The 53,605-nt window shown below is 63.0% G+C and overlaps 1 protein-coding gene across 4 annotated transcripts; it reads left to right on the top strand.

Annotated features, from left to right (window-relative positions):
* The first annotated feature begins 22,171 nt into the window (after positions 1 to 22,171).
* Positions 22,172 to 46,316, top strand: WNT6 (Wnt family member 6). Of its 4 annotated transcripts, none has more exons than XM_075932951.1 (4): positions 22,172 to 22,332; positions 38,727 to 38,947; positions 43,913 to 44,214; positions 45,166 to 46,316. In XM_075932951.1, the coding sequence occupies exons 1-4, from the start codon at positions 22,256 to 22,258 to the stop codon at positions 45,625 to 45,627; spliced, it is 1,062 nt and encodes a 353-aa protein (XP_075789066.1). In that variant the 5' UTR covers positions 22,172 to 22,255; the 3' UTR covers positions 45,628 to 46,316. The 4 variants fall into 4 exon arrangements, with proteins under 4 accessions (XP_075789066.1, XP_075789065.1, XP_075789063.1 ...); XM_075932950.1 differs by lacking the exon at positions 22,172 to 22,332 and adding an exon at positions 22,356 to 22,480; XM_075932948.1 differs by lacking the exon at positions 22,172 to 22,332 and adding an exon at positions 23,660 to 23,882 and having other exon boundaries at positions 38,727 to 38,917.
* Positions 46,317 to 53,605: the final 7,289 nt, after the last annotated feature.

Below are 53,605 nucleotides of genomic sequence, written 5' to 3'. Positions count from 1 at the left end.
ATGGCGATTGGGGCTTTCTTGCACAAAACCGCGTCTAGATTGGCAGGCACGCTTTTCCGCAAAAAGTGCTTTTGTGGCAAAGCATCCGTGCCAATCTAGACGCTCTTTTCCGTTAAAAACTTTTCCGTTAAAAGCATTTGCGGAAAATCATGCCAGTCTAGACGTAGCCTCTGTGTGTCTGTCTGCGAGTCCATTTGTTCAAGAACTCGTTCTAGACAGTATGAGCTAGGACTACCAAATTTGGTGGACAGTTTTTTTCTTCTCCTAACATAAAACAAGGCCAGGGCTTGGTTGTGCCAGGAGAACTGGAAGCCCCAGGAAAAGGACTGTTTTCCATAACATGCAAAGGGAGGGGCTGCTGTTTGGAGGGATGCGATATAAGAGTGGCCACTGGGGGCAGCCGCCCCACCAAGGGAGCGGCCAGCAAGGCTGGACTCTGCCATCTTGCCTTCCCGCACACCAGTAACTAGCCCCCCTACTCCAGACCCTTCCCCCCCCCCAGCCCTTGGCTGCAGCACTGGAGGCAGGGAGAGAACAGGCTGTGGGTGAGTGGGGGGGTGCTAGCGGAGGGAACACACCCACAGCCCCTAGTCTCCTGCATCACCACCCCATCCCCAAGGCCCTGCCCTGAAGGATGCAGGCAGTGCCGGGTAAGTCCGCTGGTTGGTCTGTAGGTCAAATTGGGATGATGATTTCCAATGGGCATTTCTTTGCATTTATCAACATCCAATTACATCTGCCACGTTGTTGCCGGGTCACCCACTTGGGAAGCTCTTCACAGTCTGCCTGGCACTGAGCTATCCTGAGCCATTTTACAACAGCTGCAAATGTTGCCACCTCGCTGTTTGCCCCTTGTCCTAGATCATTAACAAGTAAAATGAATAGGGTGGGTCCCAGGACGGACCCTTGAGGGACGCCACTAGTTACCTCTCTCCTCTCGGAAAACTGACCGTTTGTACCTGCCCTTCGTTTCCTGTCTTTTCACCACTTGTCCCACTGCCGTTTACTTTGCTTAAGAGCCTTTGGCGAGGGGCCTTGTCAAAGGTAAATATTGGTGCAACACTAGTGTGACGGCGCATTGGGGTTCCCCCACCTCCTGCACCCCCGTAATGGCAGGAACAGACTCCACCAGCCAGTAGAACAGAGGGAGTTTATTGCTTCTCCAGGATACAGCCCAGCACAGATGGAATCTGGTTCCAGGGCAGGCCTAGGATGCCTCAGCCCCCCTTGAGATGGGGGAGTCTCGGCTCCTAAATCCCAGCCTGTTGCCTAGGCTGCTTCCTCCATGATACCAGACAGAGACTAACCAACTGTCTTCCAGCCCTGCCCCTAGCCAGGGGCGGCATTCCACCTTCCTTTGTTTCTCTCCCTGGGGGGTAACTGGTCAGACAGGTTTGGAGCCCCCTTTGCATAATGACTCACCCCCTGCCCTGCTGGGTCGTGCTACAGACAGCAGAGGTCGCCCACAGCCCCAGCAAGGTCCCAACACTACGTCACAACTAGTTTTCTGCCAGTCCTCTGTAATTGCTCCAGGGCGCCAAGACTTATTAAAAATCAGCGGTAACAGTCCAGCAAGCTCCTTGGCCAGCTCTTTAGAAACTCTTTGGATGCCCGTCATCTGGACCTCCTGACTGAAAGGTGTTGCGATAAAGTCGGGCCAGAGGGCGGCAATGGAGGGGGAAAGGCCCACTCCCCTATTAACTAGAAATGGGTTACTGCAGGTCAATCAGGATCCGCTGAAAAGGGCTTGTCTCAGGCGGAGTGGGATCAGCTGAGAGAGGGAAACCTGGCACCAACTAGGATCAGCTGATTCCACTTCAGGGCTGCCTGAGACCTTTTTAAACCCTCCCCTGTTGGGAGAAGAAGGGGGGAGGTGGGAGACACCCCCCTGCATCCGGCTACTAAGTCAGAGACAGCAGGGGAGTGAGCAGCCCCAGGAGAAGAGGCTGGAGTCCCTACGCTGGGTACGCCAACAAGTTTAACCCTCTGCTCAGAGGAAGATTGCCTGCCTGCCTGCCTGCCTGGGGGGTGCTTTCCCTGAGGCCCAGTTGGCCAGAGGAGAGGTGGAGGCTGGCAAGGGAGAGACGGGCCCTTGCCTTAATGTCTAACGTTAGCAGCTGCTGTTTAGCATCCTTCTTAGTTACTGTTGGAACAGGACAAATTTAGCATCGTCATGTGAGGTGAACACCTGGCCCTTTCCCGTCTTCAGGACCACGCCAGCCTTTTCTGTACTCGTCCTGGCAGCGCTGTCGTTTCCAGAGGGCCAGAGACTTATAGCTCATGGGCGGCGGGTATTAGAGGCAGGGGAAGGCAAAGTGCCTGGCTGGCCCTGTCCACGCTCTGTCCCCAGTCCTGCCCCCGATTCAGCATGGTTCCCTCTGTCCCCAGGGGCTGCTGGGCTTCTGCCCCACCAAAGCTGGGGCCACGCCACAAGCCCTCCTGGAGCTGGGAAGTTTGGGGCTGGGAGCTTCCTGCACTCAAGGGCTGGGAAAGCCGCCTTCCCTCCCCATGAAATGTGCCTCACAGTGGAGGATGGGGGTAGCCTGCCTCTACAGTGTGGGGGAGGGCTTGGCTCCCACAGAGGTCTTGGGCAGCAGGGGTGGGGCTTTGGACAGAAGGGGCAGGGCTGAGGCTTGTGTCCCCCCAGCCCTAGGCTCACCCACTGTCTATGAATATAATTGTTAGAATTCTTTCTGTTCCTAACGTAATTTTAAAAATGCCTTCCTTATTGTCAATGCCAATAGCCAGAGATGAGTCCTTGTGCTCTTTTGCTTCCCTTATCAATTTTCTACAGTTTCTAGCTTCTAATATATTTCACTGTGTGATGCTTTCCCTGGGTCCCCAGAGCTGTGAGGAACCTCATTGCTACCTGCCTTTAGTGTGAGGAAGTCTTGTCTATCCTGCTGTGTCACCTCCCCCGACTACATCAGTCTCTGACAACACAAGCTCCCTCTGGGCTTCTGCAGGCCTTACTTTCTTTGGATGGGTTAGTGATAGGCACACCCCAACACCTGATTCTGCCAAGCATTCCCTGTGGTGTCCAGCCCCCCGGGGGACAGGTGTCCATCCAGCCTGGAGCTGCTCTGCTGAGCCCTGTGCCGTAGTGGGGGGCTGTCTGCTCTGTAACCCGGGGTTCCCCTGCGCTGGGCTGTGTGATTCCCACGGACTCACCCACATGTGGATTGGCCCAGACACCTCATCCCAGCCTGAGCAGATAACAAGGCTCTTCCCAGGGGAAGAGACAAAGGAAGGGAGGCGAAGACGGCACCTGGCTGGGGGCAGGGCCTGGGAGCTGGGCAGTTTTTTTGGCTGGGAAAGAGAAGAGAAGAGACTACGCTGAGTACTGAGGGTTCAGGGGCCCCAAGGGGTCTAGGGCTGCCAGCCCCTGACTCCTTATGTCCACATCACGCCACCACAAGTCCATTGCCTGGCCTGCCAACCCAGCCTGTCTCTGTTTCCTTCTGCACCCTGTGACAAAGTGAGACTTTCCTGTGATGGCTTTCTGAAGCCATTGTGTGCCTCAGTTTCCCTCTACCAGCTACCCAATGGGAGGGGGCAAGGGTTTGGGGTGCTCTCTAGGCAGACTAAGCGACACAAATGTATGTTACCTCCTGCCTGGACAGAAGAAAGAGAGTCAACAAGGGACTGGTTAAATATGACTGTGATGGCATGTCAGGGACCCCCCGATCCTGCACCCCCATAGAAGCAATATGTGACTCCAGCAGCCAGAAGAACAGAGGGGTTGTGTCTAGACGTAGCCTGCGGGTTTATTGCTTCTCCAGGACACAGCCCAGCACAGACGTGAGGTGGCTACAGGAGTCAGGGCCAGGATGCCTCAGACCCTTAGGGGAGGGGTCCACCGGCCTCTCAACCCCCAGTCCTCAGCTTAGTCTCTTCTCTCCGTGTTTTCCAGACAAGACTGTCCCCCCAGCCAGGTGCCGTCTCCACCTCCCTCCCTTTGTCTCTCCCCCTGGGAAGAGCCTTGTTATCTGCCCACTCTGGGACTGGGTGGCTGGGCCAATCCACATGTGGGGGAGTCCGTGGGAATGTGAGGGAACCCCAGGTTACAGAGCAGACAGCCCCCCCATGTCACAATGACCAAGGTCAACAAGGGATCCAGAGTGAGCAGTGGACCTGTGGCCCTAGGCCAGCTCCTCTGCCTTTATCCCTCTGGCCTCTTGTCCTACACTTAGCCTGGAAGCTCTTTGTTCTGGGTTTGTTCACCCCCTATGGGGGGGAGAGGGGACTCTGCTCCGTGAGTGGGGCTGCTAGGTGCTACAGTCACACAATGAATCCTAGAACTGGCAGGGACGTTGAGAGGACGAGTCCAGTCCCCTGCCCTCCAGGGACCAAGCACTGTCTAGATCGCCCCTGCCAGGTGTGTGTCCAACCTGCTCTTCAATATCTCCAGAGATGGGGATTCCACAACCCCCCTGGGCAACTTATTCCTGTGTTTCACCCCCTGACAGGCAGGAAGTTTTTCCTAATGTCCAACCTAAACCTCCCCTGCTGCAGTTTAAGCCCCTTGCTGCTTGTCCTGTCCTCAGAGGCCAAGGAGAACAATTTTTTTCTCTCCTCCTTGTGACACCCTTTTAGATACCTGAAAGCTGCTATCATGTCCCCCTTCAATCTTCTCTTTTCCAAACTAAACAAGCCCAATGCTTTCAGTCTTCCTTCAGAGGAGGTTTCTAGACCTGTAATCATTTTTGTTGCTCTTTTCTGAACGCTCTCCAATTTGTCAACATCTGTCTTGAACTGTGGTGCCCAGAACTGGACACAATGTTCTAGCTGAGGCCTAATCAGTGCAGAGCAGAAGAACGACTTCTCGGCTGTGTCTAGACTGGCCAGTTTTTCCGGAAAATCAGCTGCTTTTCCGGAAAAACTTGCCAGCTGTCTACACTGGTCGCTTGATTTTCCGCAAAAGCTCTGACTTCCTACTGGAAGAAATCAGTGCTTCTTGCGGAAATACTATGCTGCTCCTGTTCAGGCAAAAGTCCCTTTTGTGCAAAACTTTTGCGCAAAAGGGCCAGTGTAGACAGCTCAGATTTGTTTTCCGCAAAAAAGCCCCGATCGCGAAAATGGTGATTGGAGCTTTTTTGTGCAAAAGCGCGTCTAGATTGGCCACGGATGCTTTTCTGCATAAAGTGCTTTTGCGGAAAAGTGTCCGTGCCAATCTCGACGCTCTGTTTCGAAAATGCTTTTAACCGAAAACTTTTCTGTTAAAAGCATTTCTGGAAAATCATGCCAGGCTAGACGCAGCCCTCGAGTCTTGCTCTCCACATTCCTCTTCATGCGGCCCAGAGTCATGTTGCCTTTTTTTGCAAGAGCAGACAGAGCAGACTCATCTTCAGCTTGTGGGCCACTCTGACCCCTCGATCCCTTTCTGCAGGACTCCTGCCTAGACAGTCACTTCCCTTCTGTGCGTGTGACACGATTGTTCTTTCCTCAGCGGAGCACTTTGCATTTGTCTCATAAAACTTGGCGCTGGCGTTGGCACGGGTGCCAGGCAGGTGGGAGAACTGGCGGGTGGGTTTGCTCCCGCGGCTCGCCTGGCAGCGCTGGGCCACCAGGTGGCGCCATAACACCGCCGCTGGCGTGCGGCTGGACCGGACCCACCCGAGCAGCCTCCGCTCCGGCCCAGCGGGGCCGGCCAAGGCGGGGCGAGCCTGGTCCCGCCCCCGTGCACATGGTGCCCTTGCTCCGGCTCCAGGACAGAAGCGGCGCGGAGCCCTCAGCCCTGGGGCCAGAGCAGAATCGCTCCCAGGGCTGGGTTTGGGCAGGGGCGGGACCCAGCCGGGGACGCCAGGGGTCCAGATAACAACCCCCTCCGCAGGATGCCAGCGAGGGCTGGTCTGCGGCTGGGCACCTGTCCCGCTAGCGGGTGGGAGTCAAGGCAAGAGACCCAGGACCGCAGATTGTCCCCTCAGGCCAGAGGCAGAGTCCCGCAGCCCTGCTCTGCACACAGCTCAAACCTGGGTCAACTCCCGCTCCACAGATGGGGAAACTGAGGCATGGCACCTCGCCCACGGCCACGCAGCAGAACCAGGAGTAGACCCCGCAGCTTCTGACTCACTGCCCTCCCACAACCAGGCCAGGGACCTAGGAGTCCTGACCCCCCTCCCACAACCCCCCCCCCCTTCAGATCCCACGCGTCTATCAGAGCTGGCCGAGGACGCAGGAATCCTTCCTCCCACACCTCGCTGCTCCAACCACTAGACTGTGCTGCCTCACTGCCTCACTCACAACAATAGCATGCAGCCAGGGCAGAGGGAAGGGGATTCAGGAACCGGGCTCTGCTTCCTTCGCACTGCTCCCTGGAGCTCAGGACCAGGCCTGAGGCAGCGGGGTCCCGCGTGGAGCACTAGGAATGGCGACGGGCTGGAAGGAGGGAGCCGGGCCGGGCCCCTGTCAGCGGACGGACGGACACTCCTGCCCCGGATTGCCGTTTGGGCGGAGCAGCGCTCGTTTAGCTCAGAGGGCAGAGGGCAGCATGGGGACGGGCGTGCGGCCTCCTCCCCCCGCGCACGAGGCTGGCCAAAGGAGGGGCGGCAGGGGTCCATCCTGCTCTGGGGCAAGGCGGGAGCTGAGGGGCCTTTGCCACCGAATTCAGCAAGTCTGGGAAAGGCCCCGGGGGCGCCAGGTTCTGGGCGGCGCCTGCGCTTGGAACCAGGGAGACGGGCGCTACTGGCCGAGTACAGCCCCGGCTCACGGCTCCCTCTAGCGGCTGCTCCCCGCAACTGGCGCGCCTGCTCGGGGTCGCGCGTGGAGCCGAGGGGCGGGGGCGAGGAGTTTGCGAACCCTGCCCCCCCAGTTCCCGGGTTGCGGGCCGGAGGCCCTATGATGGGGAGCGGGGAGCTGCACGGCTGTCCCCCAGAGCCTGCCAGCGTGGACCGGAGGGGCAGATGCAGAATGAGTCAGTGGGGCGTGGCTGGGAACCAGGCGAGCTCGCCGGGCCGCGTGGGGGGTCTGTGCCGGGAGAGGGGGGCTGGTGACTCAGCTGGCCCGGGCCACGTCTCCCGGGAGCGCAGCAGAGACACGGGGCAGGGCGGCCCCCGCGCAGGCTGGAGCCGGAGCACACGCACCTGCGTGATCCAGCCACAAGAGGGCGCCGAGGAGCCTGACCCACATCGCCCCTTCCCTTGCTCGTCTCGCTCAGGTGCCCGTCACCGTGGCGTCGGGTTGCGAACTTGCTGCGCGGGGGCCCAGGCGTGTGTGTCAAGCTGCGACAGCCGCTGGCTTCCTGCCGGAGGCGCAGATCCCGGGCTGGGGCAGCTCCCAAGTGGCTGGAAGAAGCCTGCCAGCCCGTGTGGGAGACGCGCAGCCTCCACAGCCAAAGGCCTCAGAACCATCCCCGGAGGCGGGAGCCTCCAACACAGAGCCTGTGGGAATCGAACCGGCGAGTCCAAGCTCATAAGCCCCAGGCCTGAGTGGGCCAATGGCTATAACAGACTCAGCAGCCAAGCGGGGTCCAGCCGCTAGAGGCGGATGGAGGGTCGGCTGGAGTGAGTGCAGGGAGCATGGGCAGGAAGGGGTTAAGGCAGGAGGGCGCCCCAATAGGACGGTCAGACCAGGGCCCCCCGTCCCGGTTATTTTGCTGCCCCCAGGTTTCCATTTCACCGCACCCTTTGCGCTGCTGGACCCGGCAGGTGGGGGTGACGCTGTGGAGGGGGCACCTGGGGTGGGGGCTTTGGATTTCTCCACACACAGGAGCGGTCCCGGGGCAGCTACCGAGGGGGGCACTGACAGGCTGCGGAGCTCCCGGCCCTGGTGCAGCTGGCTCCAGGCTGAGCTATTGGGCCAGGCAGGTGCAGACTCAGGCAGAGATCCCTGCGTCATGGTGACGGAGGGCGGGGCTTCCGATCTGGAGCCCCGCCCCTTAGCCTGGATCGCTGGGCCTGCGCTGGGTAAGTTCCCCCCGGATCATGAACAAAGCAGGGGAGTGAATTGTACTGAACGGGCCCCAGCAGGTTCTAGGGAGCCACTGGCTGGAGCCCAGGAGAGACTGTGTGGAAATCCAGGGGCCCTGCCCCTCCCCCCCGCTGGAAACAGAAAAGGGGAGACTGAGGCAGCAGCAGGGCTAGGCCCAGCGGAAATGGACCAGCGACAGCAGCCTGGGGACAAGCAGCTCCCCTAGCGAGGTAGGAAGGGGATGGAATCGGCAAGGGCTCAAATACCGGCCAGCCCAGAGCTCCGGCGCCAGACGGCAAACCCTGCACCATGCGCCGTGCAGTCTCCCCGGCCCTGCCCTGCCCTGCCAGTGCCCAGGGCTTTGGAGAAGGGTGAACAGCAGCTGTGTGGAGCTGGCCATCCCAGCTTGCGACGCCATGGGCTGGAATTTCCCGGGGCAGGTCCGAGAGGCAGGCCCCCTCGGAAGGATCAGGGTGAGAGCTGCCAATTAACTGCAGGGTCTGCACACAAAGCTGGAAATTCCTGTAGGTGGCCTCAGCCTTCCCTGCACCTCTGCCACCTGCACTAAGGGCGGAACAGACAGCAGCAGTAGGCTGTTATCCTAGGTGAGCAGGGAGGGGGGGAGACCACATGCTTTGCCCGAATGGTGAGACTCAGGCATCCTGGCTCCAGGCCAGGCTCTGGAGGGGAAGTGCTGTAGGGAACACAGACCCTCCAAGCTTTACCCTGTCCCCTGCAGCCTGCCCTGCCCCCGTCCTGTCTCTCCTGGCTCTGGGTCCCACTTTCCTCGCCCAGCCAGGCCTTGTCCCAGACCCTGTCTCCACCCCTCAACCTCACATCCTGCCCTGTCTCTGCCCAGCCAGTTCCCATTCTGTCCATACACTCCAGCTTGTCAGATGCCCCCCTCCCCCGCCCAACCCCCACCTGGTTGCTAGGCCCAGTAAGATCCGCTCTAGCTCAAACAGGAACAAAGCCAGACCTGGGGATCACAGTGGTCCAGGAATCTGTGAATCCACTGCTCCAGGCTCCCACCACCTCGCCCCCCACCAGTTCCCCCATCCCCTGCCAACTGGCTCCCAGACCCACCATTTCCCTCCCTGGCTCCCTCTCCACCCCGGCTGTCTGGCTGCCCAGCCTGCCCCCCAGTTCACATCCCAGGGTCCTCGCCCAGCCAGCCTCAGTTTCCCTTCATCCCCATCCCACCAGACTCCTGGTCCTGGCCTACTCCTCACTCTGGCCTGGCTCTTGGGAGCCCCTGCATTGGAATGGGGCGGCTGCCTGCTCCGTGCTGCCTGAGCCCCAGCATAGGGGGGAGGACAGTGTCCCAGGCCGGCAAAGGCTGCCAGTCTGCTCAGTTTCCCTGTCACTTGGGCCAGCTGCAAAGAGGCCTGGGGGAGCCAGAGGCTGCCAGCCAGGGCCTGCTCTTGCCAGCTCTGCTCCCAGCCAGACCTTCCTCCTGGCCCCCCCTTGGTCAGGAAGAGCTGGGCCTGGGTGGGGTGGTGGCAGGCCCCTCTCTTCTTTCTGTCCCAGACACCCGGGGGAGGAGGGAGAGAGCCCCTCCCCCCTCGTCCCTGCCACTGCTCTACGTGGCTGTTTGCCGCCAGCCCAAAGCAAACCTGATTGTATCTCCCCGCCCCAGGCGGACTTGGCTGCCGTCCCTAGCCGATGCCTCCTACGCAGCCGGGGCGTGTGACGTGCAGCCAGGGCCCCAGGGAGACAGAGTGAGCCGCGAGTGCACCCGCCCGCCTGAGCTCTGTTCTTCACGGCGGGGCCCACGGCCACCCCCTGCCATGGGACATGGCCCCAGGCCTTTCCGTGCCATGCCAGCCCCATCCCTGACCCCTGCCCCGCCCGCTGGGGACCAAGAACGCTCCCAAAGCACTTCCCACTGGGGCTCTGTGTCCGTAGCTCCAGCGATGCAGTTGGGGAAACTGAGGCACGAGACAGGACAGGCTGTGCCCATGTGCACACAAGGAGCCAGGTGCAGACTCCAGATCACCACCTCCCAGGGCGGCAGGGTGGGCTCTGCAGCTTCCTGCCACCCTGGCGGGCTTCTCTCTAAGAAGCTACTAAGATCCAGTGTCTTGTGAGCAAGCGCTGCCAAAGGCCCCGGAGAACCCATCTGAGCAGGCCTGGGACTTGGGAGCTCTGGTCCAAGTCTGCCTCAGACCCCCTGTGTGACCATGGATGAGTCACCCTGTGCCTCAGTTTCCCCTCTGTACAATGGCGGTTGCGGCCTTGTCCTGCTCCCAGGGACACTGGGAGTAGAGACACTGAGGGTGCCCAGATACGATGGCGAGAGACGGGTAAGTAGCACATGGGAATAACTTAATTGGTTAATACCCTAAAAGCCTCCTGGTTGGCAGATGACCTAGTCTGGCTCATAATTCAGCCCCATTGTTTTAACGCCACGAGCTGCCCTGGCTGTGCCCACACAATGTGCAGCTGCCGGGGAGCGGGATGGGGCCAGGCTGGGCCAGGCCAGGCCGGGGATTCACGGACATGTAATGGGGGAGGCTACCCCCTCCCGTCACGACCAGTCGCTCAGCACAGCGGCTGCTCACGCGCTCCCCATCTACAGGGCAGCTTGCGGGTGGAAGGGACACGAACTGAGGTGGAGCCCCGGGTGCTGGCACCAGGGGGACCACTCCGCAGGGTCCTGAAAATCTGCCGGCGTCTGCTTCATCTCCATGCGGGTGGGGGGGGGGGGGAGAGGGACTGTGTCAGAGGTGCGGGTGTCTGTGAGGCTATGGGGCTGTGTGTGATGGGTGCGGGTGTCTGTGTGGCTATGGGGCTGTGTGTGATGGGTGCGGGTGTCTGTGTGGCTATGGGGCTGTGTGTGATGGGTGAGGGTGTGGGTGTGGCTATGGGGCTGTGTGTGATGGGTGCGGGTGTCTGTGTGGCTATGGGGCTGTGTGTGATGGGTGTGAGTGTCTGTGTGGCTATGGGGCTGTGTGTGATGGGTGCGGGTGTCTGTGTGGCTATGGGGCTATGTGTGATGGGTGCGGGTGTCTGTGTGGCTATGGGGCTGTGTGTGATGGGTGAGGGTGTGAGTGTGGCTATGGGGCTGTGTGTGATGGGTGCGGGTGTCTGTGTGGCTATGGGGCTGTGTGTGATGGGTGTGAGTGTCTGTGTGGCTATGGGGCTGTGTGTGATGGGTGCGGGTGTCTGTGTGGCTATGGGGCTGTGTGTGATGGGTGTGAGTGTCTGTGTGGCTATGGGGCTGTGTGTGATGGGTGTGGGTGTCTGTGTGGCTATGGGGCTGTGTGTGATGGGTGTGGGTGTCTGTGTGGCTCTGGGGCTGTGTGTGATGGGTGTGGGTATCTGTGTGGCTATGGGGCTGTGTGTGATGGATGTGGGTGTCTATGTGGCTATGGGGCTGTGTCTGGGGTGTGGGTGTCTGTGTGTGGCTATAGGGATGTGTGTGATGGGTGTGGGTGTCTGTGTGTCTATGGTGCTGTGTGTGATGGGTGTGGGTGTCTGTGTGTGGTTATAGGGCTGTGTCTAGGGTGTGGGTGTCTGTGTGGCTATGGGGCTGTGTGTGATGGGTGTGGGTATCTGTGTGGCTATGGGGCTGTGTGTGATGGGTGTGAGTGTCTGTGTGGCTATGGGGCTGTGTGTGATGGGTGTGAGTGTCTGTGTAGCTATGGGGCTGTGTGTGATGGGTGTGGGTGTCTGTGTGGCTATGGTGCTGTGTGTGATGGGTGTGGGTGTCTGTGTGTGGTTATAGGGCTGTGTCTAGGGTGTGGGAGTCTGTGTGGCTATGGGGCTGTGTGTGATGGGTGTGAGTGTCTGTGTGGCTATGGGGCTGTGTGTGATGGGTGTGGGTGTCTGTGTGGCTATGGGGCTGTGTGTGATGGGTGTGAGTGTCTGTGTGGCTATGGGGCTGTGTGTGATGGGTGTGAGTGTCTGTGTGTGATGGGTGTGGGTGTCTGTGTGGCTATGGGGCTGTGTGTGATGGGTGTGGGTGTCTGTGTGGCTATGGGGCTGTGTGTGATGGGTGTGGGTGTGAGTGTGGCTATGGGGCTGTGTGTGATGGGTGTGGGTGTGAGTGTGGCTATGGGGCTGTGTGTGATGGGTGCGGGTGTCTGTGTGGCTATGGGGCTGTGTGTGATGGGTGTGGGTGTCTGTGTGGCTATGGGGCTGTGTGTGATGGGTGTGGGTGTGAGTGTGGCTATGGGGCTGTGTGTGATGGGTGTGGGTGTCTGTGTGGCTATGGGGCTGTGTGTGATGGGTGTGGGTATCTGTGTGGCTATGGGGCTGTGTGTGATGGGTGTGGGTGTCTGTGTGGCTATGGGGCTGTGTGTGATGGGTTTGAGTGTCTTTGTGGCTGCGCCAGCACCCACAACCCCTGCCTCTACGGTGTTGTGTCATTGGCTTCTCCTGGACCCCGCTCTCCCCGGGCCCTCTGCAAGCAGGTTGCTTGAACTCTGCAGTGCCTAGGGGTCAGCATCCCCATGGCCCTGGGGGGGAGGGGAATGAGGCACAGAGCTTGCTCAAGGTTACCCCTGGGGGGAGTCAGGGAGAGCACCCCCCCCCCCCGCCTATAGGGCCCAATCTTGCAGGCACCCAGTGGTGGTTCATTTCAGCTCTAGCACTGAACTGAATCCTAGAATCCCCGGGTGGGCAGAGACCTCAGGAGTCAGGGAGTCCAGCTCCCTGCCTAAGGCAGGGCCAACCCCCACTCAATCAACCCAGCCAGGGCTTGGTCCAGCCGGGACTTAAACACCTCTAGGGATGGAGACTCCACCCCTCCCTAGGGAATCCAGCCCAGTGCTTCCCCACCCGCCTAGGGAAAGAGTTTTTCCTAATCTCCAACTTAGACCCTGCCCCCACGATAACTTGAGCCCATTGCTCCTTGTTCTGCCCCCCCTGAGAACAGCCTCTCTCCAGCCTCTTTGGAACCTCCGTTCAGGAAGCTGAAGGCTGCTCTCAAATCCCCCCTCACTCTTCGCTTCTGCAGACTAAATAAGCACAAATCCCTCAGCCTCTCTGTAGCGCACGTTGGGGTTTTCCCGTCTCCTGCACCCCCGTAGTGGCACGAACAGACTCCCCCAGCCAGTAGAACAGAGGGAGTTTATTGCTTCTCCAGGATACAGCACAGCACGGATGGAATCTGGTTACAGGGCAGGGCTAGGATGCCTCAGCCCCCCTTGAGATGTGGGAGACTGGAACCCTAAATTCCAGCCCCTTTCCCTAGGCTGTCTCCTCCATGCTCCCAGACAGAAACCTAACTCCCTCACTTCCAGCCCTGCCCCCAGCCAGGGCTCCACTCCCCTTCTTCCCATTGTTCCGCTCCCTGGGAGATCACTGGTCAGACAGGTTCGGAGCCCCCTTGCATAATGACTCATCCCCTGCCCTGCTGGGCCGTGCTGCAGGCAGCCGCCAGTGGAGGTCACTCACAACCCAAGCCTAGAAACCAGCCAGGTACCCACACTAGGTCACACTCTCCTCATAGGTCATATGCTCCTGCACCCTAATCATTTAGGTCGCCCTACGCTGGACCCTCTCCAATGCCCACATCCTTTTTATAGTGTGGGGGGGGGAGGGGCACCAGAACTGGACACAATACTCCAGATGTGGCCTCACCAGAGCCGGATAAAGGGGAATAATGACACCTCTGGATCTGCTGGCCATGCTCCTCCTAATGCAGCCCAATATGTCAGTCGCCTTCTTGGCTACAAGGGCCCCTGTTGATTCATAGCCTGCTCCGACCACTGGAACCCCCAGGTCCTGTTCTGCAGAGCTGCTGCTCAGCCAGTGGTCCCAGCCTGTACCTGCGCCTGGGATTCTCCCTCCCCGGGGCAGGACCCTGCCTTGTCCTTGCTGGACCGGATCCGATTTCTGATTTATCCCTGTTCACGGCCCCTTGTGGATTGCGGAGTCGCTCCGGCCCGAGGAGCAGCCGGGGGCAGAGGCGAGGTGGGGCCGCAGGTGTCGGGCCCTGCCCCGGCCCGGCCGCCCCGTCGCGGCTGCGGCGCGTTTGGCCTCGGGGCCCCCGGCCGCCGCGCTGCCCTGGCGGGGGGGTGTTGGTTTAATGAGCTCATTCTCCCCCCGCCGCGGGTCGCAGCCCCGAGCTGGTGACGTCACGGCGCGCTGCCATGGAGACGGCGGGGATGTCCCAAACACGGCGGGGTGACCTCACGGCAGGGGCCGGCGCGGGGCGGGGCGGGGGGCGAGACGAGCGCTGGGAAAGTATGCGGCGGCGGCGGGCGGGCGCTGTTTGCGTTGGAGCGGGCCGCGCTTTCCCCCAGCGGGGATGGCCCGTCGCCCCTCCGGCCTCCGCGAGGGCAGCCAGACCCCCTCGGGCACGGCCCCGGCCCCGGCTCACCGGCTAAGCCAGGGCTGCGCGGGGGAACGTGGGGGCGGGAGGACACCGCTGGCCGCATGGGCCGGTGCCTGGGGGTTCAGCAGGGCGGCGCTCTGCGGGGTGACTCTGGAGAGGCTGCTGCCTGGAGGTGCAGGGCCCGGGAGCGGGGGAGGGGCTGCCGGGAGTGGGGATGGGGGAGGGGATACTGGGACTGGGGATGGGGGGGTGCAGGGACTGGGGATGGGGGAGGGGATACTGGGACTGCGGATGGGGGGGTGCAGGGACTGGGGATGGGGGAGAGGATACTGGGACTGCGGATGGGGGGGTGCAGGGACTGGGGATGGGGGAGAGGATACTGGGACTGCGGATGGGGGGGTGCAGGGACTGGGGATGGGGGAGAGGATACTGGGACTGCGGATGGGGGGGGGGTGCAGGGACTGGGGATGGGGGAGAGGATACTGGGACTGCGGATGGGGGGGTGCAGGGACTGGGGATGGGGGAGGGGATACTGGGACTGCGGATGGGGGGGTGCAGGGACTGGGGATGGGGGAGGGGATACTGGGACTGCGGATGGGGGGGTGCAGGGACTGGGGATGGGGGAGGGGATACTGGGACTGCGGATGGGGGGGTGCAGGGACTGGGGATGGGGGAGGGGATACTGGGACTGCGGATGGGGGGGTGCAGGAACTGGGGATGGGGGAGAGGATACTGGGACTGCGGATGGGGGGGGTGCAGGGACTGGGGATGGGGGAGAGGATACTGGGACTGGGGATGGGGGGGTGCAGGGACTGGGGATGGGGGAGGGGATACTGGGACTGCGGATGGGGGGGTGCAGGGACTGGGGATGGGGGAGGGGATACTGGGACTGGGGATGGGGGGGTGCAGGGACTGGGGATGGGGGAGGGGATACTGGGACTGCGGATGGGGGGGTGCAGGGACTGGTGATGGGGGAGGGGATACTGGGACTGCGGATGGGGGGGTGCAGGAACTGGGGATGGGGGAGGGGATACTGGGACTAGGGATGGGGGGGTGCAGGGACTGGGGATGGGGGAGAGGATACTGGGACTGGGGGTGCAGGGGAGGGGTTGCTCCTGAAGTGGTTCCAGCATTTACCGGATCTCCCGTTTGGCTCGATGGTTCCCAGCTCCCCCTTCTCCCACTCTCCAAACGTTCCAGCTCCCGGCGCTGTCCCCTTAACGTGAAGGCTCAAACCAGTCCCCAGGCGGGGGGAGGGGGGCCTGTGCTTCCGAGGAGATTTGAAACGAACCCCCGAGCCCTTGGGGTCTGGTTTCGCCGGACGAGGATACTCACGTCCCGAAATGCTCCCTCCATTTTCAAGGGGGGTTCAGCTGCCTTTCCTGCCCCAAACCCGTGCTAACCCGCTGCCCCGTCCCACCCAAGAGGTGGCTGCATTTAGGGCTCGTGAGCCCTACAGGCTTCATTAGCTCAGCGGCAGGACAGCGACCGATCCGAGCCAAGCCCGTTCCAGCCCTTCCCGGGGCGCCGCGCAAAGCAGAGCTCAGCTCCTAGCGGGTAACTCGGGGAGGGCCCGAAGGAAGACTCCGCTGGAGACCCTCGGACCGAGGCGGAGACCCGGCTGGGCGTCCGCTTGGCAAGGCGACTTAGGAGCGCAGCGCGCTCCCCTGCGGGCCGAAGCGAGCGCGTCCAGGCCCTAGCTGGGGCAGGAACAAGGCGGAACGGGTCGGTCCTGCGCAGGCGGGGCGGTGGGCAAAGGCCGGGCCTCCCTCTGCTCCCTCCCCTCCCCCAGGCCCGCAGCTGGCAGCCGGGAGCGGCGCTCGGGGGATGGTGCTGTGATGACGGACTCCAGATATGGATCGCCGGTGTCTCGTCTGGTCTATTTACAGCCTGGCCCGAAACGCACCGGCCTGGGGCCCAGGCGAGCTGGGCTCCTTTCCCAGCGCTGCCACGGGCTCTTCCTGGGAGCATCCCTGAGTCCCCGTGCCTCAGTTTCCCCAGTTGTAGACTAGGGACAACGCCCCTGCCCTGGCTCCGTGGGGCGGGGATGGTCGTTCACGCCCAGGAGGGGCTCCGGTCTGATGCGGAGGAGACCCAGAGAGACTCGTGGATAGATCCCTAGAGCCCTTAGACACCCCGTTCACCCCGGCCGCGGGGCTGGGGCTCCTTGTGGCCCGCCGGCCCACGCCGCGTCCCCCGGTGCAGATCCAGCCTCCAGCGGCGACACCCTCCCCCTCTTTCATCCCGGAGCGCAGCTGGATCGCTCCTTGCGCTTTGCACCCAGCTGGAATCCCAACCCCCCCCCCCCCCCCGCGGGATGCGTGTGCGGGGGGGGAAGGTCTGCCGCGGCGCGGGGCTCCTGCACCTGCCGCTCCGGAGCGGGTTTGCCTCCTTCCCCCCCGCAGGAATCAAAGGGATTTCTCTGACATGAGTCCATCAGATAAACGCTTCTCACCTGCCCAGGGTCCCTTTATGGCAGATACCAAAATGGCTCCGAAGGCGGGGGGCGGCGAGCTTTTCAACACGGGAGACCGGCTCAGATTTCAGGCCTCCCCACCCCCCACCCCCCTCTGTCCGGAGAGCTGCAAGCGAGGCCCACACGGATGATGAGCGCTACAGCCCCGTGCCCCCCCCCCCCCACACACACACTTTGGTCCCGGCCTGGCCCCAGCGCCTGATGCCCCGTGTCTGGGGGCCCGCAAAGCCCCCCAGGGCAGGATGCCGGGGGAGGAGCAGCTGATGGTCCCTGGTGCCCCCCCCCCCTTTGCTCGGAGTTGGAGTGAGTGGCCCAGGGAGGTGGGACGGAGACAGGTGCCCAGCCAAGGCTCCGGGGCCTCTGCGGCTCGGCTGGGAGACGGGGGTGCGCGTGGAAAGCGCAGCCCCAGACGCCTTCCCTGGGGGGAGAAGCCGCAGACAAAGGGCAGGTGAAGGCACGTGGGGAAGCCGCGACGTGGCAGGAGGAATTAGCGAAGTGCTGACACAGGGGGACCAGGCCTGAGCGTTGGGGCTTTGCTTCCTGCAACTACCCCCCCAAGGCAAAGGCCCTGAGTCCCCCCTTGCTCCCTGGCAGGGTCTTAGCCACGGGGAGGGGGGGCTTAGAATCCAGGCTCTCTCCCACCCTCCGCCCAGTCCTGGCTCTGCTTTTGTCCCGCTCTGCCTGGTGCTCCAGGAGAATGTGGGGGGGGGGGGGGAGGAGACTGCTCTGCTCTGCTCATCTGGCCCCCCTGCCAGGGAGCGGGGTTGGGGGCTTGTAAGCCCCTGATTCTGCTCTGTGGAGCTGGGACACGCCCGCCGCACCCCAACCCGCTGGGAGCAGCACGAGGCCAGAATGGGGCAAGGCCCGGCACCCAGCCCCGCTCCAAACCAGGAGAAGCGGGCAGGCAGAATGGGGTGTCCGGCACCTGCAGCCTGCTGGGAGCACTGGGTGGGTGGAGCAGGACAAGGCCCCGTCCCTGTCCCCCAACAGGAGCAAGGCAGGAAGTGCTGGGTGGGAAGCGCAAGGCGTACACGCTCATGGGCTCCCCATTTCCCCTGGAGCCCCTGGCCTGTGTCTCTGTCCCTCCCCTCCCCATGGCCAGCTGGAGGGGGGAGGTGCCCCCCTCATTGCCCACCCATCTGAAGTCAGGGCCCACCCATGTGTCCCCTCCTGGCCATGCCAGACAGGCATCTGGGCTGGGGGCTGTGGAGGCTGGAGGGGGCAGGAAAGAGGCTCTGGTGATGGCTTCCCTGACCCTCACTCTTAGCCCCAGTCACCAGCAGGCCTAGTGGTAGGTGAGCACCCTCCTGTGAGCTGCGACTGGCCCACCAGGGCATCACACACAGCTCCCCGTGTCACAGGCCCCGGCTCTGTTCCCCAGCCAAATGTGTCCAGTCCCACTGCTCTGGCCTCGCACCCTGTCCTGGCAGGCAGCAAAGGAGTCACAGGCCCTGAGGCTAAGCCCAGCTCCTGCTATGGCACCCCTAGGCCGAGCGCCCCATCTGCCAGCCCTGCGGGCCCCAAACTCCCACTCATATCAGCCTGTGGGCGGGGCAGCATTGCCCAGGGGCTACCTGGCTTTACATGGTGCCTGCCGCTGAAAGCAGGAACACCCCTAACTGTGTAGCCAGGACATGGGACTGCTTGGTTCTCAGTCGTTCAGGAGCAGGTGGCGCTGGCCGGGCCCCAGGCAAGGAGGAGAGATGTGAGGAGCACTGGGAGGCGGGAGGAGTTTCAGGACACGCTCCTGTGCTGCCCGGGATCCTGTTCCCCAAACGGATTCCACGCGGGCTGCTGGGCACTGCGAGTGGGGAGAGGAGGCAGCAAAGGAGGAGAGAGGGGCCTGCAGGGTTCCCTGCTGGGCCAGGCCTTCTCAGGAAAGGGCAACTAAGCTGGTCCTGAAATGTGTTGAGGACACTGACTGGGAAGGGGCTGCAAACTGCAGGGAGAAGAGAGAGTTCTGCAGGGACTAGATGACCTCTGCAGGCCCCTTCCAGGCCCCTTCTTCTATGGTTCTTAATTTAAAACAAACCCAAGGAAGTTTTTCTTCACTCAGCGCACAGTCAACCTGTGGAACTCCTCGCCGGGGGATATGGTGAAGACCAGGACTCTAACAGGGTTTGAAAAAGAGCTAGATAAATCCACGGAGGTTAGATCCATCAATACTTATTAGCCAGGCTGGGCAGGAATGATGTCCCTCCCCTCTGTTTGTTAGGGGCTGGTACTGGGCGACAGGGGAGGGGTCACTGGATGGTTCCCTGTTGTGTTCCCTCCCTCTGGGGCACCTGGCACTGGCCACGGTCGGCAGACAGGACCCTGGGCAAGATGGGCCTCTGGTTTGACCCAGTCTGGCTGCTCTTCTGTTCTCGTGTTCTCTGACCCAGAGAGGTTAGGAAGCCAGGCTGGAAAACAGAACATGGGATTTGCCTGGGCAAAGGCAAGGGGAACGGATCCAAAGCAGGGCCTGCTCCTGGCCCCTTCTTATCCCACCCCCTCGCTCCTTGGCACCCGAGCGGTGTGACTGACAGCTGTCAAGGGCTTGTTCACCCTGCCCCTGCGGGGAGACCATGCGCACAGGCCTGGCAGGGGCTTGGTGGTCTCAGAGCTCCTGGGGATGCAGAGCTTCTGGCCAAGGTTTGGGGATGGTTCTTGGTGCCTAGAGGAGCTTGTTCCATACTCTGTGTCCTGCCCAGGTGGCAGAAAGTCCCACAAAGCCAGAGGAGTGGAGGTGTGATCCGCGGGCCCCATCCCTTGCTTACCCCCCAGACTGTGCCCACTGCTAGGTGTCCACCCCCTGTGCCCAGCCCCCAAGTGCTCCGTGGGGCTGGGAGCAATGACTGTGTTTGGTCCTGGAGCCCTGGCCACTGAACGCTTGATGATAAGGGCCCAGACCTTGACCTTGAGCTGGCAGCGAAAGAGCCGGCACTTCCCGGGGTGGAGAGCCGGGCCCTGGCTGCGTGGTGCCCAGTGTGAGCAATGGCAGTGGAAGAGTGGCTCGCTCCACTCCAGCACGGAGGGGCCCGTGAGCCTCGGGGGGCCACAGACCGTGCCAAAGATTTCCAGAGGGGTCCACCCCCCCTTTGAAGTTTTGGAGGCATCCACAAATGAGAAAAGGCGGCATCACCCTCCCGCCCCCCGGTTTACTTTAAACCTGGTCTGAAAGGAAACTGGAGTAAGAGCGTCCACACCGGGCACTGGATCCGTGAAGCCACGCCCCCGAGACGGGCCCAGCTCTGGGATGGAGAGCTAGGGCACCACCTCTGGGGCTCAGGGCATTTCGAAGAAGAGGGGGAGGCGGGAGAGATCCCAGGTTCTCCCCTTGCTCCTGCTCTGGGCTGTCTGCGCCCTGGGGCCCCACCACACCTGGGGGGCCTGGGCCTTTCCGGACCATGCTCCGCTCTGGTCCCTTTCCCTTTCTTCCTCCGCTCTCTCCTCGGCACCCTGCTCTCTCCTTTCTCATGCTAGCCTGTCCCCTCCCCCAAGCAGCTGGGTCCAGGGATGTCCTGCTGGGAGGGGGGAGCAGGGAGGTTGGGAGCCAGGAACATCTCTGGTTAGTGTCTGGGAGGATGGGGGGACGTGTGTGGGGGGGTCGTCTCTCACTATCCAGTGGGCAGGCCAGTAGCCAGGACACTAGGGTTTGGCCCCGAAGGCCTCTGCTTGGCTGTGCTCTCAATGACCTGGGCTGGCTTGGCTCAGCTCAGCTCCGAAGGACTGTCTGGTCCCCAGAGCTCACTGGGAGTCATCCCTCCAGGATGGGCATTGCTGGGGGCATGGGGCTTGGCACAGCACTGCTGGGCTGGGCGCTAGTGCGGCTGAAGGGGCAGGCACCACTGTGCCAGGTGGGGCTCTGGAACCAGGCCCCACTGTGCCAGGTGGGGCTCTGGAACCGGGCCCCACTGTGCCAGGTGGGGCTCTGGAACCGGGCCCCACTGTGCCAGGCGGGGGATCTGCAACCGGGCCCCACTGTGCCAGGTGGGACTCTGGAACTGGGCCACACTGTGCCAGGTGGGGCTCTGGAACTGGGCCCCACTGTGCCAGGCGGGGGCTCTGGAACCGGGCCCCACTGTGCCAGGCGGGCGCTCTGGAACCGGGCCCCACTGTGCCAGGCGGGGGCTCTGGAACCGGGCCCCACTGTGCCAGGCGGGCGCTCTGGAACTGGGCCCCACTGTGCCAGGTGGGGCTCTGGAACCGGGCCCCACTGTGCCAGGCGGGGGATCTGCAACCGGGCCCCACTGTGCCAGGTGGGACTCTGGAACTGGGCCACACTGTGCCAGGCGGGCGCTCTGGAACTGGGCCCCACTGTGCCAGGCGGGGGCTCTGGAACCGGGCCCCACTGTGCCAGGCGGGCGCTCTGGAACTGGGCCCCACTGTGCCAGGTGGGGCTCTGGAACTGGGCCCCACTGTGCCAGACGGGGGCTCTGGAACTGGGCCCCACTGTGCCAGGTGGGCGCTCTGGAACCGGGCACCACAGTGCCAGGCGGGGGCTCTGCAACCGGGCCCCACTGTGCCAGGCGGGTGCTCTGGAACCGGGCACCACAGTGCCAGGCGGGCGCTCTGGAACCGGGCACCACAGTGCCAGGCGGGTGCTCTGGAACTGGGCCCCACTGTGCCAGGCGGGGGCTCTGGAACCGGGCCCCACTGTGCCAGGTGGGTGCTCTGGAACCGGGCCCCACTGTGCCAGGTGGGGCTCTGGAACCGGGCCCCACTGTGCCAGGTGGGACTCTGAAACCGGGCCCCACTGTGCCAGGTGGGACTCTGGAACCGGGCCCCACTGTGCCAGGTGGGACTCTGGAACCGGGCCCCACTGTGCCAGGTGGGGCTCTGGAACCGGGCCCCACTGTGCCAGGTGGGACTCTGAAACCGGGCCCCACTGTGCCAGGTGGGACTCTGGAACCGGGCCCCACTGTGCCAGGCGGGTGCTCTGGAACCGGGCCCCACTGTGCCAGGCGGGTGCTCTGGAACCGGGCCCCACTGTGCCAGGCGGGTGCTCTGGAACCGGGCCCCACTGTGCCAGGTGGGGCTCTGGAACCGGGCCCCACTGTGCCAGGTGGGACTCTGGAACCGGGCCCCACTGTGCCAGGCGGGCGCTCTGGAACCGGGCACCACAGTGCCAGGCGGGTGCTCTGGAACCGGGCCCCACTGTGCCAGGCGGGTGCTCTGGAACCGGGCCCCACTGTGCCAGGTGGGGCTCTGGAACCGGGCCCCACTGTGCCAGGTGGGACTCTGGAACCGGGCCCCACTGTGCCAGGCGGGCGCTCTGGAACCGGGCCCCACTGTGCCAGGCGGGCGCTCTGGAACCGGGCCCCACTGTGCCAGGCGGGGCTCTGGAACCGGGGCCGATCCGCAGCGCGGCGCTCCCGGAATTGGCGCTCGCCCTCTCCCCACCCCCGCCCGTCCCCCCGGGCTCCGGTTTCCTTGGCGGAGGCAGAGGCTTTCCAGCCCTGTCCCTCCTCCTCGGGAGCCGCCTGCGAGCCCGCTGCGCCGCCGGAGCTGCCCGGCCCCTGGCCCCGCGCCGCCCAGCTCCGGCCCCGGCCTCGGCCTGCGCCCCGCCCCGCCCCGCGCCCGTTCTACCTGCGCCCGGCAGGATGCTGCCCCTGTCCCGAGCCCAGCTCGGACTTTTCTTCGTGCTGCTCTGCCCCGCCAACATCATCGGGCTCTGGTGGTGAGTAGCCGGGAGCGGGCGGGCGGATGCGGCGCGGGGGCTCCTGCTCCCAGCCCCGGGCGGCGCAGGAGCGCGGACTTGCTGCCCTCTGCCCTCCGCCGCGCCGGTGTCACTCCGGAGTCAGACCCGTTGGAGTCCGCGGAGCTAGGTGGCCTGACTCCGCGGCGAATCGCGGCGTTGCGCGGAGGTTGCACTCCGGGACATCGGTTCAGGGACATGGCGCGTGGGGGGGGGGGGGGGGGGTGGCAGCACCTCCAGCCTCGCTCCGGATCAAACGGTCTCCCGCAAGAGGGGAGCGGAGCGCAGACACCTCTGCAAGGTGGGGCTGGGGGCAAACCACTGCGGGAGGTCCAGTGCCTGCTTCCGCGGCGGCGGGGGAGTCTCCGGGCCCGCACAGCTGGGGAGGGAGTTATGCAAGGTCTGCCCGTGCTGGCGGGGTTTCCCAGCGGTTACCCAGCTGCGGGAAGCGTTACTCATGGGAGGCGCGGGGGCAGTGGTGGGTCGGGGGTTACTCCGGGTTTACACGGGTCCTGGGGGTTATTCTGGATTTGCACGGGTCCTGGGGGGAAGTTACTCCGGGTTTACACGGGTCTTGGGGGTTATTCTGGATTTGCACGGGTCCTGGGGGGAAGTTACTCCGGTTTTTCACGGGTCCTGGGGGGAGGTTACTCCGGGTTTTCACGGGTCCTGGGTGAGGTTACTCCGGTTTTTCACGGGTCCTGGGGGGAGGTTACTCCGGGTTTTCACGGGTCTTGGGGGGAGGTTACTCCGGGTTTACACGGGTCTTGGGGGTTATTCTGGATTTGCACGGGTCCTGGGGGGAAGTTACTCCGGGTTTTCACGGGTCCTGGGGGAGGTTACTACGGGTTTGCACGGATCCTGGGGGCGATTAGTCCGGATTTGCACGGGTCCTGGGGGCGATTAGTCCGGATTTGCACGGATCCTGGGGGCGATTAGTCCGGGTTTGCACGGGTCCGGAAGGAGGGGGGGTACTCCGGGTTTACACTGGCGCGGCTGGGACTAGCCCACCGGCAGATTCCCTCTTGGCAGCAAAGGGAGCGGAGCGCGGTGCGACGAACATCTGTAAAGGGTTCAGGGCTCGCATCTCTTCTCCCCCCCCCCCCCGGAGTCACAGTCCCCTCCCTCCCTCCGTCCGCTTTAATTAAAAGACGGGGGCCGGCATGAGGCGCCCCCCGGGCCGGAGCTCCAGGGACCCCCCCCCCCTTTGTAATGGAGCCTGCATCAAAGGCGCAGACTGCGGCAGGACCGGGGGGGGGGACACGAGCCGCAGCCGGGCCCAGCCCGGAGATCTGCCCAAACACGAAGGGTTTGAATCTAGGAAGGAAGAATTTTGCCGAGCCCGTCGGTAAACGCCTGGATTCCTGTAGCGCCGCCCGGGCACCGTCTCCTCGCTCACCTCCCTCCCGCCCCGGCTTCCCAGGCCGCAAGCCCCGACGCCGAAAGGGCAGGCTGCCGCCCAGAGGGTGGCAGGGAGGTTTCGGAGGACTAGATCCTGGTTTCCACCCGGCCCTGGCCTGTCTGGCATTTCAGTAGGACCTACCGTATTTGTCTGCGGGGGAAGGAGGAGCTGCGGGCGGGGGGTGGGGGGGGAGACGCAGCTGCGCTGGAATGTTGCCCGAGGGGGCGGGGTGCGGGGCAGAGGGTATCCGCACCGGCGGGCTCACGCGGCCCAGGTATGCAATGGCAAACATTTCCCTTCCTGCGGGCAGCCTCGCGCGCTGAGTGACAGACAGACAGACAGACAGACAGGCCGCCCCCCCTCCCGCTGGCGCTCAGCTCGCCGCGCTCTCTCTTCATCTCGACTTGCTCTGCTCCCTCCCCGCCTCGCAATGCTAAGCGCCAGCAAAGCCCCTTGAGCCAGGCCTGGCAAAGGCGAAGCAGGCGCGTGCAGCCAGCTCTGGGGAGGAGCGCCGCGACCGCCCACAGCACCCCGGGGCAGAGAGGAAAGCAGCGAGCAATCCCGCCGGCCCTCCAGGTCTGGGGCTGGCACAGGGGGGAACCTGGCTAGGTACTCAGAGCAGGAGCGCTCCCGCTGGGATCCGCCCGGACTCCGAAGTTAGCCAGCGCCTCTCGGACTGGGCTCCCGGGGGCTGGGGGCAGCGGGGGCGGCATGTTTCTCAGCCCAAGACGGAGCGATGGCGGGTGTGTTGGCAGCGCAGGCGGCGGGGGCGCGGGAGGGGGGGGGCAGGCCGAAGGGGCAGCCACTGCTGTTCCTCTGTTGCCTTAAGGCAGCACAGGTGCCCCCAGGGAGTGAGCACAACAGAGAACCATCCAGTGATCCCTCCCCTGTCACCCACTCCCAGCCTCTGACAAACAGAGGCCAGGGACATCACCCCTACCCAGCCTGGCTAATAGCCACTGATGGAGCTAACCTCCATGAAGCTATCTAGCTCTTTTCTGAACCCTGTGAAAGTCCTGGTCTTCACAACATCCTCTGGCGAGGAGTTCCACAGGTTGACTGTGCCCTCCATGAAGAAAAACTTCCCTTGGTTTGTTTTAAGCTTGCTACCTGTTCATTTCATTTGGTGACCCCTTAGTTCTTATATTGTGGGACCAAGTAACTTTTCCTTATTCACCTTCTCCACATCACTGATGATTTTATAGACCTCTCTCATATCCCCCCTTCCTCTCTTCCAAGCTGAAATGCCCCAGTCTCATTAATCTCTCCTCATAGGGCAGCGGCTCCATAGTAGGGCTGTAAAATCCCATGTAACTGTTTAACCAGTTAACAGATTAAAGGGGGGGCAGGTGGTGGCTAGCCTGGAGCGCCCCCCTCCGCCACAGACAGAGGCTGCGCTGGCTGGCTCCAGCGCCCTGACCGTGGTGGGCCCCAGGGACCGGAGCAGCCGCCTGCTCAGGGCCCTACAGCCCCGACTGGTTAACCCTTCCCATCCCCATTCAAACCCCTTCCCCATTCTGTTGCCCTTTTCTGACCCTTTTCCAGCGCCCAGAGATCTTTCTGGAGATGAGGGGACCAGATCTGCAGCAGGATGCCGGATGTGAGCGCACCATGGTTTTATACAGAGGCACTAAGATGTTCTCTGTCTTATTCTCCATCCCTTTTGCAACGATTCCCAGCATGCTGTTCGCGTCGTGCCCGGCGCTGCACGCGGAGCGGCTGTCTGCGGAGACCTACGCCCGGGACTCAGTGGTAACAGCTGAGTGCGCCCCGCCGGCGGGTTCGAGGTTCCAACGCGCGTTCCTGGGCGTTCATCGCCATTTCTGCCCCTTGTCCCAGTATCACCACACGGGCAGACCCGGGGCAGAGCATCCGGCATCCCTGCTAACCCGGCCTTGCTCCCGGCGCCCCCCGCCGGGCTCCTAGCCACCCCTGCGCGGCCGGGGGAGTTCCACAGGGCCCGCCCTATGCCGGGATGTCCCCCACAGCAGCGCCCCCCCAACTTGCACCAAGATGTCGGTGGCTTTGGGTGATGGAGGGAGGGGGGTTCAGGCTTTGGCGGAGCAGAGCGCGGGCTCTCGGCTGTTTTATTCACTGGGCTGATTGGTAGCGCTTTGGGAGAAGGCAGAGTGGCCCAGTGGGTAGGCCGGGGGTGGGGAACTTACGCACGCGGCCCCCGGCTTGCCTGGCTCTGGCTCCCCTGCTGTCGGGACTCCCCCTAGCACTGGGGAGCCTGCGCTGGCGCTCCAGCCCCCCATCCACCTCCGTGGGGCTGGAGCGCCCCCAATCTGCCAGCCTGCCCCCCAGGCTCTGGTGTGGGAGGGGCATGTGGGGAGAATCTGCCTCCCTCTTTCCGGGGCTTCTCACTTGTGCGGCTCCGACTGATTTTTCTGAGGGTCAGCGGCCCGGACCCGAAAAAGGTCCCCCCCCCCCTCCGCGCCGGGGTAGGGCATCGCACTAACATGCAGCCCCGCCCGAGGCCCTGCCCCTCTGCGTCTCCTCCTTCCTCCCCTTACCTGCCTGGGCTGTTGGGGGGGGGGGGCTGTCCCGTTCCCTGTTTGCCCGGCCCGGCGCAGTGGCTAAGCCAGGCCAGTCGGTAACCGCCCGGGACTTCCCTTCGCTCCCCCGCCGGGCAGCAGAAACTCGGGAAACCGACACGCGCCTCCAGCGAAGCGGCACCTTCCCCCCGCCCGCAGCCCGTCCCCAGCCAGGGGCTGCCCGCCTGGCGCCTCCCGGAACCCCTGGGCCAGCCCCGGCCCGCGGGCCGCTGCCATCACAGCCCCGCGCGGCAGCGGGCCGCCCACCCGCGGGCCCGGGTTCGCTGCGGGCCTGCAGGGCCGGGGGCCGCGGTCTGGGCCGGCAGGTTTCTCCGGCCGGAATGGAGCCGGTCCCTTGGGTTATCTCAGCGAGCCCGGATCAGGGCCCGGGCGGTGTGTGGGGGGGGGCCCTCGCCCGCCCCCTTCCGCCCCTCTATGGCAGTTCCTCCCCCTGCGCCCTCGCTCTCGCTGGGAGGCAGAGCCGGGCCCCTGAACCCTGCGGGTCACGGGGAGGTCGGCCACGAGGGGGTTAATTACAGGTGGGTGCGGGAGGGAGATCCGGGCTGCCACTAATCCCCTCACAGGCTGGGCTGAGAGCCCCCCAGCAAACCTTCCGCCCAGGCCCTGCCCCTCTCCGTCTCATCCTGGCTGCAAATTCTGCCCCCTGCGAACTCCCCCCTCCCCTGCCCTTCATGCCTCGCTTTCCCCTGGTGGTTTCTCTTTGGCCTCTCTCGGTCATTGGGGCCACGTGCTCTGCACTGCTGGGTCCCGCCGGCCGCGGTTTGCACGGGAGGGTCGGGGCGAGGCAGAGCGGGCAAGGCTGCCTGGGGGCCTCGGGGCACCCCTAAGAGGGGTCACCACTGAGAACAGCCTCTCTCCAGCCTCTTTGGAACCTCCCTTCAGGAAGTTGAAGGCTGCTATTAAATCCCCCCTCACTCTTCTCTTCTGCAGACTAAACAGACCCAAGTCCCTCAGCCTCTCCGTGCTCCAGCCCCCGAATCATTTTGGTTGCCCTCTGCTGGACCCTCTCCAATGCGTCCACATCCTTTTTGTAGTGGGGGGCCCAGAACTGGACACAATACTCCAGATGTGGCCTCACCAAAGCCGAATAAAGGGGAATAATGACATCTCTGGATCTGCTGGCCATGCTCCTCCTAATGCATCCTAATATGCCATTCGCCTTCTTGGCTACAAGGGCGCCCTGGTGACTCATATCCAGCGTCTCATCCACTGTAGCCCCCAGGTCCTTCTCTGCAGAGCTACTACTTAACCGGTTGGTCCCCAGCCTGTACCAATACTTGGGATTCTTCCGTCCCAAGGGCAGGACTCTGCACTTGTCCTTGTTGAACCTCATCAGATTTCTTGTGGCCCAATCCTCCCATTTGTCTAGGTCACTCTGGACCCTATCTCTGCCCTTAAGCGTATCTACCGCTCCCCCTAGCTTAGTGGGTTAAAACCTTTCTACAGTAGAGAAGGGAAAAGGGGGAAAGAAATGGCCAGTTGGAGCGTCCATGCCGAAGGAAGCGCCTAATACCCACCCACTCCAAGCACCTTGGGCTGGGTTTTATATCACTAGGGTGTGAGATGGGTAGTCTCTATAACAGGGGTGGGCAAATCAGCATCCAGATTCGCCCACCAAGCCATCTGATCCAGCCTGCGGCACCCTTCCCCTTCCCGCCCCCAGGCCAATTGAGATCTGGGGATGAGGGGGAGGGCACGCGGCAGCAGAGGGAACCTCCAACTGTTCAAAACAGCTGGCACTTCCCTCTAGGCACCGCACACCCCAGGCAAGGCAGGGGCAGGGGCAGGGGCAGGGGGCCAGAGGCTTCACGTGGTCCCCCACCCCAAGGCCAACCAGAGTCTGTGGGTGGGGAGCGCAGGAAGTGGCCTGGCCCCGCCCCTTTGAAATGATTGCTCACCCCTGCTCTATAAGGCGCTGCGGGACTATTGTTTTTAAAGTTTTTTTTAGCTACAGACTAAGGCGCTGCCCTGCTGAGAATGTCAGACATGAAGCACCTACCCGCCTTCTACACACTAACACCATCACCTGTGTCTCGGACAGGCCTTGGTGCATTTGTTTCACCTGCACACATGCCCCACTCCGTATTCCTTCTCTTAGACACACCCAGGTCCTCACCCAGACCCACTCCCACTCCCCATGCAGCCAGACACACCCAGGCGTACCCACAAAAACTGCAGCACTCATGTTAAGGCTGCCCTTGGCCCCAATGCTGCTCTTGTTTACTTGGGGATAAACTGGGAGCAGGTCCACCGGCGTGAAGTCGGATATTGATCTAGAGTAACAGCGCACCGTCTGCACCCAGCTCACAGTCACTGTCACTTTACAGCACTCTCCGCCGTCAATTTGCTCCTAGCCTGGAACCAAGTTTTGTGGAAATTTTCATTCTGAGGTGAGCAAAAGAAGTTCACTTTCTGTTGCCTCTGAAAATTCTCGCAGTCGTGTTTGAACAGCTCCGGGATGAGGAGAGTTGTGTTTGGACCCCGCTTGGGCCTTACTGTGCTGGTGCTGCGCAGCCCTGGGACGACAGCTGGGGCTCGCAGCAGGTTGGCTGGGTCATCAGCAGGAAATTAGTCCTGGCTGGGAAAAGCCTGGGAGAGTTGTGATTAATTCTGGATGGAGTTTACAACAGCTTTGATGCTCCAGAAGTGGGCAGAGTTAAGGTTATACTTAGCAATGTCAGCATTTTCTATCTTCCAGCCAAATATATATTGTCCTAGCATCCCGCGTGTGTGTACTGCCTACCTGTGGCCATGGCATTGCCGTGAGAAACAACAGGGTCATGTGTCAGGGCTTAGTACATCCTTTCCCAGCGTGCTATGCACCTTAGACTCACCTGCATGTGGCCCCTTAATCTGCCTCAGCCGGGACTACTTTCAACATGCCAGACTTCTGTGTGATAGAGGAGTTTGGCTTCATTGCTTGGTGGCCTTGCTGGGCTAGAATGGGAGTGTTAGACCCGTGTTTCTCACCCAGTGGTATGAGTACCCTTAGGGGTACTCGAGAGAAGTCTGGGGGGGGGGTGGTCAACACAATTGAAATGTGGAGAAAACTGAATTTTTGGTTGAAGTTCGACAGCGCTTTATTATTTTTGTACTTTTTACCCCCAAAAATTACATCGCTCGCCCAGCTACGATGAAGTTGTTTTAACAAATGTGTTGGCATGGTAGAAAAAAAATTGTCGTGTGTCTGAAAACTGTAGGTCCTGGGGGCACTTATCCTTTTTTTTTGGAAAAAGGGGGACTTTATAAAACAAGGTTGAGAAACACTGTGCTAGACCGTTGGGAGAGGGACGTTCCTGGCTTTGCAGTGACCTGCAGCGGGTTTGTTTCCAGAGGCCTGTTGCCTAGAAAACTCCTATCGGCTGCTTTGAGCGCAGTTGATGTGTTGGGTGCTGCATGGACACAGAATGAGGCAGCCTGGGGCCCGGAGAGCTTCTGGCCGAGACAGGCAAAGGGCGGGAAACAGAGGCCCATGTGCCAGTCTGCTGCCTTAGCGGGAAGCCAGGCTATCGCCTCTGCTGTGTGCACAGTGCAGGGGCACAGACCAAAGAGCCCCGCAAACCTCTTCCGAACACCGGCGCCTTTGCACAACAGCCTCCCTGGGAGTGGTTTGGCCGGGCCGCAGGGCCACCGATGGGGAGCACAAGGCCGGAAGGGTCTGTGCCCAGCTGCTTGCCTGGCCTTCTGCACTGACTTCCAAGGGTTGTGCATGCGTCTGTGTAGGGTTGGTAGAGCCCCACTTTCACACTAGCAGGAGGGCCTCGCTCCAGCAGGTCCCGTTAAGAGAACAGCCATCATCTAAACCACAGGCCCGATACCCCGGTGAGGGGCACCAACACACCACCTAGCTGGAGACAGAGCCCCGGGGAGATCTGGCTGCAAACCGTCCGGGAAATTCTTTCCCCAGGCAGCAGGGGAGACCATGCTAAGATTCTACCTTAGCTGTGCGGAGGGTTGGGATGGTTGCCTGGGGCCCTCCTGTCCAGCCATACTCTGTAGACAGTCCTGCTGGCAGGCAGCACCCAGACCCAGTGTCCATCTGGATGCCTGTTGCAGTCCGCGGCCCGGTGAGCTCATGGGATAGCGCGCTGGGCGGGGGTTGGTGCAGAGAGGAGAAGAAGGGAACTTTAGTGAGGATGGACACGGTGTGATGCCAAGGGAGGAGGGCGTGTTGTCTCCTTCCTTGGGCTTCGCCCATGGCAAACCCAGCACCCTGTGCCATGTGGACTGATGTCACTCCCTGCTCACGCCTAGCCTACAGAGCCAGCATTGCCTTCACCATCATAAGAACATAAGGACAGCCAGGCTGAGTCAGACCCAAGGCCCACCTAGCCCAGTGCCCTGTCTGCCCACAGTGGCCAGTGCCAGGTGCCCCAGAGGGAGGGAAGAGAACAGGGAATCATCACCTGATCCCACCCCTGACACAGAGGCTAGGGACTCCATCTCTACCCATCCTGGCTAACAGCCATTGATAAACCTAACCTCCATGAATGTATCTAGTTCTTTCTTGAACCCTGTTAAAATCTTGACCTTTGCAACATCCTCTGGCAAGGAGTTCCATGGGTTAACTGTGAAGAAAAACTCCCTTTTGTTTGTTTTAAACTTATTAATTTCATTGGGGTGACCCTTATTCTTATGGGACCAAGTAAATAACTTTTCCTTATTCACTTTCCCCACACCACTCATGATATTATAGACCTCTGTCCTATCCCCCCTTACTCTCCTCTTTTCCAAGCTGAAAAGTCCCAGTCTCTTTAATCTCTCTTCCTACTGCACCTGTTCCAAACCCCTCATCATTTTTGTTGCCCTTTCCTGAGCCTTTTACAATGCCAAGAGATCTGTTTTGAGATGAGGTGACCACATCTGGGCGCAGTATTCAAGAGGTGGGTGTACCATGGATTTATACAGAGGCACTAAGATATTCTGTCTGGCTGCAAGGCTCTTCGAGGGGCTGTCAGTCCTCAGGGGCAAGTCTAGTACTTCTGGTCTCCACATCCTGCTGCCATGTGTCTTTGCCCCATTTTGCATGAGAAGCCAGGGCCCATGTGTGCCGCACTTTCACGGGGGGCGGGGACCTGTGGGCATGACTCAGTGCCCAGGGTTTGAGAATATGGCTGAGAAGGGAAACAGGTGGGATCAGAGAGGGGTCCATCTGACCCAGTGCCCTGCCTCAGGCCTGGCCAGCAAAGCACAACAGGCCCCCCTACTGCTGCCTTCTGGAACACACTACCTGTGTGTGGGGGGGGGGAGTGTCCCCCAAAGACCATCAGTTAAATGGGGGACTCACGTCTGGTGCAGGAGGGACCCTCCCACTGGCCCTTGGTCTTATCTCATCTGACATAATCATCGGTATTTGGCTCCTGAATCTGCTAAGCCCTTGGCTTCCGTGAGAGCCTGCGGAACTCACTGCCACTAGGTGACCCCCGGCGTGATGCGGTGCCTCTCCCTCGCACTGCGCGTCCCCCTGTTCTCTCAGGAGAGAGAGAAAAGCAACTCTTGGTCTACCCTGTCTCGCATCGAAGGTGCCTGTTCTGGTGGGTTGGCTGAGCGGGGCTGGCTGGGTTCCAGCCTGGCTTAGGGTGCTGAATCCGAGGGGTTTGAGCCTCTGCTTGGATCCCGAGACTGGCTGGGTGATTTTATTCAAATCGCTAACATTGCCCCGTGCCTCAGTTCCCCTCCCCCCGGCATGCAATGCAGGCAGCACTACTCAATGGACTTCAGACCCGCCAGATGGAAGGGTCTCTTGGCCGGGTTTTAGTCCATGTGATTGTTCGCCAGTGGGACGAGCCACTCGGACAACCCAGACTTTTCGGCCAGCTTAGAAGGGCAGGGCCTGCCCGGAGCCAAGCCCCGCTTCGCTGCTTGCCCTGCGTGTAAGGAAAAGCAGCGGACAGGCTGGGCCCTCCACCGGGGAGCACATGGGGGAGAGTCCCGCTGTGGGCAGGAGGGGCTAACGCCAGCGAGCCCCTGGCAGGCCCAGAGACGATCGAGTCCACCTCGGCTCCTGGAACGCCAGCTGGGGCAGTAGCGGCGGGGGTGCATTGGGTGCTACGCCCCCTCCCGTCTCAGTGCAATTAGACACATAGGCTGTGCGTCCCCTGCTCCCTACGGCAGCCCCGGGCTGGCTTTGGCTCCCAGCCAGAATCCCGGACTCCCCATCTCCCGGTGGCGCATCTGCCCCTCCCCCAGCCTCGCTCAGCTTCTCCACCAGCCCAGGGCTTCCCCCCCCCCCCCCGGACTCCCCTCTGCCGCGGGGCTACCGGCCGCCAGCCAGCGGATGCTGCCCTGGGCGGGTGCCCGCGGCTCGCACCCTGGGGCCCGGCTGGCAGCGTGGCCTGGGCCGGTCTGTGACGAGCGCATCCTGCGCGGTGCTGGGTACCGGTGTACGAGGACTGGCTGCGATGCAGGGCCCATGCTGCAGAGATTCCCGGGGCCACGTGGCTGAGACGCTTGCAATGGGGCCAGGGGCAGACGGGGCCTGGCCGCTGGGACCCTCCTTTCGCCCCCCCCGTGAAAAGCCACCGGCCTTTGGGCCAGACTTGGACAAGCAACCCGTTTGCACGTGCGCAGTAGAGACTTGCTAGCGTTTGTCAGCTAAATCCACCCACCCTTCTGTCTGCACTGGGCATGCTCCGGCCCCACGGCTCTGCCCTAGCGCGGAGCGTCCCCACAGAGCGACTGAGCATGCTCCGGCCCCACGGCTCTGCCCTAGCGCGGAGCGTCCCCACAGAGCGACTGAGCATGCTCCGGCCCCGGGCCGAGGGGCTGGCCAGGACTTTCCCTGCCATGGTGTCTCAGCTGCTGTGGAGCTGGGACTTAGAGCAGAGAGGGTGCCGGTCCCAGCCCAGCGGTGAGGGGCACAGACAGGCTGCAGCGTGGCTCAGGTGGGGGGCCCTGGATGGTGGAGAAGGAGGCAGGGCAAATCAAACGCAGTGGGGGCCCCTCAAGGACCAGAGAAACGGGGCGTGATGGGGACGAGCCCCTGGGCCCTGGCGGGGCAGGCTGCGGGGAATTGGGTCTGTAATTAGCAGATCACAGGCTGTCTCCTGTGCAGATGCAGGAGGGGCCGGACTGAGGGTGTCTGGCCACCCTTCGCCCTGGCGTTTCCCGGCTTCAGGCCTTGCCGCCTCCGTGCGGCCCCTCCCCGCGCCTTGTGCTGGGCAGGAGTGGGAACCGGCCTCGAGCGTCGCCCTCCCTGGCTGGGGGCTAGCTTGTGAGCTGGCGGGGGCAGGGACTGGCTCTGCCTCGGCGGCTGGGAGGCACAAATCCTCGGGGGTCGGCTTGTCGGGGTTCCGCCACCCATGTCTGGGGGCACGTAGCCCCCACGAGGGGCACGCAGCTCCACACGCCTCTCATGCCCCCGTGCCACCCGTCCACTCCTCCACCCTGGCACCCCTGGCCGGCACCCCATGCTGCTGCCTCTCAGCCCCAAACTGCACCCCCAATCCTCCAGCTAGCTCAGCCCTGCTGGTGCCCCTCACGCGCTAGCTGTAGCCCCCGGCTAGCCCAGCCCTGCCCCCGCCACAGTCCTGGCAGTGCCCCTCACTCCCCACCCAGAGCCCCTGCCAGCCTGGCCCTGGCCCCCTCCCACAGCTCTGCCGGTGCCCCTGACTCCCGACCCGCAGCCCCTGCCAGCCCAACCCTGGGTCCCCTCTACACACAACTTTGCTGGTACCCCTCACTCCCAACCTGCAGCTTCCTGCTAGCCCGAGCCACAGGACTGGCCTGAGCCACAGGGCCGGCGACCTGACCTCCAGCAGCCCCTCGTCCCTTCGGACTGGTCATGTCCTGCAGCTCTCTGGAGTGGCGACCCCATCAGAACTGCCCGAGTGCCCGAACGCTGCCCATTGGCCTCAGCGGGTCCCTCGCCAGGCTCCCTCAGCGGCAGCGGGAGAAGCAGGAGGTTATGCGGGTCCGTGAGCAGCTGGGCCTCGGTTTCCCTGACGCTGCTTTCTGCACATGGGACCTTGGCACAGGTTCCCAGGGGATTCTCTGTCACTGACCCCAATGGCAAGTGCGTCTGCTCCACGACAGCCCTTGTCAGAGGGTCCCTCTGGTCTAGGGATCGGGGCTGCCCCAGTGACAGCCACCCTGCCTGGCAAACGCCCAGGGAACCCCAGCGTGGCAGGAGTGGGGTCTGTCCTGCAGAGGAGAAATGGGCCAGTGACCCGGCATGACACCACGAGGGGCACCACCCCACGGGCTGCACCCATCGCCAGCATCCCCGGCTGCCTTCTGCCAGGGCAGGGGGCTGCCGTCAAAACCCAGCCGGGCTGCTTGGATTTTGTTCCCCTAAATGCCCTGCCTTGCCCCAGCAGTTTCCCTCAGCCAGGCTGGAGACCCATTTCCACTCCCCAGCCCGAGGGTTTGCGTTGCTGTGAGCGGTGACACGGCCGTGGTGCTCCACCCCAGAGGTAGCTGCATTGCGGCAGGGCACTCCTGGTGCTCAGGGCTCTGGCGTTGCCCAGGAGAGAGAGGGTCAGGCTGCGAAGGCCTCGGCAGCTGGAGGCGAGTGAGCCAGCGAGGCAGGTCCCAGCCCAGAACGGGAACAGCGGGAGGCTCGGCGGGGCCTGGCGGGGCCGTTCCCCTGCTCCCGGGGCAGCTGCCCAGCCCTGCTCATTCCTGCGCGGGTCCCTGGCCAGGGCTGGGGAGGAGGGGCCGAGGCCAGGGGCGTGGCGTGTTAATTATAGTCCCCCGGGTGTGCAGGGGGACAGGCTCGGGCAGATCCGGGAGGGAGCTCGCCAAAGCAGTAGCAGTTTGGCAGCATTTTTCTCGCTCCCTCCCCCCCCCACCTGGAAAAGGGAAACAACTCGCTGGTCCCGGCATCGGCCCCTGGTGCCAGGCAGGAGCCCGGCGGAAATGAACGTTGAAGCGCAGCTCCTGCACCGTCCTGCCCTGCCCTGCCCCTCGGTCGCGGGGCAGCAGCCTCAAGGGGGGAAAAGCCGTGGGGGGGGGGTAGTGCTGGGCTCTGGGCTGGGCTGGCCAGGAAGGCGGGGGGGGGGGGGGGTAGCGCTGGTCTCTGGGCTGGGCTGGGCTGGGCTGGGCTGGCCAGGAAGGCGGGGGGTGGGGGTAGCGCTGGGCTCTGCTCTGGGCAGGCCAGGACGGCCGGAGCCCGACGGGGGCTCTGAAGACCCCAGCCCTTGCCGGGCTGCACTTTCCCTCCCCGCCAGCCCAGCCAACCCAGCAGGCCGGGGTGAGCTACAGTTCAACATTTGCTCCCGCGGCCCTCGGGCTGCTCCCTGGCTCGCAGCTGAGCACAAAGAGGCCTCTTAATGCAAGTCCGGGCCCCGCTGGTGCAGCCAGCCAAGCCTGCAGAGCCCCTGCCAATCCCGAGGGCCTGACCCCTGGGCCACCGGCCCCCCCCCAGCTCACTCCAGCGCCTGCGCTCGCTGGGCGGGGCAGCCCCGGGGTTCGTGACTCGCAGAGAGACCGCGGGCCAGAGAGGAGTGAGCAGAGGCCATTTGTCCTTCCAGCCCAGAGCTGGGGGGCATACGGTGCAGGGCTGAAGTACGCCGTACGGCAAGCTTGGGGGACATCAACCCCCTCTGTGTGCCTCAGTTTCCCACCTGCAAGCCGGGGATCGCCATGCTCTGGCCCCATGCTTGGGAAGTGGAGTCTCTGTAAGAGAGGCAGGGTGCACTTTGGGGGCCCTGGAGGAAGGATGTTTGGAGAGGACAAGGCATTGTATGCATGTGGCCACTGTGCACACATGTGTGCATGTGTATTTGCACACAGGTGTGTGTATGTGCATGTGTATGCATGCGTGCACATGTGTATGTTCATGTGCACATGTGTTTGCATACCGATATATGTGTGTGTGTGTGTGTGTGTGTGTGTGTGTGTGCAGGTGCATGCGTGCGTGTGTGTTCACGTGCACGTGTGTGTGCAGGTGCGTGTGTGTGCTCGTGCGTGTGTGCTTGTGTGAGTACATGCCACTGTGCTGGGCAGGATAGCCTCAGAACGGCGCCGTCGTGGGCCAGAGGCCCCTGTACTGGGATTCTGTGATGCAGGCGCCGCGAGTACAAAACGCTTCTTCCAGGGCAGCTGCCTGGTTCTTTGCCCCAAGAACTATCCCATAGCCTGGCTCAGCCGGCCTGAGCACTGCAGGGGGAGCGGGGGTTAATCACCTCTCCCTTCCTGCCCTGTGGCCCTAGTCCCTCCTGGGAGGCGGTGCTGAAAGGCAGCCGCCGCGCCCCAGCCCAGAAGTGGCTGCATTTTACTGGGTGCAGGCGGGACGGCGGCACTCGGCGTGTTACTGGCCAGTTTGTGGAGGGCATTGGGTGTCGCTGGACCCTCGCGAGAGGGGAGCCACGCCGCCTCTGTGCATTTAAGGAACTAGAAATGTCCATGTGTCGGCCAGACCCAGCTGGGGGCCGTGCCTCAGTTTCCCTACAAGGCCCCCAGTTTGCAGTCTTGTCCCGGGTAAGTTGGTGCCTCCAGCGGGAGGGCAAGCGCTCCCCTTCCCAGGCAGCATCACCCGCTCTGGGCCTCTGGCACAGCCTGGGAAGTCCTGGACTGGCATGCGGGGCCTGGGAAGGGGGTGACGGCAGAGGGCTGGGGCAGGCGCTCAGGGTCCCTGGCCTCCCCCACGCTGCTGCCAGGTGTGGCCTGGGCACCGTGACTCCAAGCTGCCACACCCGGCTTGTCCCATCCCCGAACACCCTCTTGTCTGGGACCCCCGGAGTACACTCAGTAATAACCCCCCCCCCAAGGGTCCTGCCTTGGCCGGTGGCTGGGCAGCTGATGGCCCAGGAACCGCCAGGCTGGCCGGTCTCTCCCATCACTTGCTCGCCCGGCCGCAGCATCCCCTGACCTTGTCGCTGGAGGTGGATGCTGGGGCATCGGGGACTGGGGCGGGGAGCAAACATGGGAGCTGGGGAGGGACCTGGAGAGCAGCCAGGGGGCTTCCTGGGGCGTTATCGCGGGGCAAGGTCGTTCACTCTTCTCCCACAAGGTAAACAGAGAACAGCCCCTGCTGCAGGCACGCTCCCTCCCCCGGGGAGGAGACATTCCGGGAATGCGTGGCACGCCGCAGCCCGTCCGGGCGCTGCCCACCTGGGGCTGGGACCCAGACGCCATGGAATCCAGGGCTGGGCTGCACTGGGCCACGGGGTCCGTCGTGGTCGCCTCCACCCCCTCAGGCTGTGCAGCCCCCTGGGGAGGCTCCTGAGTGAAACAAATGGGGCGGAGAGGGGAAACTGAGGCACCGAGCCGGGACAGGTCTTGCCAGGGGCAAAGCTGGGCCCAGACGCCAGTTCTCCTGATGCTCAGCCTGGTGCATGCGCCATTGAACCAGGCTGCCACGCGGCATACCCTGGTCTCTGCCGTGCCTGGCTAAGGGCCTGCAGGCCAGGAGCCTGAGCATATGGCCCTGCGCAGCTCTGCCGAGAGAGGCCAGGCCACGGGCTGATCTCAGCCACACTCGTGTCTCTCCGGGGCATCCCTGTTATCCAGCAGGGGTGGGTGCCACGCACGGAGCAGCCCCCCCGCGCCAGGCGCCCTCGCAACCCAGACCGAGGGGACTGGCACCGCAGTGACGCCCCAGTCACGCCCGCCCGGCAGAACCGGATCAGGCCCTCACCAGCCACTGTCTGCGTCAGATCCGGGGCCGTTCCTAGTGTAACTGTCTGGCTTGGGAGGCCTCGCACCACGTCTGGATTTGGGCCTGTGGCTGGTGGGCAGGGAGAGCCCCAATCCACAAGGGCTTCCTGCTACCGTGGAGCAAATATGCAGGCAGGGAGGGGCCAAGGGACCAGGCAAGGTCCCCTCGGGTCAGGCGGATCCCCCAGCGCAGGGCGGGACAGGCGCTCCCTGGCCCTTTCCTGCCCCGTCCCCTCGCTCACTTGGCACCTGCTGCAAACTTCTCGGAGAGACGGGGGACGGGACGACCAAGGGAGCCCAGCTCCAGGGGGAAAGCTGCTGCTGTGAGCAGCCCAGGTGCCCCCAGGGAAAGATGGCACCTCGCTACCCTGCCATCACCAGCCCGGCCTCAGGCGAGGGGTCTAGGGGCTGTGCGGGTTCTTGACTGCCCCCTGGTACCCACGTGGCATCAGCAGCATCCCCCGTCTCTGGGGAGTGGAGGCAGCTTCTCCTCGTCGCCCCTCGAGGCCCTGGCCATGTGTCCTGCAGAGGTGGCTGGCTCGGGGAGGGGACTCCGGGCACAGGGGAAGGAGCATGGAGGTGGGGCGGGCAGGTGGCAGGCCTGGTGGGTGACACGGTGCGAGGTGAGAGAGGACGCGCTGGGAAGGGTGCTGGACAGGAGGGCAAAGGGGGTGCCCTGCACTGGGCCATGGGTGGCTCTTTGGCTGAGGAGGGCTGTGGCACTGGGTCTGCGCTAGCCCACTGGGGAGTAGCCCCCTGCCCCACACGTGGTCCCCGTCTGCTAGAGCGCTGGCCTCCCGCTCTCCCCCCTGCAGGGCAGTGGGCAGCCCCCTGGTCATGGACCCCAACAGCATCTGCCGGAAGACGAAGCGGCTGGCGGGGAAGCAGGCGGAGCTGTGCCAGACAGAGCCTGACATCGTGCAGGAGGTGGCCAAGGGCGCCCGGCTGGGTGTGCGGGAGTGCCAGCACCAGTTCCGCTTCCGCCGCTGGAACTGCACCAGCCACAGCAAGTACTTTGGCCGCATCCTGCAGCAGGGTAAGGGGCACCCTGGCCACCCTCCACCCCCACCCTCCTTGGAACCCTGGGAACAGCTGGAAACTCCACCCCCACCCGGAACTCTGGGAACAGCTGGAAACTCCCCCCTCCTCCCCAGAACCCTGGGATCAGCTGGAAACTCCCCCCTCCTCCCCAGAACCCTGGGAACAGCTGGAAACTCCACCCCTGTGGAACCCTGGGATCAGCTGGAAACTCCCCCCTTCTCCCCAGAACCCTGGGATCAGCTGGAAACTCCCCCCTCCTCCCCAGAACCCTGGGATCAGCTGGAAACTCCCCCCTTTTCCCCAGAACCCTGGGATCAGCTGGAAACTCCCCCCTCCTCCCCAGAACCCTGGGATCAGCTGGAAACTCCCCCCTCCTCCCCAGAACCCTGGGATCAGCTGGAAACTCCCCCCTTCTCCCCAGAACCCTGGGAACAGCTGGAAACTCCCCCCTCCTCCCCAGAACCCTGGGATCAGCTGGAAACTCCACCCCTGTGGAACCCTGGGATCAGCTGGAAACTCTTCCAGGCCCTCCTCTGCAAGGCTCTTCCCAGCTCTCTGCTCCTAGGGCCGGGAAAGGGGCTGAGGGGAAACGGGTCCCCACCTGTCCAGAGGCCATCAGCCAAGGGACGATGTGCTGTCTCGGGCGCGAGCTCTGCGCTGGCTCCCTGGGGTGAGCCGGGCTGGGGTGCCGGCTAGTGCTCTGAGGCAGGGATTTACCGTGCCCTGAGGAGGCGCCCCGCTCCCTGCCTGCATCTGCATGAGGGTGGGGACAGCTGGGGATAGCTTGCCTGTGGGAAAGGGAGGGTGCTGCTAGGGAGCCGGGGGTGGGCAGGGGATCTGCCATGAGGAAGGGACACTGGGCTGGGCAGTGGTGGCTTCTTTCTTGCCCTTGGCTGGTGCCTGGCCCAGCTGTAGCCAGGTCTGCCCCTCGCCCCCCCCCACTCCCCAGTCCAGGTGCCACATAGGCAGTGGGGTGGGCAGAGTTCTGCACCAGATGGCAGGCCCTGCAGGGGGGCTCGCCCCCTCCCCACTATGCCATGCTGCCCTGGCCCTGCCTGGCTTGGCTGTCCTTCCAGGGTGCCCAAGCACATGTGGGACCTGAGTTGATATGAAACCCCTGTGGGGACCACAGGGGAATTTAGTGCCCCCTGGCTGCAGCTCAGCTGTCACCTGCACTGACCATACTGCCAGGAACTAGCACACAGGCCCCTGCCTTTCCAGACACTGCCCTTTACTGGTGGAACTGTGTGTCATAAGTCCTATAGTACTAAGAGCTTCTGGGGATTCTCCTTTGCTGCAGAAGTCTGGGTCACCTGGGTTTTATGAACAGACTCTTGTTGACTCTACCAGGTGTTGGACCAGGCAGAGCTGCGCTCCCTGAGCAGCAGTGGAGGCGCCATGTCCCAGCATGCAGTGCAGCTGGGCTGGCTGGATCAACATGGAGCATTGCATGCTGGGAGCTGTCACCTCTGCAGACCTCAGCAGCACCTTAGGGCTGCCCCACCTAGCCAATAGCCAGCCCATCCCTGCAGGTGCATGCAGGCCTGTGTGGGGCTGTGCATGGCACTGCCTGGCACGCCCAGCGAGGTGCCCACCTTCCCGGGGCTCCTGCTCCCTCCAAGGACCCAGCTCCTTGCAGGGCCCGGGGCATCTTGCTCGGGTTTGGAGCACCCCCTGCTGTGGAGACGTTCGTCCAGTGGGGCCAGCTCCCAGGCTTCTCAGGAGGTGTCCATCCCTGCCTGCTCTGAGGCCAGTAAGTTCTCGGGGTGGAGGGGGGAGGGATAGTTGGGGAACAGCAAAGTCCCCACCAACGGGCCTCAGAACACTAAATGTCCCAGTGCCCCGTGTGTAATGCCAGCTCTGGCTCTGACGGCTCCCCCTGCAGCTGGCCTGCAGGGAGTGGGGGGGGGGGGATTAGCTGGTACCCCACAATGAATGCAGTGGCCCGATGCACATGCACCATGCTGGATGGGCATAGTCTCCACCATCTGGCTCCATCTAGAGCAGGGCTGGGGCCCAGGGGCAGGATCCGGCCCGCCCGCCTAACACTGTGACCCGGCCCGTGGACTGCACCTGGCTGTTTTCTGTTTGTATCCTGCTGCCCAGGCCACCGAATTTCCAGGCGGTGGCTCAGGCAGCAGGATCCTATTGAAATGGCTCCTGGTCACAGCAACCCCAGGTGACATGGTAGTGGCGGAGCCAGGAGCCCGTTGCTGTTTTAACTTCAGAGTTTCTAGCCCCAGACAACTCTGGGGGGAGGCAGGTCCCAGGCCCCTGCCCCTTCGGGGGGTGGAGCTGGCCCGGGACCAAGTCCCACCATTCATTAAGTGCCCCCCCTGCAAAACTTACTGCTCACCCTGGGTCTCGCTGGTGAGAAGCCCCTTTCGGCTTGTGCCGGGCCCCTCGGCGGACAGAGCCAGGCGGCTCTCACTCTCAGGCAGGTTCTCCAGCCCTGGCCTCCCCACACCCTTCTCCAAGCCCTGTCCCCGGCCGCGCCATCCTGAGCCTCGGGAACGGGCCCGGCGCTGGGCTGGCGGACGCTGCAGGAGCTCACCAGGAGACCTAGGTCCTTGGCAGAGTCGCTGCATTGCCGGGAGGCCACGAGAGGGCACAGCAGAGCCAGAGGCAGCCTGCTTAGGCAGGTTGGGGTCTGGAAGCCAAGGGGTCTCCTGCTTTGACCACAGCTGTCTGGGGGCGGATCGCCGGGCAACTGCTGCCGCGTGTTCATGGCCCAGATGCCCTCTCCTGCTGCCCCCTGCTGCCCCCAGCCCCGCCGTGGCCCTCCCTGCCCACAGGGCAGGTGGCCTTTAGCCAGAGACAGGTCCCTCCCTGGGCATCTGGCCATGGGGGCAGACACCCTGAGCACAGCAACAGGGCGGGGCCCAGGGCTGCCCCCCACTGCCAGCCCACAGCCCTGCCAGGCCCAGGAGCTGGGCTCCAACGTGGGCCGCAAGCGGAGGGTGGGGGCTTTGCTGAGTGCTGGATGGGCCCCGAACCCTGGCGCCACAGCCGCTGGGCTAAGGCGGCGGAGCCCCCCCGGTGGGACTGCCAGAGCAGGTCCGGGCAGGGGAAGGATGCTTGGAATTCGTGTCCCGGAGCAGAGACGGGGAGAACATGCTAATAATAAATAATCCTGTAGGGCGGAGGCTGGTGCCAGGGGAGCGGGGGGGAGGGGAGCGCCCCGGCGTTGCCCCACCGGGAACAGCTGCAGGAGCGGGAGATGGGCCCTAGCAGGGCCTCCCCAGCTCTGTCGCTGCCCACCCAGCCCCCGTTGGACTCTCGGGGGGGGGGGGGGGTTGAAGCTCTGGGCGGGGAGTGGCGTCCCACTGGGCCATTAGCTCCCTGGCGCCCCCCAGGGCTCAGAGTCGGCACTGTCCCGGTGCTGACAGGGAGGCAGGTTACAGCACGGAGCTAATCACCCCGCCTGCTGTAGGCTGCCCTCAGAACTCTTCAGCTGTGGTCAAAAGCCCTGTACTGCTTGCATCCAGTGGGGAGTCGCTTAGCTGGAGGTGGGGACCCAGACTTTTCAGGACTCAGAGAGGCAGGGGCAGAAGGGCAAGCGATGTGGAGATTCCACGTGGCGGAGGTGCTGCACAAGGGGTCCGCCTCTGGTGACATCTGTCTCTGGGCTCCCTTGCTGGTGCTAAAAGGTGCCCTGGGGATGGGGCAGGATTAACCCTCCCTGGGGGGGCAGGGGCTAGGAGAGCAAAAGAAACCTGGGCGAGGTGGACAAGCTGCAGCATCGCATAGCTGCCATCCCATCTCAGGGCATGAGTGCAGCCCTCCCCACAGCTCCAGCCTTGAGCCCCTGCCCCCCGTCAGCCTGCCCCCCAAACACCCCCAGGGCTAAGTGCAAGGAGTGATCCCCCTGGAGGGGGGGGCACAGGCCCTGCAGCTTTCCCAAGTACCTTTCTTGTGGCACATACCATTGCAAACCAGACACAAGGGTCCCCTACCCCTCTCCTGGCACAGGGGACAAGCAGCCACCTCTGGGGCAGCGCAAAGGACAGGTGGGAAAGGGGGACGGGTGAGTGGCACTTTCCAGGCCAGGAAGCAGAATCACTTTCCAGCCCCTGGGAAATTGCCCAGCCCGTCAGCACCCCCTGTGGCACAGCATCCTCTGCTGCACAGAACCCCCTGCGACATGGAACCCCCTGCAGCACAGCACCCCCTGCAGCACAGCACCCCTTGCGACATGGAACCCCCTGCACCATAGCACCCCCTGCAGCACAGCACCCCCTGCGACATGGAACCCCCTGCACCATAGCACCCCCTGCAGCACAGCACCCCCTGCGACATGGAACCCCCTGCACCATAGCACCCCCTGTGGCACAGCATCCTCTGCTGCACAGAAGCCCCTGTGACGTGGAACCCCTGCACCATAGCGCCCCCTTCAGCACAGAACCCCCTGAACCATAGCGCCCCCCTGCAGCACTGCACCCCCTGTGGCATAGTGCCCCCTGCTGCACAGAACCCCCTGCTGCACAGAACCCCCTGCACCATAGCGCCCCCTGTGGCACCGCATCCCCTGCACCATAGCGCCCCCTGCACCATAGCACCCCCTGCTGCACAGTGCCCCCTGCTGCACAGTGCCCCCTTCACCACAGCGCCAGCTGCAGCACAGCAGCCCCTGCACCATAGCGCCCCCTGCAGCACAGTGCCCCCTGCGGCACCGCATCCCCTGCACCATAGCACCCCGTGCAGCATAGTGCCCCCTGCTGCACAAAACCCCCTGCACCATAGCGCCCCCTGCTGCACAGCAGCCCCTGCACCACAGCGCCCCCTGCTGCACAGCGCCCCCTTCACCACAGCGCCAGCTGCAGCACAGCAGCCCCTGCACCATAGCGCCCCCTGCAGCACAGCCTCCCTTGTAGCACAGCACCCCCTGCAGCACAGCGCCCCCTAGTGCTACTTGCCTGCTATCCCAGAGTAGCCAGCTGATGCTGCTTCCTGCCCGCAGACATCCGGGAGACGGCCTTCGTCTATGCCATTACGGCGGCGGGCGTGAGCCACGCCATCACCCAGGCCTGCAGCATGGGCGAGCTGCTGCAGTGCAGCTGTGCGGCGACGCGGAGCCGGGCGCCTCCCCTGCCCACGGCCGGCCCGGGTGCCGAGGGCTCTGCCTGGGAGTGGGGTGGCTGCGGGGACGACGTGGAGTTCGGCTACGAGAAGTCCCGGCAGTTCATGGACGCCAAACGGAAGAAGGGCAAGAGCGACATCCGCACCCTCATCGACCTGCACAACAACGAGGCTGGGCGCTTGGTAATGCCCCCACCCCCGGGCCCTGCCCTGCCCCCGCTCCCTCCTGCCAAGGCAGGAGCTCCATGGAGCACCCCTGCCACATCCCGAGATGCCCAGGGGGGCTGCCCCTTCCCTTGCCACTGCCAGCCTGAGCCACGGCCATTTCTCATGGGAGTCACAGCCCTGCCCCATACAGCGCTGTGCCCCTCGCGCACCTGCCCTGCTGGGTTACAGGACGATGGCGCTGGCTGGCCCAGGGGGAAGGAGCTGTTCCTCCCACTGACACACCCCAATTGTCCCTTCTCATGTGCCCCTCGGGGGCTGGCATCCTGCTAGGGTTTGATGAAAGGCTCTGGGTAGAGGCCGGGCAGTGGATCCCCAGGGCGGGGGGGCAGGGTGGTGCTGGGGGATGGTCAGTGGATCCCTGGAGTGGAGGGGGGCAGGGCAGTGCCAGGGGACAGGCAGTGGATCCCTGGGGCAGGGGGGTGGTGTGATGCCGGGGGACGGGCAGTGGATCCCCGGAGCAGGGAGGCAGGGTGGTGCCGGGGGACAGGCAGTGGATCCCCGGGGCGGAGGGGCCAGTGCGGTGCTGGGGGATGGGCAGTGGATCCCCGGGGCAGGGTGGATGGTGCGGTGCCAGGGGATGGGCAGTGAATCCCCGGGGTGGAGGGGCAGAGTGGTGCCAGGGGATGGGCAGTGGATCCCCAGGGCGGGGGAGCAGGGCGGTGCCGGGGGACGGGCAGTGGATCCCTGGGGCAAGGGGGATGGGCAGTGGATCCCCGGGGTGGGGGGGCAGGGCGGTGCTGGGGAACGGGCAGTGGATCCCCGGGGTGGGGGGGCAGGGCGGTGCCGGGGGACGGGCAGTGGATCCCCGGGGTCGGGGGGCAGGGCAGTGCCGGCGGACAGGCAGTGGATCCCCGGGGTTGGGCGGGGTCTGTGGCCCATCCCCGCTGAGCAGCCCTGTCCCCCCAGGCAGTGCGGAGCTACATGCGCACGGAGTGCAAGTGCCACGGCCTCTCGGGCTCCTGCACCCTGCACACCTGCTGGAAGAAGATGCCCCACTTCCGCGAGGTGGGCGACCGCCTGCTGGAGCGGTTCAACGGGGCCTTCAAGGTGATGGGGGCCAACGATGGGAAGACGCTGCTCCCCGTGGGCCACAGCATCAAGCCCCCCGACCGGCAGGACCTCGTCTACTCGGCCGACTCGCCCGACTTCTGCGCCGCCAACCGCAAGACGGGCTCGCCGGGCACGCGGGGCCGGGTGTGTGAGAGCGCGGCGCCGGGCGTGAGCGGCTGCGACCTGCTGTGCTGCGGGCGCGGCCACCGCGCCGAGACCCTGGTGCTGGAGGAGAACTGCCTGTGCCGCTTCCACTGGTGCTGCGTGGTGCAGTGCCGCCAGTGCCGCGTGACCAAGGAGCTCAGCCTCTGCCTCTGAGCCGGCTCCCGACACCGGGTGCCCGGCAGCTCCCTCTCTCCGGACGCGGGCGCTGGGGGAGGGGCTTGGCCAGGCCCCGCCCTGCCGGCTAGGGGCACCGAGGCCTGGGGGGTGACACACAGACTCGGCAGGAATGAGGACCGACTTCCTCACTGGTTAATCCTCCTCAGGCCAGGCTGGTGCCCAGGCTGCCCCCTCCCCCGTGGCCTCCTCGGGCTCCTGCGGCCACCAGCCCTGGGGCGCTGCAGGCAGGGGGGCGACGCTAGTAAAGGTATTTGAAGAGAGTCCTGCCCCTCTTGCTGGAGCCGGCACAGAGCTCAAAGGCCAGGCCAGCGTGTACCACACCCCAGAGGGGATGCTGGGCACCCAGCCACTGCCACACCCCACAGGGGAGCTCTGTTCGGGGCCCAGTCGGTTCGTGGTCTGCATGTGTGCTTGGGTTAGGCCCAGGGGCTCTGACCTCTCTGGCCACGCAGAGTCCCCAAAGGCAGATGAATTGTAATGTTGATACATGCAAAACAATGCACATCCCATGTACAAAAGGGTGGGACGAATTTAGCTACAGCCACTCAAGCGAGATCTTGGAGTCATTGTGGCGAGTTCTCTGAAAACACCTGCTCCTTGTGCAGTAGCAGGCACAAAAGCAAACAGCATGTTGGGAATCATTAAACAAGGGCTAGAGAATAAGACTGAGAATATCTTAGTGCCTCTGTATAAATCCATGGTGTGCCCACATCTGGAATACTGCATCCAGATGTGATCACCTCATCTCAAAAAAGATCTATTGGCCTTGGAAAAGGTTCAGAAAACGGCAACAAAATGGTTAGGGGTTTGGAACAGGTGCAGTATAAAGAGAGATTAAAAAGACTTGGACTTTTCAGCTTAGAAAAGAGGAGACTAAGGGGGGATAGGATAGAGGTCTATAAAATCATGACGGCTGTGGAGAAAGTGAACAAGGAAAAGTGCCTGACTTGTTCCTATAACATAAGAACTTTTGGGCACCAAATGAAATGAATAGGTAGCAAACCAAAGGAAGTTTTTCTTCATGCAATGCACAGGTAACCTGTGGAACTCCCTGCCAGAGGATGTTGTGAAGACCAGGACTTTAACAGGATTCAAACAAGAGCTAGATAAATCCATGGAAGACAGGTCCAGCATTGGCTGTTAGCCAGGCTGGGCAGGGATGGTCTCTAGCCTCTGTTTGTGAGGGGCTGGAAATGGGCAGCAGGGGTGGATCACTTGGGCTCCCTAGGGGCTCTGAGGAGGCCTGGACCCTGCGGGTTGCTGGAGATGTGTTTTGCTCCAGCAAACAATTCAGATCCTTCCCCCTGACAGTCCCACTATGTGGCTCATGCCTGCTGGGCTGGCCACAGGGCGAGGGCCGGTCCCACCGCCAGATAGCACCCCTCTGGCCACGGAGCCCCCAAGCGCTGCTGCACAGAGGGGGCAATCGTGGCCAACCTGCTGGAAGGTGGCCCGGGGCTAGTGGCAGGGTCTGGAGCTGGACCCCAGCGAGATTTTCAGACCAGTCTCTTGGGCTAGGGAAACTGGTTTCTGGCCATTGAGACAGTCTGCAACAGCCAGAGGAGGTGACTGGGTCCTGCCCCCTGTACACCCATCAGCCCAGTGCTCCGGTCTGGCTGCGGTGCAGTGAGTCGTGGGCAGCTGCCTCGGGCTGCCAGGGCTCTGCCATGGGGCTGTCGAACTGGAGCTCCGGGACCCTGCCCTGCATGAGGGATTTTCTCATTCCCCCAGATCCCGACCAAATTGGGCTCGACATGAACCAACGTTGGCTTGTTACAATTGTTGCTGGTTCTGCCCTGGCCTGCCCCTCAGCTGTTCACCCAGCTCTGCCCGGGCATTGGGACCCAGCTGGCAGGGCACACTCCTGCCCTGCCAGACATAGAGGGGTCTGGGCACGGGCAGTGGGGCAGAGAGAAACCTGATCCCTGCGGGTGCCCTGAAGCAAGAGGAGCAGGGCAGGGTCTCGGGACAGGGCTCACCCTGGGTGCCAATTCAGTGGGTGCCGCCACCCCTGTGGTCTGATTGGCAGCTGGTTTTGCTCAATTGATTGGCTGCTTTCTGAAGGCTGGGTTGGCTTGTCTGCTGGGGGGGGTGGGGGTTCTTCCTGGGGGTGCTCTTGAGGAGGCAGGATGGTGCGGGCCAGGGTTCTCCTCGGAAACATCATTGCAGAGGCCATAGCCACATCTACTCCTTTGGTAAGTTCTTTGCTTCACCAATGTGTCCTGCAGCAGTGAGTTCCGCAGGCTAATTCAACACCTGCAGACAGCCATTTCCTTCGCGCAGGGGCGGCTTGCTGGGCTGTGGACTCTTACGGGGACCCTACAGGGGGCTGCAGAGCTGTGGGTCACGCCCCTCGCCCACTAGCAAGGGACGTGCCACTCTGGGGATCACAAAGCACTGTGGTGGAGGGTTGGCACTGCCCCGAGAGGCTGGAGCGGGTGCTGTGAGATGGGCCAGAGCTTCTACAGCCCAGCATGGGGGACAAACCGCGCCTCCGAGTCTGCCCAGCACCACTGCTCGCAAAGAGGTGGGCCGGACGAGCCAGGGATGGGGGGCTGGCGGAGGCTCCCCTAGGACCAGAGCAGAGCCAGGTCCCCTCGGCTGCCAGGGGGCCCGGGGTGGCTGCAGGGTTCCTTTGTCCTCACTGCAGCATCCTGGGCGTCTCCATAGTAGCCCTGGTCTCAGGGTCACCGGGAGATTCCCCAGAGCCAGCTGCTCCCGGCTGCTCAGCACGCGGCCCATGCATGTCCCCTTCTGGCCAGCAGAGGGCGCCCTGGGCTGGCCCCTCCCCCCCATGCCAGGCCTGTCTGCCCGCTCCAGCTGCTGCACGGTGCCCTGGTGCTGCCCGGTGCAGGCTGGGGTGGGCAGAACAAATGCCCGTGGGCTCGTTAGTGCCACCAGTGGAGCCACCTCGGGGCAGGGACCTCCCAGGTGCAGGGACTGAGCCGGGCTGTTCCCGGGGCTGGTGCCCTAACCCCAGAGCCAGGACGAGCCAGGGATGGGGGGTGTCCCAGAGTGGAGGCTCCCCGAAGACCAGAGCAGAGCCAGGTCCCCTCGGCTGCCAGCTGGTGCCCTAACCCCAGAGCCAGGCAGGCACCAGGCATCTGGGAGCCGCTAGTCTGGACCCTGCAGTCTCCTGCCACTAATGGGGAGCTGCTGTCCCGCTATGGGGGGAGGGGCAGAGCAGTGTTTCAAGGGTCGTGCACACGCTCGCACGGACACTCACAGAGAGGGGCCCATGGACACAAGCGCCCGTGCCTTCAGAAAGGTAAACCTGCATATACACAGCAGTGCATGGACACACGCACACGCAGTGCACAGAGACACACGTGCACATGCCCCAAGATGCACACGCAGGCGGGTGTGCACGCACACCCACGTGCACAAGCCCCAGCACACAGCTGTGTTCTGCACAGGTGCATATCGCCAGCCAGCAACTCCACAATGACAAGCCCCATCAGCCAGCGATGCCCAGGCCAAAGGAGCGTTGGCGGAGGCCGGCCCGGTGTGTGGTCCTCCGGCCTTGGCTGTGGGACAACTAGCCAGAGCCCGTGGGGCCAGGGTGGCTGTGTGGGTTGGACACCAGCCCTCGTGCCTAGTGCCAGGCAGGCTTGTCTGTGGGCAGCAGAATCCCAGGACTGTGGCTGCCAATCAACCAGCAAGTGCTGCCAGCTACGCCGGAGTACTGGGGCCCCTGGTGGTCAGGAACATGCCTGGCTGTGAGGGGCCTGAATGCCAAGTGCATGAGACGGCAGGGTGCCCCTGGAACCTGCACCCCCAATGCCTGAGCACAGTGGCTGGCACACAAGGGGCAAGTGCACCCCCAGGCATCTCGGGTGCATCCCAGAGCCTGGCCCGGCAGGGAGCAGCCCCCCCTCTGGGCGGCTGGACCAGTCCCACCTGGCAGGGAGCTGCCCGGGCAGCCTGAGGCCTAGGGACAGCTGAGAACCCATTTCAGTGGCAGGGGAGCTGCTTCGTCGTGGCTCCCCATGCCCACGGCCCTGCTGCCGCTGCCCCCGGCTCTGAGCTCCGGCTCCGGCTCCCCTCCCAGCTGTGCGGCTGCCGTGACTTGTTCTGCCAGCAGCAGAGCCTGGCTCAAGGCCCCAGGTGCCCAGGTCTGGAGGCAGCAGCGGGGCTGGGGCTCCTGGTGGACACATACAACCCCTTGCACACCAGAATCACACAGCAGTGCACACACAGGTCACTTGGCATGCCCCCCCATGCAACCTGCACCCACTCAGTCACAGGCACACACACACACTTGCAAAGAACCCTGCACGCAGACGTATGCATGAACACGTCACTGCACCCCCATACGTGCCAGGATCCACTCAGAATCAGCCCCAGAGCACAGCTGGGCACACGCAGACCCACACTCACTCTCACACGCTGGGGCTCTCAGGAGTGAGCAAATGGGCCCTCCCCCAGCCCCAGATGCTCGGAGGGGCTGGGTGACAGGGCTCTGAGTCACACCCAGGGTGAGTCACAGCCATGTCTGCACAGGCAGCCCTCCTCCTGTGGGGCTGGACCTTCCTTGTTCACTGCCCCATGACTCATCACTGCCCCCCCCCCCCCGGGAGTATCATGGGCCAGAGCTCAGTGGTGCAGGCCCAGTTACCCTGGGCAGGTGAGTGCCATGGGTGTGGGGGGAGGGGTGCCAGGATGCTTTTGGTCCAAGGTGCACCTGGCCTGCCGCTCACCCAGCCCCTGGGTGCTTAGCTGAGGATGCTGGTTTGGAGAGGGGCCAGTTAGCACCTAGATCCAGGGGAGGCTGGTGCTGGAATGGGGAGACCACAGAGCCAGGCATAGGGCAGGCAGATTTTAGGGTCCCCTGCTAGCCCAGCCCTGGGCTGTCCTATACACACAGCCCTGCTGATGCCCTCACTCCTGACCTGCAGCCCTTGGCTCCCCCTTCCTCCTCCCCTGGCCCTCACTCACGTATCCTTACGCCCTCTGTGCTATCCTGCCCTGCCAGACATAGAGGGATCTGGGCACAGGCAGTGGGGCAGAGAGAAACCTGATCTCTGCAGGTGCCCTGAAGCAAGAGGAGCAGGGCAGGGTCTCGGGACAGGGCTCACCCTGGGTGTCAATTCAGTGGGTGCCACCACCCCTGTGGTCTGATTGGCAGCTGGTTTTGCTCAATTGATTGGCTGGACCGAACCGGCTCCCTCTGCCAAGGTCAAGTCAAGCTCTGAATCAGCAGGACCTGGTGGCCCTGCTGCCCTTGTGTGTTGCTGAACTGATTTCATCCAGCCGGTGGCAGGAGCCCCCATGGGGATACTGACATTGGGCCAGGTGACTCCTGGGCGACCGGTACAGCTCTGGGTGTGGACGCTTTGATGTGGCTACAAACCAGGCCTATACTGTGGCAGGCTGTACCTCTTGGGGCCCTGTTCAAACCCATCCACCTGGATCCACACCCGGAGTCACTCTGATTTGACTAACCTGGCGTTAAAGCCCATCTTCGGTGGAATCTGTGCAGTCTGTGTGTCTCCACCTGTTTCCTTCCCATTTACCCCGGCAGCATGAGATCTGGCGTGTGGGGCGGCCCCGCTGGAACCGAGGGCCCGGCTGGTAGGACATGCTGCACATGCAGAATGGGAAGTGACTATCTAGGAAGGAGCCCTGCAGAAAGGGATCTAGGGGTCAGATTGGACCACAAGCTAAATATGAGTCAGCAGTGTGACATGACTGCAAAAAAACCAGACATGGTTCTGGGCTGCATTAACGAGAGTGCTGTGAGCAAGATACGAGAAGTCATTCTTCCGCTCGGCTCTGCGCTGGTTAGGCCTCAGCTGGAATATAGTGTGTCCAGTTCTGGGCACCACATTTCTGGAAAGAGGTGAAGAAGCTGGAGAAAGTCTAGAGAAGAGCAACACAAATGATTCAAGTTCTAGAAAAAGGACGGAAAGACTAAAAGAACTGGGTTTGTTTAGTTCAGAAAAGAGCAGACTGAGCGGGGACATGAGAACAGCTTTTATGTATCTAAAAGGGGGTCACAAGGAGGAGGGAGAAAAATTGCTCTCCTTGGCCTCTGAGGACAGGACACGAAGCAAGGGGCTGAAACTGCAGCAAGGGAGGTTTAGGTTGGACATGAGGAAAAACTTCCTGCCTGTCAGGTGGTGAAACCCTGGAATCAATTGCCTGGGGAAGTTGTGGAATCTCCATCCCTGGAGATATTGAAGAGCAGGTCGGACACACACTGGTCAAGGATGATCAGACGGTGCTTGGACCTGCCATGAGGGCAGGGGACTGGATTTGGTGACCTCTCTGCCAGTTCTAGGGCTCTCTGATTCTATGTTAGTCCAGAGAGCAGAGAGCTGGGGACCGTGTCCAGCAAGCAAGGAGGCGAATTCTTCTGGGCACTGTGCAGAGGCCTAGCGAGGAGCGAGGAGACTGGCCGAGGGAACCCGGAGGCTGGGCTTTGGTGGTGGGGATAGTTGGGGGGTGAAATGTGCGGGCCGTGGAGCTGCCTCACCCGGGGAAAGGCATCCCCTTGTGTGGGACACGTGATCCTTGGCGAAGTGCTAAAGAACGGGGGCTGCTCTGACAGATTGTCAGTGTGCTGAGTCCAGCCTGGGGAGGGCAGGGGGCGGTTTCCATCTCTCCCTGGGATTCTGCAACTGCCCGTAGCTGCTTGCAAGCCCCATTCACTCCCTCTGTGGCCTGGGGTGTGTGAAAGGTCCCTGGGATAAACCCAGCTCCAGGCAGTGCCCACCGCTGCTGGCTCCATCGAGCAGCGAAGCAGTCAGCAGCATCGTGTCTGGCCCCCTTGCACGGCTTCGGGGAAGCAAAGCTAGTTCCTGGGCAGAGGGAGATGTTTCCCGGCAGCCCAGCACCCCAGCAGCGCTGTGGCTGGACACCACATCTGCAGCTAATTTCCCAGCATCCGAGCCTGGCCAGAGCCCAGCTGTCTGCCAGCTGGGACCCAGGAGAGAGCCCCAGCTCGCTGGGAACGCGTCTACTTGGAACGCGTCAGCATGCGTGACTGCAGCACCGGCCTGGCTCCAGTCCCCCCTTAGCCACTATGGCCAGGGTCAGAGCAGAGAGGATGAGTCATGGCAGCGGCCCCTGGGCTGTCCCCCTCAAACTGGCTGCTCCCTCGGGGCAGGACGTTCGCTGGAGATGCCCCTGGGGTAGAGCCCTGTATGGGATTAATCATGGGCTGGTTCTATGGCATCTTTCCTAAGGATCCCAAAGGACGTTGGAGCCAGACAATGTGCACACAGCGCTGAAATGCAGCCACCTATGGGGGTGAGCAGCAATGTTCCCTCCAATTTTCTTTCATTTGGGTGCAGAATAAATTTTGTTCTGTGCACCAAGGCATGTGCAGATGTGCACCACCAGGAGAAACACAGGCTGCCAGCTGTGGGCGCTCTGCTAATCAGCTGGGCGGCATTGGAATCTCTCCTGGGCAGCTGCTTGGCTTTCAGGGAATCCCGGAGGGCAGGGCCACAGCTGTTTGGCAGCCACATAGCAAGCGTCAAATAGGATCAGAAACGGCCAGGGCAAAGGAAAGCAGAGAGAGCTGAGGTGTGGCCAGGACCAGCCCTTGGGCAAACGGCCCAGCTGGGGCCATATGGCAGCAGCTCCAGAAGAGTTGGGGCCGCCTGGTGCAGCTGCCAGTGTTTTCGTACTGCTCTCCTAGCTCCCGCGTGGCCAGGCCCAACCCCTGTTAAGATGCTCCCACTTCAATTCCATGGTATGATGGAGCAAGAGCAGCCCTGGGGAGTAATAACCAGGCCCTGCATTAAGGGGGAGCTGTCAATCAGCCACCACATCCACCCCAGAGGGGGCTGCATTTCCATGCTGGGTGATGCCAGCGGCAGTTTGTAGTGGTTGGGTTGACGGGTGCTATGGAAACGGAGATTAGTGTCAGCCAATCAGGGCCTCATAGCTGCAGCCAGGGGAAGGCATCAAGAGCCTGGAGAACCCTCCCTGGTGATTGGCTGGT

This window comes from Pelodiscus sinensis, chromosome 7 (genome assembly GCF_049634645.1).
Source record: "Pelodiscus sinensis isolate JC-2024 chromosome 7, ASM4963464v1, whole genome shotgun sequence".
Taxonomy (NCBI): domain Eukaryota; kingdom Metazoa; phylum Chordata; order Testudines; family Trionychidae; genus Pelodiscus; species Pelodiscus sinensis.
This window is presented reverse-complemented; position numbering and strand designations above follow the sequence as displayed.

Bases quoted from the DNA above. Each gene is read 5' to 3' on its own strand.
- WNT6 (XM_075932949.1), top strand. From the start codon at position 25,344: ATGCCGGATGTGAGCGCACCATGGTTTTATACAGAGGCACTAAGATGT. The intron at 25,505-38,726 runs GTAACAGCTGAG...TCCCCCCTGCAG, and splicing joins CCTACGCCCGGGACTCAGTG to GGCAGTGGGCAGCCCCCTGG. The intron at 38,948-43,912 runs GTAAGGGGCACC...TCCTGCCCGCAG, and splicing joins TGGCCGCATCCTGCAGCAGG to ACATCCGGGAGACGGCCTTC.